The sequence below is a fragment of the Benincasa hispida genome, chromosome 10 (genome assembly GCF_009727055.1).
Source record: "Benincasa hispida cultivar B227 chromosome 10, ASM972705v1, whole genome shotgun sequence".
Taxonomy (NCBI): Eukaryota; Viridiplantae; Streptophyta; class Magnoliopsida; order Cucurbitales; family Cucurbitaceae; genus Benincasa; species Benincasa hispida.
Window position 1 is genome coordinate 3,940,049 of NC_052358.1, and position 71,800 is coordinate 4,011,848.

General features: G+C 33.9%; 6 protein-coding genes across 11 annotated transcripts; 2 read left to right on the forward strand and 4 right to left on the reverse strand.

Moving 5' to 3' along the window:
* The first annotated feature begins 24,085 nt into the window (after positions 1-24,085).
* LOC120088496 (probable CCR4-associated factor 1 homolog 11) lies at positions 24,086-25,117 on the forward strand. Its single transcript, XM_039045843.1, has one exon. The coding sequence runs from the start codon at positions 24,267-24,269 to the stop codon at positions 25,062-25,064; it is 798 nt and encodes a 265-aa protein (XP_038901771.1). The 5' UTR covers positions 24,086-24,266; the 3' UTR covers positions 25,065-25,117.
* Positions 25,118-33,232: 8,115 nt separating this feature from the next.
* LOC120088508 lies at positions 33,233-35,037 on the forward strand. The gene is made up of 3 exons (XM_039045875.1): positions 33,233-33,657; positions 34,441-34,632; positions 34,722-35,037. Exons 1-3 carry the CDS (start codon positions 33,409-33,411, stop codon positions 34,878-34,880), a joined length of 600 nt encoding a protein of 199 aa, XP_038901803.1. The 5' UTR covers positions 33,233-33,408; the 3' UTR covers positions 34,881-35,037.
* A 234-nt stretch (positions 35,038-35,271) lies between these two features.
* LOC120088507 (transcription factor E2FB) lies at positions 35,272-43,223 on the reverse strand. 3 transcript variants are annotated; one of them, XM_039045872.1, is made up of 14 exons: positions 42,702-43,223; positions 38,669-38,855; positions 38,397-38,456; positions 38,226-38,311; positions 38,063-38,151; positions 37,906-37,960; positions 37,415-37,479; positions 37,281-37,331; positions 37,139-37,187; positions 36,968-37,033; positions 36,809-36,885; positions 36,394-36,619; positions 35,844-35,910; positions 35,272-35,747 (listed from the first exon to the last, which is right to left on the reverse strand). In XM_039045872.1, the coding sequence occupies exons 1-14, from the start codon at positions 42,885-42,887 to the stop codon at positions 35,614-35,616; spliced, it is 1,398 nt and encodes a 465-aa protein (XP_038901800.1). In that variant the 5' UTR covers positions 42,888-43,223; the 3' UTR covers positions 35,272-35,613. The 3 variants fall into 3 exon arrangements, with proteins under 3 accessions (XP_038901800.1, XP_038901799.1, XP_038901801.1); XM_039045871.1 differs by having other exon boundaries at positions 38,669-38,858; positions 42,702-43,222; XM_039045873.1 differs by having other exon boundaries at positions 37,415-37,467; positions 38,669-38,858; positions 42,702-43,220.
* Positions 43,224-43,952: 729 nt separating this feature from the next.
* On the reverse strand, positions 43,953-45,939 carry LOC120088440. 4 transcript variants are annotated; one of them, XM_039045740.1, is made up of 2 exons: positions 45,782-45,939; positions 43,953-44,501 (listed from the first exon to the last, which is right to left on the reverse strand). In XM_039045740.1, exon 2 carries the CDS (start codon positions 44,480-44,482, stop codon positions 44,240-44,242), a length of 243 nt encoding a protein of 80 aa, XP_038901668.1. In that variant the 5' UTR covers positions 44,483-44,501; positions 45,782-45,939; the 3' UTR covers positions 43,953-44,239. The 4 variants fall into 4 exon arrangements, with proteins under 4 accessions (XP_038901668.1, XP_038901672.1, XP_038901669.1 ...); XM_039045744.1 differs by lacking the exon at positions 45,782-45,939 and adding an exon at positions 45,626-45,775; XM_039045741.1 differs by lacking the exon at positions 45,782-45,939 and adding an exon at positions 45,590-45,768.
* Positions 45,940-61,977: 16,038 nt separating this feature from the next.
* Positions 61,978-62,890, reverse strand: LOC120088518 (NDR1/HIN1-like protein 1). The gene has a single exon (XM_039045888.1). It carries the CDS (start codon positions 62,833-62,835, stop codon positions 62,200-62,202), a length of 636 nt encoding a protein of 211 aa, XP_038901816.1. The 5' UTR covers positions 62,836-62,890; the 3' UTR covers positions 61,978-62,199.
* A 6,340-nt stretch (positions 62,891-69,230) lies between these two features.
* LOC120087651 (uncharacterized protein At1g08160) lies at positions 69,231-70,517 on the reverse strand. Its single transcript, XM_039044494.1, has one exon. It carries the CDS (start codon positions 70,345-70,347, stop codon positions 69,604-69,606), a length of 744 nt encoding a protein of 247 aa, XP_038900422.1. The 5' UTR covers positions 70,348-70,517; the 3' UTR covers positions 69,231-69,603.
* Between the last annotated feature and the right edge of the window lie 1,283 nt (positions 70,518-71,800).

The window sequence follows — 71,800 nt, forward strand, 5'->3', positions numbered from 1 at the left end:
ATTTCGACACTTTTCAAAGATTGAGATAATCTTTGAAAAAAGATGTATCGAAAGTCTATTAAATGTTTTTTTTCAAAGGTTGTGACCTTCGAAAATGGTCAACTTTCTTGTGGTGAACTTATGAGCCTTTAGAATCCATATTAGTTAAAACTTGAGAGTAATTTTAAATCACTGATTGACCCAAAAGCTTAAGCTGGTGGGTGAAGGCGAATTTAAGGCGAAATATGTAGAAGAGTCAACAATCAATATCATTGGGAAGAAAATAACAATACAGGGACTTGAATTTAAGTTGGAGAGAAAATTTGAATTAATTGTAGCAGTCGAATTAGCATTAAGCATAGAGTTGCTTGACTTTGGAGCATCGGAAGCTATCGATCATTCAAAACAGACAAGATACAGAAGCAGTATTGGTAGCGAGTAATGTTACTGAATCAGAAGAGAGAAAATAGTCGCAATTAATGACAAAAGTTGCACAAGGATGATTTGTGTCATCACTGCAACATAAGAATCGTTTAGTCCCATGAGAAAAGTCATGATGTGTTATGAATCAAGATGAGTAAGAAAAGGTTTCAAACTCCCCAGACTCGTTTGCTGGTCAAAATTCATTCAGATCCTGCCAAATGGTTTTGAGCTTTGTGTAATGTGTTTCAATCGTCATATTTCCTTGTCGAAGAGTAACAAATTGCTTTCGCAATTGATAGATGCTAGGACCATTGGACTGCTTGAATCTCTCACGTAATTCATCCCAAACGTCCTTAACTGAGCCTGTGTAAACAATGCTTGCGGCGATTTCCTTCAACACAGAATTCAGGATCCAAGATATAGATGTAAGCATCAAACAAAACTCCATTAATCGGTTTCTTGATCTTTTCAATAAGAAATCCAGCCTTATTTCGTCCTGATATGGCCATTAACATGGCATGACACCATGAAGAATAGTTGACGACACCAATTAAAGACTACGCAACAATGGCGGAAGTCGGATCTACAGAGTGGTGAAGAAAATAGGGATTTAGTTGAACATCAATTTGAGAAGTTGCAGCAATGATTGGATTGAGGTTTCCATGACTACTGACAGTTTTCTCCATCGATGAAGAATTGGAAGACTCAACTGTGTTGTCTGCCATGGATTTAGGTTGAAAATGATGAAGAGTAGAGATGAAATCGCGAAAAAAAAAAAAAGAAAAAAAAACACAAGGTGAGAGTGCAAAAGAAAGTTAATTATCTCTCCAATACCATTTTGTAAATAATGGCAAAAGTCCACAAGTAAAAGGAGTGTTAGATGATATATAATTAAATTTACTTTCACCTACTAACTTAAACTTTTAGGTCAATTGATGATTTAAGATAGTACAATAGTAGGTGGTTTAGGGAGGTCCTATATTCAAACTCATGCAAAGTTTGTTTCCTCTCCAATTAATATTGATTTTCATTTGTCGGGTCTTCTCTTTATTCATTAGCTTAAACTTTTTGGTCAATGAGTAATTTAAGAAGTAAAATTCGAAGTATCAAAGATGAATTAAAATATCCAACTATAAAAAAATGACGAAATATCCCACAATAAGAAAAAGGACGTTAGTGTATATATATGTTAAACATTTAATAATCTCTCATGCAATTGAGAAAGATATTATGATAACATGTAATAATCTATCGTACAATTGAGAAAGTTTTCTTTATTGATTAAAAAGCTAAAATACAAGCCTATTTATAAAGAAAAGTTTAACACCCTAGGTAACCATAATATAACCAAAATACCCACAAATAACAAAGTAGAATATTACTCGTTATTTCAATTGGTTTTTTATTTTTTAATTTATTAATATTTCATTACAAATTTTGAAAATATATTCACATATTAATGGCATGAAAATTATTATTATTAATTTGTAATTTTTAGTTTTGATAGATTAAATTTAAGATTTATTTAAAATATCCAGATTAAATTAAAATTAGACATTTAAAAATACAGAATTAAAATCAAATATAATGAAAAAAAAAAGATATTATAACAGATTTATATTTACTCTTCTAAATGCCAATAAATGAATACTATATTTACAGAGATCTGCAAAATTCCACTTTTTGTTCTTACGAACTTCCAAAATTTCCATTATTATTTACTATGATGAATAGACATCAAAACTCAAGCCGGGTGTTGTAACAAGTTTAATAATAGTATATATTGAAATTGAAGTTGTCCCAAATATATATATATTGAAAATAAATTTATAATGAGTAACTCTGTGGGAGAAAAAAAGATAGATATAATATAATTATAAAATTATTGCTGGGTTTTGTGTTTTTAAAGTAAATTATGACTGAATTTTGATGTGTATGTCATTAAATGAGGGAAGTCTAGAATCGTGAGTGCCGTAGTTTGTCTGCAAGAAATGGTTGGTATTGCATCTACCTCTTTATTACAGTTATTTTCTATCGGACCACCTCTCGTGATACTAATAATTTAATTCAGTAATTATTTATCTAATAAGTTTTATGCACCTATATTTTGACCATAATTATTTTCTGAAATTTTGTTCGAATATTTAAAAATAAATTGAACCTTTAATAAAATAAAATGAAGGTTAAGAGGGGCCAAAAAGAAGGTTCCAAAAGTTTCAATTTAAACCACTATTAATGATATATTCTTCAAAAAGAAAAGCAATAAGTTGTTTTTATTAGAGGAAAATAAATAATTAGGTTTTTTAAAAAAAAAAAAAAAAATTTACGAGTTTCTGTTGAAGATCATAATGTTTATAACTTATAAAATATCTAAACGACTACTTTGATTGTTATTTTCATGTTGTGAGGAAAAGGTATTAGACCAAATCTTCTGCATCCCTAAGTTGAGAGAACATTTTCAAAGGAACAAAATTTCTATTTAATATGATTTCCAAAAACTTTTTATTACAATCCTAAGATGGTTATTTATAGCATTATAAGAAAATAAGACAATTAACTAATTAATTCTAAGATATTAATTAAACCCTCATTCATTTAAATTTTAAAAACTAAACAAATATTCAACTAAAAAATCTACTAAATATCTCATAATTCTTCTTGAGCATAATCACAATTGGTTTTAAGATAGATTAATAAGTTATCTGATAGTTTCAATCTACATTTTTCCAAATGTACCTCGTTAGTGAAGATAAAATTATCTAATAATAAACTTAAGATAGCATGATGGAAAAATTAAAAGGATATTGTCCTTTTAGAAACTATTTAGGAAAATATTGTTGTTTTTTTTTTTAAATAAGTCGAGGGTTGAAAATTCGACCTAGATAGGTCGAATTTTGAACCCTCGACCTTCCTTTCATTTATACGTCGAACTTTGAATGCTCGACCTTGCCCTTCCTAATATTATTATTGAGTCTGTTTAATTATCATTCCGGAGACCTTCCTCTATCAAAAGATCGTATTTCTAAATTTTCATAAAGTCCCCCTGGAATTCTTTCCAAAGCTTGTTGAATAATTTTTACAGATTATGTTATCTCAGTGACTAAATAACAAGCTAATGAATCTCCTTCTTTTTGCCACTGAACTTCCCAATCAAATTCGAGAGCGAGATTATGAGAGAGAGCGAGAGTTTGAGAGAGCGAGATTTTGAGCGAGAGCGAGAATACCGTACAAATTTCCTTTTTTTTCTTTTTTAATTATTACACATTCCACCTTCTTCTTTATTTCTTCCTTTCTTTTTTTTTAATTTTCCATTTTATAAAAACAATTTCTAAAAATATTTTATTATTTTATTTAAACTCTAAAAAGAATAAATTAAAAAAAATAATAACTCATAAAAATAAAAAAATGTAAATTAAATATCTCATTTATATAAAAATAATTACAAAAATCAATGTGTCCCACAAGGTGGACGTCGTTGATTTCAAACTGGTTGTCGTCGTCGACTTCGAACTTGAGGTTGCTCGAGTTCTTCTTGATGTTGCTATGGTACCTCTGTAGGCGCTTCATAATATAAATATTCATTATGCTCTCCACGACCCCGACCATGTTCATGCACGTATGAAGACGAAGGACCAGCCTCTGAGTCATAATGTCCTGAACCAAATGCTGGCATCATCATCATCGGACTAACATAATCAGTTTGACTCTACGTCTGCATCATAGGGGGCAACTCTTCCACATTATGTGTAACCTCATCAAACTCATCCTCTTCCCGAACAGGTCCTCTACGTCTAGGAGCTGGTGGAGGAACAATAGGTATATTGTACATATAATGAATTTCCTCCATATAGCTTTGGTTGTCACTACATATAACAAGAACCTGGTTCGGATCATTCGCAACCTCACGGAGTCTACTGTTGTTCGATCTCTGTGAATTATAAAACAATTAGACAATATTTAAAATAAATTTAAATTAAAAAAAATTAAATAATATTCATTCATTTACCAGATGACCCATAGCTGCTCCCGGACGAGTGACGTAGCGCCTTGTGATATTATTATGCCAATGAATATATTCTGGAATGACATTTGTGTCAAACTGTTCAAGAGAAACCCTCACTACAATAAACCTTGCACGATAGTGCCATCGCACTACCAAATGTGCAACTTTTTCGGACGAATCTTCAGTTCTTAGGTCAATATCATGTAGTACGAGTTCAGTATTACAAGGCGATGGGACATCCTGCTGAAAACCGAATTTGTCTCATCACCCTGTCAGGAAGATGTCACTCACCAATGTGAAAACATATGAGAGGACTCATCGTCTGCCATATGTTTTGATCATTCGTACAAAAATTAGAAAAAGTATGCATAATAATTTTGTACGGCTCCCAAATAACCTGAAACACAAAATATTATATTAGAGAATATTAAAGACAAATACAATAAAAATGTGAATAAAATAATCAATTAGGTTTAGTGTAATGTACCTGTTCAGGTTGAAGCAGATCAAACATGTATCTATACTGGCTGACTACATGTGTGGTTGTCCTAATCACACAAAATTTGTCTATCCACCTAAATTTTTAAATTGATAATTTAGAATTTAAATTAACTAGATCAGTGATATAAAAATTAAATTGAATTAAAACAACATACCCAGAACCGTAGGCTCGTTCAACTAATTGAGCGTCATTAGCATGATGTAGCTGTGGAGCCATTGGAAGAAATCGCTCCCAAGCCCATAGTTGCAAAAGTATGAGAGACTCAACTATCTCTCGAACCTCAGGTCTTGTTGCTTTGCATAGTTGTCTATACAACCATGCCAAGCATGCTCCACCCCACGAATACCACCCCGCATCATGGAGGTTAGATAACAGTGGCAGGAACATCAAGTGAACAAAATGACTTAATTTATCTGAAAACAGACTTCCACCCATCATTTGTAGTATAAATGCTCGTACATATCTTATGACGGTTTCCTCGTCTGCATCATCTGTGAGCTCACGAAATTGTGTTCCTAACCATATTAAACTTAACCTCGATCCTTTAATCTTGTCGGCAGATGGGGTCGCACCGAGGTACAGTTGACAAACTTCTAACCAGTCATCGTACATCAATTCGATGACCGGCTCACCGTCAACAGGTAACTCCAACAACACTTCTATGTCTTGTAGAGTGATAGTGCACTCTCCAACAAACATATGGAATGTATGCGTCTCGAGCCTCCATCTCTCAATCAAGGCCGTGATCAGATACCAGTCCAACTGAATAAATCGTAATCTGGCAACCCCATAGAATTAGATGTATGTAGTAGCGGTAGTATTCGAGGGTGGAGCGGGATAGTACGCTGGAGAACTGCCTCTCGACGTCTGCAAGATATTTCTCCAGTAGTACGATCTCCGCCATACAACATATGATCGATGAATTTACTGGTCATATAAAACATCGGATCAACAAGTCCTATCTGAATCCTCCATCATGTGCTTGAGTCCATTGCTCTAAACTAATGTTGTCAAAAAACTAGACAGCTCCGGTTTATTCCTTTGATATCTTCAATTGCTTTGTTGAACTTTCGAATTTGAAATTGACACCCGGCACGATAAACATAATTTTTCAATGAATTAAATTTATACTTTTTATTGAAGTTGCTGATGATATGTCGTAAGCAGAAACAATGGTGACATTTCGGTCCCGTCAACCATTTTGCTGGGTTGTTCACTGCTGCAATTATACTAGCATGTCATCTGAAATTAAACACACCTCTTCATGTGTTACAATTTCTCTCAAGTGTTTCATACTTAGTGATCTCGAACAAGCCATCATACCAAGCGGTATTGTTCATGTAACAAGTGGCAAGCATTCGGGCATTCCATTACTCGCATTTTATGGTCGTTTGCTCACATTTTAACCTGAACTACGAAGATTTTATTGAGGACTACAACAAATTGTCAACGTATGCTGAATGTTACTCTCCTCAATTTCAACCTGTACCACATGAAGATTACTGGATCACGCACCTAATATGCCTGTCTTACATCCTGTCCATCGTTGTTGAGAAGACCTTTAGACCGAAAAGTTTACGTTATCACAACGAGATGGATTGGATAGAACCAGCCACTCGACAACAATGTGGATTTTGTAACCAGTTAGGACATTAATCGAAAGAAGTGTCCTTCGTTACTAAGACGGGCTCAGATAGTTAGGGATTGAATAATAAATAATTTTTATTTATATATATTCATTTATTGTATATTCATATTTTTATTATAATTTATTGTATATTCAATTTTTGTTATAATAATCTACTGTATATTCAATTTTTTTTTTTGTTATCAATAATGTTTTACATTATATAATAATCTAATATATCAATTTATTAGTATAATAATCTAATATATTCAATTTCTTCAATTTGTTGTCTAATGATCATTCAATTATAATCTAATGATTATTCAATTATAGTATGATTATTAGCTCTTTTTTCTCTTTTTTTATATATATTTCTATGAAAAGTTGAAATAAAGTGAAGAATCTCGCTCTCTCCTAAGATCTTGCTCTCTTAGTCTCGCTCTCTCCTAAGATCTCTCTCTCTCTCAATATCTCGCGCTCTCTATTATTGTTGTTATTTTTTCATTAATAACTACTAGTTTTCATTTCTTCTGGAACAATCACAAACACTTTTTTTTATTATGGATCTACTACCAGAAATTTAATGCGTAATCTTAGCATTCAATGTGTATTCCTGAATAATCTCATTTTTCAATATTCAACCATTTCATTTTACCAAGTTCAATGTTAGTCAGATTAGTCAATATAAACTAAATCTCGCTCTCTCCAACATTCTCGTTTTGAATCTCGCTCTCTCTTAAAATCTTGTTCAACATCTCGCTCTCTCCTACTATCTCGCTTTGAATCTCGCACTCTCCTTAATCTGCTTCAGCCCACTTATCTCCTTAATTTCTTTGAAGTTTCGACGTGTGTATAACATTCGACAACCTAATATATAAAATTTTGTTCGTAGACAAAGCTAATTCGGAATTATCTTTCATTCCAAGGCATAACTTGTATCCATGCACTTCATATTCGCCTGGAGTTCGTTCCCAGAAATATAGCCATCCCCACCCCCCTCACGTCAATCCTACAAGCCTCCGTCTAATTCGAAATGATAATAAAATGCATAGGTTGTTAGAAGCAGCTCGAGTATACATATACATATAGTATACCATCTCATTACTTTATTTCCTCTATGAGGGAAAAGAAAAGTAATAAATCTGCAATCTCGAGGGTGGATGTGTGTCGAAACTTCAACCTTCGACAACCTAAGCGAGATTCGCAAGATTTCTATTGTCGAGGGTTGAAGTTTCGGCCTATGTATTGTTTACAAGTTTTTCTTTGTTCGTCGAGTTCTCAACGTTCAACCTCTAGCCTCGAACTCTCAAAACAACAATATTTCTCTAATAAGTTTCAAAACAACAATATTTCTCTAATAGGTTTTGAAAACAACAATATTAATATTAAAGATCCATAGCATGATACTTAATGAATTTTCTTAAATCTAGATGAGAAATCATTATTCTAGCAAAACTCAATAAAATTCTTGGTTTATGTCAATTATTTCAGAGGAAATGGTACCTATAATTACATTGTCCACACAGAGTGCAATACACCTATAAAGTATGAATAACATGTGTATTTTTAAGAGAAGAATTATGTTTATGTTTCCTTTTCTTTTCCTTTTTAGAGAGAGTGTTGGTGAAAATTTATTTATTTTAAATAAAAGAAAAGGAAAGTGGAGAATATCCCACATTGGTTAGAACAATAAAGAGATGCCTCCTTATTTACTGATGTGTTTGTAACATGCGATGAAATCTATGAGATTATAACACTTTGTTTTATCTTGCATAACCCAAGTGCGTGAAACTAAAAATATGATCTTAATGCAAATTTGAAATGTTCAAACAAAGGGTTGATTTGGCAATTGCATCGGTATTTATAGGCGTCTGACGATGTCAAAGTGTAAGAAGAGAGTTACGATCAATTATTTCTTGCGTTGATCATGATTCTTGCATTCGCTTTGGCTTGCCCCCACGGGTGTCATGTGGACATCCAACNCATGATTCTTGCATTCGCTTTGGCTTGCCCCCACGGGTGTCATGTGGACATCCAACTACAAACCAGTTCCGATCTCCACGTCTTTTTTTTTTATATATATTTAGGGAGATTAATGAATTTTAAAAAATTTTATATTCACAAAACTTTTTCTCCCCACCTCAAATTTAGAGAGCAGCAAGGTCCTCATTGCTGAAGAAGCGAATTATGCGATATGGAATTAGAAAGTATTTGTAAAAGAAGTTTGACGTAAAGCTTGCATACTTACTAAATTCTAGAAATAATTTCAAAGGAAAAAAAAATCCAAAAACTTAATATTGATGTCAGTCTAGGCATTAGTGTTAGAGCATAATTTCATCATTGAGGTCATTATTGGCAAAAAAAAAAAAAACGCAATAGAAAATTAATAGGTGATCAAAAGTATATGTGTGATGCACGCAAAAGGAAAGGCACAAAAGACAGACAAAATTCCATCGAATTTAGATTCATCTATTGGGGCAATGATACAAGAGAGTGAAAGTGAAATAAGCTACAATAAAAAAAATAAAAATAAAAGAAAACGAAGAAGGACACTACCCCCAAATTTAGTTTTCTCCTGCATCGTTGTTGCTATCTCGCGGTGGATTTTCATTGGAAAACTGCAACAATTCTGAAGATGCGGGGGAATAGGTGGCACCATCACTAGGCGAGCAACGACATTTTGAAAGAATTTGATCATATAATTAAATTGGTTGTGTTGTCTTTACGTCAATTTTCGTATGAAGTCACACATTATGCTCTATTGGTCTCAAACAAACTCCTTCAACTCGTTTTTTAGTCTAACGGGTTCGTCTTGTTGTCACCTTATCTTGTTCATTTGCATTTGAGGTGATTATTGTTGCCGCGACAGGTCGTCGATACCCCCTAAGATTTGTTCTCGGAGGTCATCGTGAAGGAATCTATACCATTCTTTTTCAGGGTCGATCCCTTCAGATTCATTTGCTTGGTTGTGTTATGTTTCTTCACCAGGCTGATGCTCACTATCCTCACCAATTCCTGAGCCAACACCTGTTTCAATCCTAAGCGATGGCAGGCTTGGGTCATCAGTAGTGATGCATGAAGGGCTATCTAATTTAGGAGAAGATGGTGGACTTGGTACTTTGGATGCAAGAGGAAGGACAGGAAGAGTTCATTTTCAGGAGCTGGTGTTGTCTTTTCAAGTGATGGAGGGCATTCATTGAGATCAATGCTCAGCTTGAGAGATTCAAGGTCCGGCTGAGGTGGTGGAGATATTTCTGTTTGGGGCGAGGGTAGCACTCTTTCTTCAACCTTTGATGCGATAACAACTTTTCTTTTATTTCGCGATGAGGCTTTTGGGGTCGTTTGAGGATGAGGTTGCCACTTCTTTTGGGGTTTAGGTTGGATGTCTACTTGTGCTGGAAACCTCATTAGGTGAAGGAGGGAATCGCTCGTCAGTGTACTTTTCATTGCCACATCCTTTTCTTCTTTAAACCATCCTTGTACTACGCAGAGCTCAACGATGAGTGAAAGGAAGAATAGCTACTCACTTGGTCTAGAGAATAATGACCAAATTTGATCTGCGATCAAATGACCAATGTTGATAGAGATTAGCCACATGATACAAAAAATGGTCATCACTCTTTCTCTTGAGACCAAGCGGTCATGAGTTGTGGGGAGTAGCTTTCTTTTGACAAAGTATAACCACACGTTTGCTTCTGGCATTAGGTTGTGTGGTGACAATGTCTTGACATCTTTTGTTGAGATGCTCCATTTCGTCCAAGACAGTGCTACGACCTTCAACGCCTCTTTTTGCTCCTGGATGTTGGACTTTTAATTATTCTATTTCCTTCGGCATCAGGAATGTCCTCCAAATTATACAAGTGATTAATCTTCTTAACGTCGAATCCACTTGTAACTTCCCTAACATCTGCTCTATATTGCCTAGAGTGAGGCTTCTCTTCATAGAACACGGTCACTACAGATGACTTGGCTATTTTATCCCCTTCACAAAAATTGAAGGAACTATTATACAAGAGTACCTATGAGCGGAAGCAGATCTTTCCAATTCATTGTGATAGAATTTTCACATATACATTCAAACATACAGATATGCATTGATAACACTAAATTACTAGCATGCTTAAAGGATAAAAACAAGAGACCAAGAGAACATACCAGTTGAAGACTTTTCTTCACATGAAATCTCGCTCTCTTCATGAACGACCTCTCGCTTTCACTAGACCAGCAAGTAATCGTCCAACAACACCTCGGTCATCTACACGAATAGCTTCGCACGAACAATAAGCAACGGAGACGACACCACCACTCGGAGTCCTCAGTATTCTCAGAGTGAGAATCCAAAGGGTGGGCTTTAATGGAATTGGTAGAGGTGAGGAGGAAAGACAATCATGTACTATCAAGCAAGTGGGAGAATAGAAAGACTATCGTATAGTCGGGTGCTTAATCGTTTAGTGCACGGTACACGATCATTTAGTAAAAACTAGACGATCGTCTATATGATCGTTTAGATCAGCTTAAGCACTAAGCGATCATTTAGTAAATGGTAAGCGGTCGTTTAGGAAAGTATGGGCACGGGTGTGCGATCGTTTAATGAACGGTAGGCTATCGTATAGGCTCTTAAACACTATGGGATCAAATGCTTATCACACTGTGAGCAATTATGCATGTCACTTGCAAAATGAAAACTATTTTTATTTTATTCTTCAGTTATTAGAACTTAATGGAACTTCCCACTAACACACGAATTCGGAGAAAACGCTGGCCAATTATCTCATAACCGTCCAATTAATAAAATAATAAATATAATCATATTATATTCATAACCTATAGTTTGATATCATATATCAACTATAATGTTTTCTTATTTACTTGATATAAATCATATTTATATCCAATTTCCTCCAAAATAATGTATCTCATACATTAAGTCAATCATATCATATATAATTAACCAGATCACTTATATCATATATAATTGAACTCTCTCTTGTCAATTTAAACATTTCAAACCGACCCAAAAACTGATTCTCAACTTGTATCCAAGCTACCAAGGGGACCTTATGAACCTATGGCTTGAAGTTCCAACGGTACGTGAATAGCTGACTAAACTCTTTAGCTACGAGATCCACCATACGTTAACTGCCAGACATTTCACTAAAGATCGATAATTGAACTCTTTTTACCATAGATATATTTCTATGTCCATCGAATATAACCAATCATGAGTACGATAACCTTTCACAGATGCTCGTAAGTACAGCTAGACCAATTTATCGTTTTGCCCTTGTAGTTACATCTTACTCCTTAAGTACCATTGATCCCTCTAATGAACAATACAACATAGTCCAACTATGTGTGAACACCTCTCGTGCTATGAGAAGGTGTGTAGTGCCACATCATTCAAACCCTAGGATCAGCCTTAAGGGAGCTATCTATCTACTTACCTCTACTTCAGGGAAGGAGCGAATTCCATTTTGTGTAGCTGAGTTTCCAACTTCCAAATCAGACGAATCCCTAAAGTGGTAGATTTTAGTCGGCGGCCCGGCTACTCACACCCATGCAAATCAAAGGACCGCCCTTAATGGCAGAAGTTTCCAACTCACTCAAAATTGAGGCCATGTTACATATGGTCATCCTAGTGAAGTGAAGTCTCTGTCATGAACGATGTTATATAATGAGACATTAACACTTCATGGTCAGATCTTATACAAACTCTTTGTATAGGACGCCCCCGCTCGCATGTCCCCTACACGAATGATCAGAATCAGGCCATCTGTGACAAGTCACAACATTTGTAATTATTCCACAAAGCGGACAGCATCCGTAGCGTTACTAGGATAAGGTTTCCCTCTTATATCCATATACTACAAACCATTTTATTTATCACTTAAGACATGATCCACTTGTATGTCACTACATACATGCTTAAGTTACATAAAGACAACAAGGGATTTTAGTTTTTTGGTTTGTAGTAAAGCAAATAAAACATCCAAATGTGCAAAATCAAAAAGTGAAGTAAATATCATATATTATACATCACAAGCATTCGTAAAAACTGTTTACAAACTACAAGACACGAGACTTTAGGGTATCAATCCCAACAATCTCCCACTTGTCCTAAAGTGAAGTGCGGTGTACAAAACAATAAACTAGGGTACTAAGGCCCAGTACAATAAAATCTCCCACTTGCCTCAGTCTGCCGCAGACTGTCCCGTAGATTCATGCTTTGAAGGTGACCCTCAAACACTGTAGCAGTGAGAGCCTTCATAAACAGGTCAGCAACATTGTGCTCCAAAGCAATGTTCGTGACGATCATGTCCCCTCGATGCACTGTCTCACGGATCAGGTGATACTTCCGCTCTATGTGTTAGCCACGCCTGTGACTCCTAGGCTCCTTAGAGTTTGCCACAACACCATTATTGTCACAATAAAGGGTTATTGGCCTAGACATATCTGGAACAACTTCCAGTTCTGTCAAGAACTTCCTAAACTATACAGCCTTCTTAACAGTTTTGCAAGCCGCTACGTACTCTGTCTCTATAGTGGAGTTGGCGATGCACACCTGCTTAGTCTTTCGCCACAATACAACTCCTCCGTTAAGAGTAAAGACTGACTCTGAAGTGGGCTTGCAAGAGTCCTTATCAGTCTGAAAGTCAAAATCTATGTATCTAGTAAGGATTAAATCCCTAGATCCATACACGAGCATGTAGTCCCTCGTTCTCCGAAGATACTTGAGGATGTTCTTCACTGCTGTCCAGTGACCCTGGCCTGGGTGGTTATACACAGTTATTATGGCAAAGTGGATAAAATAAAAAATAGTTATTCAAATTCATTCAACGAAACGCTCTATCAGTTTTTCGATCGAGTGACTACACGATAAGGATCGAGTTTGCTATATGATAGTACTCGTTTCTACACAATCGAGTGTTGAGTCTATGCGATAGACTTCCTTCTTCTACACGATAGTGTTGTCTATTACTCGATCATTGCCTCTTCCTCCATTTCTCTTTCCCTCTATCCAAAATAAGCCAGAGCCCACAACTTCTGGATTCTCACACCGAGAATACCAAGCTAATCTTGTGGTAGTGTCCGATATTGTACGAGGATTGAGTTTTACTCGTTGTTGGTGTTCGAGGGAGTTCGAGTTTTTGTTCGTTGCATTCGAGTTTGATCGAGGGAAACACTTGAAGAAAAATTCTTCAAAGGTATTGTTTTCTTGATCCTTTCCATTTAATTCTGAAGCATGTTGTAATTTATCTTTAATGCATAATCATTTTTGTATGACTATGAATGTTTGAGTTCTTTCACAATGGAGTTTGGAACGATCTTCTCCGCTCAAATGTCCTCTATAATTAGAGTTCCTTCACAAAGTACCCCTAAAGGAATTCAAAGCAATCTCATGACCTCTCCAAGTCTTGTCGTAACTTACACGTGATGCCTTTTTATATAGCTAATAACATTACATGGACGACATGGAATCTTGTCATTCATTTTAAAAAAGGACTTTGTACACTTAGCAACAATCTAAGATGTTGCTTGCCTATGATCTTTTTTAACAATGTCGACAGCACATTGGTGGGTATTTGTAAATTTATAGACCATCCACACCCCACTTTTCTCATACACCGATGCACATAGATACCAACCATATGACAAATCCTTACACTAAATATCAAATGATGTACAATTTGACCTAATCATAGTAAGTTCAAAATTATTATTAAGAGCAAGCAAATAAAAAGCTTTTTTTAATACAGGTTTGCTCCTAAAAAGTGAGCATTCTTTAATGGAAATTTCATATTGAAAGGATTCAAAAGCTTCAAAATCAATTATGTCGATATTATGATCTAACTGTTGGACAGAACACTCTATTCCCGCTAACTCTCTATTCAAATACACTGTATTTCCAGAAGTACTAGATGATACAGTGTCAACAACTACACATAAATCATTATAAGGGTATTTTGATAAAACTAACATAAGACACAAAACATTCTTTGAAGAAATCCTATGAAGGGACCTTGAGCGAAAGAGATGGATCGTACCAATTCCCAAAATTTTACATTAAAAAAAAAATTTACAGAAGAAGAGAAAATATACATTTATCCCAGAAGATACAGTATACATCATACAAAAAACAGAGAAATAAAATAGGTTAGAAAATCCTTACCTTTGAAGAATGAACCTTCACGTAAAAACCCTCGATCTCCAAATTGGGCCCCACCACGATGACATCGACGGTATTCTCTGGGTGAGAATCCAAGTGGGTGTGGAGCTCTGGCTATTTTGGATTTGGAGAAGGAATAGAGATTAAGAGAACTTAGAAAGAAAAGGGAGGAAGAAAAAACACACACATCCCTTCTCTGTATTTTGTTTTATTAGAAAAAAGAAGTGTGAAAACCGTTTCCCACTCATGCACATTGTGGAGAGAAATAAGGGGAGGGAGTCGACTCCTCCTCTAAGACTGATTTTTTTTTATTTTTTTACTAAAAAAAATATTAAAATTAATCTTAATAATAAACTTATATATATAACCACTATATCATATAATATATATTAAACTATATGTTATATCAAATATAACATATAACCTATAGTTCAATATTGTATTCAATACAATATAACCTATGGTTTAATTCTCTCATCAAAGATATTTAATATAAATCCAATTTATATTAAATTTAATTATATGAATCCAATTCACATAATTAATATTTGAATCATATTCAAATATTTAATTTCTCTCAATTAAAATACTTAATATTATAATGTATCAAATATATTATATTAATCATATAATATATATAATTAAAAATTAATTAACTATATCATATATAATTAATTCCCTCAATTAATTCGAACAATTCAAATTAATCCAAAAACTTATTCTCATTAAATCTTGTTGAGCTACTTAGGTGACCTCATGGACCTGTAGCTTGAAGCTCTAACAATACATGAATAATTAATTAAACTCTTTAATTAAATTATTCACCATCCGTTAATTGTCAGACACTCCATTAAAGACCGACGGTTGCATTTTTCGCACTATAGATATATTTCTGTATCAATTGGATATAATCAATCAACAGTATAATGACCATTCACAAATTGTTTGTAAGTACAATTGGGCCAAAATTACCGTTTTGCCTAGAGATGTCCATAGGACAGGGCGTGGACGGGGAAGGCTTCCCTATCCCATCCATGCCCCTTATTTCATTCCCCGTCCCCGCGAAATTCCCCATGGGGAATTTGCGGGGATTGGGTTCTTCACGGGAAAAAATTTTCGTTTGTTTTTTTAATATATTCATTTTTAGCAATTTTGTTTATTTTCAATCAAATAAAATTTTATATATTAAATGAGTTATTTCCAATAAATTTTTTCATTCAAATAAAATAATATAAAAAATCATTATAAAAATAATACTATTATATGTGTAAAAATATAATTTAATCCTATAATTTCTAAAAGTTAAAATTTAAATATTACAATATCATAGTCAAGCCTTCCATTTAAATACTACAACATTTATGGCTTAAGGTAGAAAGTCTTAAATATTAAAACAATTTAGAAATGTATTAAAGTATGAAAATGTTGAAATGAAATTAGAAAATAACTAACTTTTTATACCACATTTTTTTATAAAAAGTATATAGATAAAATTGTTATTATTATTATTATAACTATTATAATAATTATTATTATTATAAACTCATCAACTCATATTCTATTTATGTAAACAGAATATGAGTTAATAATAATAATAATACGAAATTATTATTATATAAATATAATTATATATTTATTGGGGCGAGGCGGGGAACCGGGTCGGAGACGGGGACGGGGAATATAATCCTCGTCCCCGTTCCCGTTTAGCCAACAGGGAAAAAATTATCCTTGCTCTCTCTCTCATTTCCCGTCTAATCGGGGATTAATCCCCGCGGGGTAAATGGACATTCCTAGTTTTGCCCCTATAGTTACATCTAACTTCTTATGTATCACCGATCCCTATAATGAACAATAAATCATAGTCTAACTATGACCAAACCTCTCTTAGGCCAAGAAAGGGTGTGGCGCCACATTGTTCAAACCCCGGAATCAATCCTTAAGGGAACAATTTATCTACTTGCCTCGACATTGGGGAAGGAGTGAATTCCTTCTTATGTAGCTGTGTTCTCAACTCTCCAATGAGACGAAACCCTAAAATGGTAGGCTTGTTGAGTCCGTGATCTAGCCACTTTCACTCATACAAATCAAAAGGCCGCCTTCATAGGCAGGAGGAGTTCACAACGCACTCAGGATTCAAGTCATGTTACCTATGGTGATCCTGGTGAAATGTAAGTCTCTATTATGAACATCGTTATATAATGAGACTAAACATTTCGTGATTCGGTCTTATACAAACTTCTTTTTATAGAATATCTCCACTCTCATGTCTCCACATGAATGATTAGGATCAGATCATTTGTAGCACTTTACAATAATTGTAACATCTACAAAGCGGGCCATACTCGTAGTGTCACTAGGATAAGGTATTCAGCCTTATTCATCTACTATAGATTATTTAGGTTATCACTTAAACATGATCCACCTATATGTCTTTACATACATGTTTAAGCTACAAGATAACCTTGGATGTTAGTTTATTAGTTTGTGTTTAATGCAACTAATTTTGAAATAAAATATCATATATTTTATTATATAAATAAAATGTTTGTACAATACAATTACAAACTATAGGACCCTACGAGATTTAGGGCATTAACCCAAACATCCTTATCTTCAACAATTCGAATAGAATCCGAATGTTTGGAACCATCCCAGTAAATTGTCAAACAATACAGAGAGATTGGAAGATGGAAAAAGATTACCTTGAATATAATCAACAAATTGTTGGAATGAAGAATCTAATGGAATATACGCCTTAGCAATAAAATAATCGTGATATTGTGAACTTTCATTCCATATACCATAAAAAATAATCCTTAGTCGTTGTAGAGTTATAGTAAAAATAGAAAGATAGAAACAATGAGTAGTTACTTGTTTGTAGAAAATACGGACTTTTCTTTAGATGTTGATAAAATGAAGAGTATATCTAAAATATTAAAATAATATAATAAGATGATAAGATGATAATGAATAAAATATAATTAAGAAATTCAAAAAATGATAAGTAAACTCCTAATCAAAATCACAAATTTTAATATGAATTTAAAATAATAAAAAATGAAAAAGATAAAGAAAAAGTTGAAGATATATTATAAATTAAAACAAAACGGTGATAAACAAACTAAAGATTGATTAAAATATTGTCGAAAAATGATGAAATTAAATCAAATTTGATATGAAACTGCCAATTCAAATTTCAAAATGGGAGAAAAATCCAACACCTTTATCTTCTAAATCTGTTTGGTTGAAATCTCATAACCGACAATTCCAATGACACTGTATTTTCTATTGAGAATTGATATACGGTCTCATAACCGACGATCCCATATACATTGTATTTCTATTGAGAATTGATACAGGTATAGCAATTACATGGTAATCTAAAAAGTTGTTATCCAACCATACCAAGGACAATTTGGAGATTAAAAAACAAATGTCATGAAAAAAATTTATTTATGTTTTTGACAAAAATCAAGAGAATCCCTCTTTTTTTTTTCAATTTCTCAATAAATGTTACACCCATTAGATATTCTTGTATTGAAAATTCTAATTAGACATTTTTCAAAATCACCTAATAATAATAATAATAATTGTGAGCTATATGTTAGTGTGGATTGGGCTAAGAAAACAGCGGAGCCCAAGTGGAGAACTTGGTGGGAAATATCAAGTGGGACGGAATGTGTTTATCCACTCCAGTAGCTAACATTGCCCACAAATTTATAAATGGGGAATTGTTTTGGGTGTCCAAATAATATTTTATTTTAACATTTATGTCATTAACTTTTAGAATATTATCAATATGTCAACATTTTCAAAAGAAAATCACGTTTTTAGAGATATTATATTTCACTTTTTCTTTATTCCAAAACTGCCCTCATTAAAAAGGTGATTCACGATTTGGTTCAAGTGATTTCATCTTCTTCAGCTTTTTTTTCTTACGCGTTCTCCCTTTCTTTCCTTAAGCGTTTCTCCCTCAATTTCGTCTTTTTTCCTAAATCGCCTTCAATATTATTTTGATTCATTAGTTTTCTTCATTGTGTCGTTCATTGTTGAAGATTTCTTTTGATTTCAATTGCATCAATTGGAGATTTCTTGAAGCAGATCTCTCTCTTTTATTGTTTGTGTTTGATTGTTTGGCTTGAAGTTCGTCCTCTCCTTCTTATTCACGATTGTGCATTAACAATTTCAATTTCGAAACCAGTCTTTGAGTAATTTAGATTTGGGATAGTTATAGGAATGTTTATTTACGGTTTGTGTTTGCTTTATTTGTTTGAGATGAAAGCTTGTTTGATTGTTTCCTTGAAGTTCATTCCCACTTGTAATTCTATTTTTCTTGTTTTCATCATCAATTTTCGTTCGATTTTATGTTTAGTTTGTGTGTGTATCTTTTTTAGACTAGATAATCTGTTCGATTGTTTTCTTGAAATTCATTCTTGGTTGAAGATTATTTGTATTTTGTATTCAATTTCTCTGTTTTCAGATTTTGTGTTTCAGTTTCTATTCTTATTCTCCTAATGTTCTTTGATTGTTTTGTGTTCTCTTTCCATTTCAATTTTTTTAAATTCTATTTTAGTGAGATGATTTATATCTAATTGTCATTTATTTGCTACCTGATTTCTATTTAATACACATCTGAGTGCAATCTGATTGTCAAATATTAAATACTTTGTGATTTCTATTTTATTATCAATTGATGGCTATCTGATTAGTATTTGATTATTGTCTGATTACCATAATTAGTATTATATATGCTGATGATTCTTATGCTTTAATTCCTAAGTTTTTTTCTAAAGTTAAAAGAAATGGATCCATATTTGCTTTTTCACTTATTTGTTATGTTATTGATTGATTTTATACTTATAAGTTAGTAATCGATTAGTAATTAGTTAACTCACATACCTATTATTGGTATATCAGTCAACTGAATATATAGTATCGCTTAGTAATCAGTTAATAAATTGTGCATACATTTATAATAAGTTGTTTATTTTTCTTCTGTTTATTTATTTATTTATTATTTTTTTTTGTAGGGTCATTTACTGAATATGAATTGGATTTAAACGAACATTTTAAATATTTCTTCATGGTTGTAGGGTCATCAATTGAAGGTTATAGATATTGTAGATCAAATATTTCTGTTGATAGGACATTTTTGAAGTATAAATATATTGGAACATTACCGACTGCTTCAACGATGGATTGTAACAATCAAACTTTTCATCTTACTTTCAGCATAATAGATTCAGAAAATGACGCCTCTTGGAACTGGTTTTTTTAGAAGTTAAAAGTTTGTTCCGAGAATCGAGATGAATTAGTTATTGTTTCCGATAGGCATATCATTTCAAAAACTGTTTTAAATGTGTTTCTATCAGCTCAATATTGTGTTTGTATGGAATATCTTTTGAATAATTTGAAGTTTTTTAGTATATGAATTTTAGAGTTGTTTTTAGTATATGAATGATATAGCTATTATCAAATTGCACTTTGACTTTGGAGTTGTTTGACATTTGTTTTTACTATATGGATTGAATACATTTCTATTAGAATGTAATCAAATTGTAATCAAATTGCAGTCAAATAACAATATCACAAACAACAAACTATGTGACAAGGAATAGGGGTGTTCACGGTTTGGGGCTCAAACCAAACCGAATCGCAAATTTTAGATTTTTTTTTAATTGAACCGAACCGAACTGCATATAAGCGGTTCGGTTACATGGTTTTATTTTCGTGAGATATCAAGTTCAAGTTTCACATTTTGTCTTTTGTCTCATGAAGTAACTTCATGAGACGACTTACGACAGTGAAAAGTCTGAGTCTGAGATGGAAAGTGAGATGCGAGATGAGATCTGAGAGGAGATTTGAAATCCTTGAAGCAATCTTCTTAAATATATTCTTACCTCATTATTCTTTCCCAGCTGAAGCAAAAACAACAACTTCAAGAGAAGAGGAATATTTTTATGGGTAAGGAATTAGCTTGTAATCGAAGTGAAAATGGCGCTGAAGAACCGGAGTGGAAGATGATGGTCTCGGCATTGGTGTTGAAGAACTAGAGTAGAAGATGATGATATCGATGTTGAAGAGAAAAAAGAAGAAATCAGTGGAAGTGAAACCATAAAATTACGTTGAGGAGGAGCACAATTTGATTCAAATAAGTGAGAGTATTTTCGACATTTTCTTTTCAGTCCATTAGTGAAATTGGACTAGACTTAAAAAGTTTGACATTCTTACAAAATCAATAAATATTGTCCATATACCTAATTTTAGAAAACTTTTTAAACATTCTTGCAACTACCACTTTATAAAATTGTTATTTGGGGAAAAAACTAATTAAATAAGGGCTTGGGAATATAAAAAGGAAAAACGTGTGTATTTTATAATTGGCACTGAGAAAGTTATATGTTCAAAAGACGGCAAAAACAATCATTTTGTAATTAAAAAAGAAAAAATTAGATTCAAAGCAGGAAAAAAAAAAAAAAAAAAAAAAGTCAATTGAATTGTGATAGAGGAAGTTGTTGACTTGACTTGGCAGTTGGCAATTGGCAGGCACCTCATTTTGACGTTTGACCTAAACTCAAATGCATATTATGAATTAATTAACCATCTAATTGTGCTCTTAATTTTCTAATTGCTGGCGTCTTGACCCTGTGAAGATTTTTTTTTCTTTTTTTTTTTTTTGAAGAGGACCCTTGAAGATAAGTGCTTTGAGATGGTTCCTTCAAAAAAAACAAAAACAAGAGTGCTTTGAGATGGAGCACATTCTACACGTGTCCAATCACTCCAATTTTATAAAAACATTCTCCTACTCCTACTTCTTTATAAATGGCGAGAATACTATAACTTAGATTCTAAAAACACACAAGCCCTATGATATAATTGAATATCTAGCTCCCTTTTCATAACAATTTAGTTATATATATATATATATATAAATTAAGGTTGTAAATACTGATTTCATATAAATGCTTAAAAAAACCAACTTTTTATAACATTCCAAAACATAAAAAGTTAATTTAAAAAGATCCATTGGAAAAAAAAAATGTATAGAAACATAAAAGAAACAGAGAAGTTAGGTAGAGGGAAAAAAAAAAAAAAAAAAAAAAAAAAAAAAAAAAAAAAAAAAGAAGAGAGAGTAAGTGTTGAAAAAGTAAACAGTTTTTTTTTGTACGAATGGCCTCATTTTGGAGGTCCAAATGAAAAATGACCACATGTAGAAAAAGTAATAGAAAATGGTCTTCTGCTTACGTCATAAGCATGTGATTTTACCGATTCGCCCCTGAGATGCACCCCGCACGCCTACCAATATGAAATTACTCGATCCTCGATGGCTCGTGACTTGTTCCTCGATGCACGGTCACTCGATACCTAGGTGCATGGTCACTCGATACAGCTACAATCGACAGGTGTATATTCGATCATATCCACGTCATACTCGATTCTTTTGAATTCTTAACCCGTTTAAAGGCATTTGAAGTCCATTATTTCACCACATCTGTGTTAGCTCAGACCATTCTCTCTGTTCTTCTGATTATATATCCTTCAACAACATCTTTATACTCGAAACTCGATTATCTCTGCATCAAGTAACATTCTTCTTCTTGTTTGTATTTTGTCATCATTCATCTCGTTCTTTGTTATATTTTAGCATCATGTTACTTGGGGACCCAGTCCCAAACTTAGGGGATCGAGACTTTGATAAATACTTGTAGTTTTCTACCTTACCACTCAATCCTCTTTGTAGTCCAAGTAACGTCCTCTCCCATAACACGTTTCCCCAACCCTTAGAATTGAAGTAATCCAAATCTTCCACATCAATTAATAAGGTCTTGTCGACATTGACCTTCGTCTTCTCCCTTTCTATCATACCCAATTCAGAGTAATAGAACAATGTCATCTTCACAACATCCATGTAGTTCTCAAACTCCATCTCCTTGTACACTGTCTCTAAGGTACCAATGTGAATGTCCCTTACAAAATCATTCTTGAAGTACCTACTACGCAGTGATCCAACTGCTTCACTCCTCCTTACAACTATTAGATTAGGTGACCGCCACAATCCTGTCACCAATAGAAAGCTTCTTTGGTGAATGCTACAACCGTACCATTCAAATCGAATATCATTGCGTCCTTCCTATCGTCTTCAATCTCATTCAATAGAATGTAATGGACCAATGGACTGTTGAAAATAATGTCTATGTCCACGAATCACCTAAATACCGTCTTCTTGAAGAGGGCAAGCTGAGTGGGAGTAAGCTTCTCTTTCACTATCTTGTTAGTCGTCCTAACGTGAGAGAATAGGTTGGTCGCTTGGCTTTCGATTCTGGGGAGGAATCTTGAATTGTCTAGCCATACTGCACAAAATAACAAAAAAAAGGGTAAGTAAGAATTCTGTTCAATACTCGATACTCGATACTCGGTTATTCAATACTCAATACTCGATTTCTTAATACCTGATTTATGCTACATGGTGTCTCTTACTCACTACATTACATGTGATTAGATGGTTGATTATCGAGCATTCGGTTTGATTTCCACCTTCATGTTATCCTACTCAAATCCTAAACTCTAGACGGTCTGAAATAACAAAAATATGAAAACCGAAACGAAACAAACTCAAGGTCCAATCAAACATGCAAGATACGAAAACAGAAATGAAACCGTATCGGTTGAGTATCGAGTAACATGCAAGCGCATATCAATGAACATGATGCCAAAATATAACAAAGAACGAAATGAATGATGACAAAATACAAACAAATAGAAGAATGTTACCTGATGCAGAGATAATCAAGCTTCAAGTGTAGAGGTGTTGTCATCGAAGGATATACAATCGGAAGAACAGAGAAAATAGTTTGAGCTAACACGGAAGTCATGAAATAATGGACTTCAAACGCCTTCAAACGGGTTAAGAATTCAAAAGAATCGAGTATAAAGTAATTGAGTATCGAGTATGACGTGGATATGATCGAGTATACACGTGTCAATTACAATCGTATCAAGTGATCATGCACCTGGATAGCAAGTGACCGTGCATCGAGGAATGAGTGATGAGCCATTAAGGATCGAGTAACTTCGTATTGGCAGGTGTACAGGGAGTATCTCAGGGGCGAATCGATAAAATCACATGCTTATGACGTAAACAGAAGGCAATTTCATTACTTTCTCTACCGGTGGCTATTTTTCATTTGGGTCTCCCAAATGAGGCCATCCGTAAAAAATAATAATAATAATAATAATAAAACCCAAAAAAAAAAAAACAAAACAAAACAAAACAAAAACAAAAACAAAGTAAACGTGATTAAAGGAAAGGAAATGAAGTGGAAGACGGCAAAGCTAAAGTTGTAAATGGGAAGCATCTACACCGATTCCTTTTGATTTGCGTTTAAAATAAAAACATTGAGGCACGCTTCATTCTCATCTTCATCCCACAGTTTTCTTTTCACTTCCACTGAATCAAACCTTTCTCTTTCCCACCGCCCTCTTTCTTCGCTACAAAACAATCCCCCTCTTTCCCACATATAAACCTCCTTCCCAATCCTCAATCCCCCAATTCCAATCTCCAGACATGTTCATCCAAATCCGTCAGGTCTGGGATTTCAATCTCGATTACGAATTCAATCTCATCAATCACCTCTTCCATCGATTCCCTTTCATTTCCATGGACACTGAATTCCCCGGCGTCGTCATCCGCCCTGCTCTCCACCGCCCTCGTCTCCGCCCCTCCGATCACTACCTTCTCCTCAAGTCCAACGTCGACGCTCTCAACCTAATCCAAGTCGGCCTCACTCTCTCCGATGCCGACGGTAACCTCCCCACCCTCGGCACCGACAACTGCTTCATTTGGGAGTTCAATTTCAGGGATTTCGACGTCGTGCGTGACCTTCACGCGCCTGATTCCATCGAGCTCTTGAAACGCCAGGGTATCGATTTCGAACGCAACAGAATTCACGGGGTTCCCTCCTCCCGGTTCGCCGAGTTGCTGATGTCATCCGGTCTTCTCTGTAACGACTCGGTCACTTGGGTCACCTTCCATAGTGCCTACGACTTTGGCTACTTGGTCAAGATCCTCACTCGGACCAAACTGCCCGCCCGCCTCCATGACTTCTTGAAAATTCTGAGGGGCTTGTTTGGGAACAAGGTTTATGACGTCAAGCACATGATGCGGTTCTGTGATGGTCTTTACGGCGGCTTGGACCGGGTTGCTAAGACTCTTGCTGTGGACCGGGCGGTTGGTAAATCCCACCAGGCCGGTTCAGATAGCTTGCTCACGTGGCAAGCTTTTCAGAAGATGAGGGATGTCTATTTCTTTAAGGATGGGCCGGAGAAGCACGCCGGCGTCTTGTATGGATTAGAAGTGTATTAAATTAACGTATTATATATAAATAAATAACATTCAATTTATTGCTTATTATTTGACGATTTTTTTTCTTTTTCTTTTTGTAGTAAATGTATTATCTAATTTACAATAACCAAATATAATTTAATCGGATAAATAAGAATAATCTAACATATGTCTGACCTTTGAAGTTAGTTGCAAGTAGCATCCTCTTTTTCAATTAGAAAATATAATTGAATTCTTTAGAATATAACGACGCTGACCATTTCTTCCTCTTCTTATCTTGCTAGTATGGGACAGGAAGCCAGATCTTTTTTTTCTCCCTAGAAATACTGAATAAAACAATTAAGTTATTTTTAGAACCAATTTCGAGAATAACGTATTTTTAAAAAATAATTACAAAATTATAGTTGTTTTAGAAATAATATTTTTTAAAAAACATTATAAAATTAGAGTAGATAAGCAAATTATTGGCAAAACTATGATAGTTTGTTCTTTTTCACAGTCTTTTATAAATACTAATGGATCCCTATATTAATGTCTTTATAATTTCTCATGTAATTAGGAGAAATTTTCCCCTTACGTAAGTTAGTTAGGTGTTGCCACGTGTTTTTGTGTAAAGCAATTGTCCCATCGTATCCAAATTTAAATTATACTATGTGCAATTTGACAAAAAGTAAGAATAACATTATCATGCACTAAATGAACCATGTGTATCTTTTAGAATTTAATTTAAAAATAGTTCGAACATATTACATTTCACCATGTCTTTTATTGCGGGTTTTTTTTAAAAAAAAAAATTATCATAAAATTTAGGAAAGATCGTACAAATAACTTAAAATTTAGGGTTAAAATAAGATTTGACTTACTTTCTTAATTTTTAAATTTTTTTGTCCTTTTACTTACGTCATTCAAGTGAAATTACCAAAATAGAACGCTGCTATCGTAGATTGGGTCACTCGCTCTCTGAGTCTCATTCTATTTTCTCACTCTTCTCACACTGTGCAAACAAACTCATCACTCTCACTCTCATTCTCATCCTTTCGATCTCTTTTCTCTTGCTCTCTTACTCTCAAGCTCCTTCGTGCAAAAACTCATAGATCCTACAAACTCATTCTAATATGAACTCCATATGTGACACAAACCGATTTCCAATAACCCCCCCTTGCAATAGACACATTCTGATAACCTTATGTTCGACCCTTGCAACTGAAAAAAATAGGGTGAAAAGAGAACACCAGGAAGAGAAAGAGAGCAAAAAACTAAGGATATTTTGGTATTTTTGGTTGATAACATAACCAAAAGGGCAGGATTCCCAAGTCAAAAAAGTAGGACAAAATCCATTTTTGACTTTTTTTTTTAGGCTTCTAGAAATTTATTGCTATAATATTGGGACTTTGATGTTGGTTTTTTTACCCTTAATCTCAAATTAATTAATTTTAATTAGTTAATATTTTGATGATAACAAATCTGAATTAATTTATTAAATTTAAGTGTTCTGAAGTGTCTATTGCTAGGGCTTAGAACAACGATTCCCTTGCCCTTTGAATCACTCAAATCAAAGTTTAAACAAAGAGGATACGACCGAAAAAAGTTTAACGAAAATATCTTGAGCTGATGACGTGGCAAAATTTTGACTCCGTTTTGGGGCTCATAAGTACCTTTTGAACCAAGTTCCTTCCAAATTTGGACTTGGAGCACATTTCGTAGAAATCCAAAGTTTGTCACTATCAGATTCTTTCTTGACCTTTTGTACCAAAGTTGGTCCACAAAGGTACAAAACTTCCTTCCAAAGCTCATAAGTTCTTTTTGAACCAAACTTCTTCCAAATTTGGACTTGGAGCAATGGAAAAATGACATAGATTTTTTTTTGGGATTGGTTTTAGAAATAAAATAAATTTAATATTATTTTATGTTTATGTCTAACGGCTAGTTTGGACACATGGTGAACATTTGTTTTTTTGTTGGGTCTTAAAAGAAATGATTCTAATATNTATTTATATCTTTGTCTAACTGCTAGTTTCCTTTCTTTTTTAAGAAAAATGAAATTCTCCACCATTGATTTTTCATTTCCAAGATATAAATGACCCAAATTAAATGTGATTTTCACCAACTTCACTCTCCTTTTAAATATTTCACCTTCTCCAAATTTAACAACAATTTCACGTTATTTTTACAATTCTCCATAATTCATTAAGCCTCCATTGTTGCTCTCTCTAAACTTCATTTTTTCCTTATTCTTGAGAGAGATATTGTATTGTGAGGATTTATTTGTTGAGTGCTTAAATTTGTAAATCCACTCTATTTAGAGAGTTTATCAAGTGTACTCTTTATTTTTCTAAATTTTTGTAAAGGTTGGCTCTGGATCCTGGAAAAAGAATTATTGTAACGGTTTAATCCTCATCCGTGGAAACAATCAAGATTGCTCTTGCACCCAAAAAAAGAACGTTCTAGCTGTTCAACTCTAAGCCGTAGAAAAAGTCAAAGATTTCTAATGAAGTCCCACGAGGAATTTGGGAAGTGAATGTAAGCTGGTTATGATGAACCACTATAAAAAATTTTGGTGTTAACGTCTCTATCTCTCTCATACTTTAATTTTACAATTAATTTGTTGTAATATTTTATTGCATGAAATTAATTGTAATATTTGTTCATTAAATTAATTGCACAATGTTTATTTAGGTTGGTTGAATTGATCTTACATATATACCAATCTTTTTCTTAAAATTAAATTGGGTGCTTAAAAGTGTTAAGCTTTTAATTATCTGACTATTTTGGGTTGAATTTATTTGTATGAATTTATTATTTAAATTACTTGTTAATAATAATTTTGTTAATTTATTTAATTGAGCTCACATTAATAAAAAAAATTTAGTTAATTTGATTAAATCTATCCACACTTTATAAAGTTTTCATACCGACCCTACATTCAAAAGTATATTTTACAAGTAGTTTGACAAAAAGTTCATATGCAGTGGAAACGAAACATGGTTTTTTTTCAAATATTTTCAAAATTATCATAAATTTTGGTAGGTGTCATAAGTTAAAGTAATGAATAAGAAAAAAAATATATGGTTGATGGAAAAAATGAAATTAGAAAATTTACGTCATTTTTATAATTTTAATTTGATTAAATAAAAAAAACATTCTATATGTTATTTTAAGATGACTCAACTAAAAATAAAATAACATATATTAATGTTATTTGAATTTAACTATGTTCAAAATTAATATTATACATACAGTTACTTCTCTTTTGTTAGGCATACCTAATTTAAACATTAAATAATTTCATTACTACAACTAATTTAAAAATAAAATATTATTAATTTTGATTTTAGTAAATTTAAAATTTTAAAAGAAAACTATTTTATTTTGTTACATTGAATATTTTTAACTTGAAAATAATATATACTTATAAATTTATTATGTACTTTAAAACATCGATTGAGTAAGTTGTGTAAAATATACTTAAAACTGAAAATTCAATCATTCATGGTGCAGAAGGCTAACAGGAACGGTTTGATCTCTAATCTCTCGATGAATCCATAATGTCCTACTGTCTCCCATCTTCTCTTTGCGAACAACAGCTTAATTTTTTGCAAAGCCAATGAAAGGGAGTGTTTGAACCTAAGGAATTTACTTATAACTTTTGAGAAAATCTCGGGGGAGTGCACTAATTTGAGTAAGTCTGCTATGTTGATCTCTCCGACGTGAATAAACGTAGAGCAAACTTTCTTAGCAGTATATATTGGGAGTGAACTGTGGAAGACTTTGGATTTTACTTAGGGCTCCCTTCAAGTTTCTCTTAGAGCAGATCAAAAGATGTATACTTCATTCTTGAGAAAGTAAGCAAAACTTTGCAAGGTTGGAAACAAAAGCTTTTCAGCTCTCATAAAAAGTGTGGGTCAAGCCCTTCCATCCTATGCAATGAGAGTTTGTTTCAGTTGCCTAAAAATTTCTGTGATGAAATTGCTAGAGTTTTTGCGCGGTTTTATTGGGGCTCTTCCCCAAATCATAGAAAGAACTGGTGCAAATGGAGCAAGCTGTGTCTCCCTAAAAGTTGTGGTGGTCTGAGTTTTAGAGACCTTAGGGGCTTTAACCAAGCGTTGGTGCCCAAACAGATTTGGAGGCTAATGAGGAAGCCCCACAGTTTTGTTGTTTTAGTGTTGGAAGGTTTGTACTTTCAAAATGGAGATATTCTGTCTGCGGAGTTGGGTCTTCTTCCTCAATTGTTTGGCAAAGTCTATTATGGGGAAGGGAGCTGTAGTCAACGGCCTTCGTTTCAGAATTGGTTATGGATCTTCTATCAATATCTCTAAAGATCCCTCTAAATCCTTCAATCACAGGTTGGGGAGTCGCTGCAATGGACTGCAAGGGTTATTTACTATTTAGTGGTTGTCGCATCGCATCGGGAGTTCTAGATTTCTCACTGGAGGCTCAATTAGTCAAACTTTTGGCCATTTTGGAAGGAAGGAAATTAGCAAAAAAATTAGGCAATTGCTCGAATTGAAATCGAATCCGACTGTGAATCTGATAAATCGGCTATCTTCATCCTTGAATGAAGTTGAATGCTGGTTAAAGGAGATTGTGGATCTTTCTGAGCTTTTTAAACATACTTCTTTCTCTTATGTTAATAGAATTTTAATCGAGCAACAAATGGCTTAGCAAAAAGGGGCTAGGTCTCTTTATCTTGTGTGAAGAATTTCCTCCTTGGTTGTACAAATTGTCAATGTATGACTCAATCAGTTATGCCCAAGAAGCGTTATAAAACTGACTTTGTTCTCTCTCTCTCTCTCTATATATATATGAAAATTATAATTTATTTAGATAAAAATAAGTGTAAAATGCACTTTTGGTTCATAAGGATTGAAATTGATGTCTATTTGGTCCCCGAAGTTTCAAAATGAATACTTTAGTCTCTCGGGTTTGCAAAATGATTCTAAATGCTCATTTACTTAACTTTAACTAAATGGAATATTAACTAGATTTGTTATGTGCTGACATGGATGAGATGATGTGTTAATTTTATTTGATTACTTGACAGATGGATTAAAAAGTTTGATTTAATATATATATATATATATATATATATTCATGACTATTTTCCTTTTGATATTGCACTATGTTGTATCCATTAAGTCCATCACAGTCTAGTCCAGTGGTTGTTGCCAGTCGATTGGAACTTGGAAGTTCAATTTGAAATTTTAAGGTCGAAGACGCATGAGATTTTAAAAGAAAAATTGATTGAGGAATATTGCTTGTTGCTCTTAGTTTTTTGTTTCGATATATTTAATATCTTCTCTACTTTAACTTCAACTTCAACAAATTCTCTCAATTATCATCAATCAAATAACATCAATTTGAATCACATTTACGACGATAGTGTAAAATCGGACTAAAACAAAGAGTTTGAATCAAATGCAAGTAGTGAGTGTGAATAAGACATAAATATATAGTTCATATCAAACATAGAAAATATGATCCTCATCAAATTAAGCTCTTTTACTCTCATAGGTCACATTTAAGTTTAATTAATATGTTATATGACTTTCAATTATTTGGATTTTACTTTCTTGATGATCGGTGCACCTGTCCAATCTTGTTGAAGTGATTTACAGTGAAATCTAGATAATGAAAATTGGAATTTTCTTTCACACTTATTAGATTCAGGAATAACTTGAGTTTACTTATTTATATTCTTCATAATGTTTGATTACATAAATCATAATCTCCACAATTCAACAAGGGTTGCACATTAGACTATGAAGAAAAACCAATCTTCTGTTATCGAAATTGGGCTTCGACAATGATGAGAATTGAATTGCAATGACTGCTCTACTGCAACGGGTAATTGGTTAGACTGTGATGGAAGGAGATAGGCAGCTAGGGTTTAGAGGAAGATGACGAGAAAGATAATTTTTCTTCTTTTTTTATTAACTTTTTAATTTATTTGTCAAGTGATCAAATAACATTAACATGTCATCTCGTTCATATTAGCACATAACAGTTCAATCAATATTCCATTAGGTTAAAATTAAGTCAAGAACCATTTACAATCATTTTGCAAACTTGAATGACTAAAATGTTCATTTTGAAGCCTCGAGGACCAAACAGACATCAACTTCAAATCTTAAAGACCAAAAGTGTTCATTTTAAAGCTTTGAGGATCAAACAGACATCAATTTCAAACCTTAAAGACCAAAAGTGTATTTTGCGTTAAAAGTAATGTAACTCTACCTTTTTATCCAACAAAACTAGATTATGGTAACTCAAAAAATCCTTAAGAGGGAAAGAGATCTGGAAAAAAAAAAAAAAGGGGTGAAAAACACCATAATAATGAGAAAGTTGATAGAGAAGAGTACACTAAATTTGTGTAATTTCAAGAAAAATCATGGATTTAAAATGGGTCCAAACAAGACGATTAGTAAATTTTTTAGATTCATTTTGAAAAGTGACAATAATATTTCAAAATTAAGAAAATAGCAAAATGATTTTCTAGATTAATAATTACTAATTATTAAAAGAAAAATCGAAAACTACGAGGGTCACTATGAGATTAAAAGAGAATGAAAGCACATGTAAGGAGAGACTCTTGCTATTCAATTTAATGATTTTTTTTTTGTTTTTTTAATCATCATTCCAAATGCAACTTTAAAAGTTGATATCCCATAGGTTTGAAGGAGCTTGTGATTTGAACCTAAATCCAACACCCCCTTATAGAGGGCTCTGACATTAGTTTACAGCCCATGGGCTATTGATTGGGCCTCATAAAAGCCCATTAAACAAATGCACTTTGTTCCATAGAGGCTAAAGGTTGGTTCGGCCCAGACATTATGCATGGGGCTGCCATTCAGCTAACATTTAGTGGAATAAACCATTCCACAACAATAGTATCATAAATTATCAAATATTTAAATTATTTCATTAGTTGATTTGGACCATTTCAATCGTATCTCTCTTCATTGAATACATAATTATATCTTTTTTAATTATTTCATTTCCTAAGGTTAGACTTTAAAATTTTAAAATTACACATTAAATGCACATATTTAATATTTTCACAATGTAGGTATATATACCATCGTCATATTTGCAACTGTATATATTTCACTATAATTATCATACAATGATAATGATGTACACATCAATATATTCTCTTTTAGATAACTTTTATAATTAATTTTAACCATAACAAAAATAAACATAGTATAAAATTTAGGAGAAGAAAACGTAAATAGAACTAAGACCTAACATCCCCGAGCGAAAGGATAAAGTTTCTAGAATCAAAATGATTACTAGAGATCAACCACTCACGTATATAAGAAAGCCAAGAGAAGGAAACACCAGAACTATCCTTTATAGTTACAGTTCTATTTAACCTAATCTAAATGCTAAACGATGAAGTCAAATGGCAAATATTTGTAACCTAATCTCGAACCTCTAAAGAAGACTCTAGCAGGTGATTGACTAGTTAACCCAAGCTTGACAATCTAGAACAAAAACAATCGTGCAAGCAGATACCACAACCTACTTTAAAGATCAGGGAGCCCATAAGTAGCTGCAGTGACCTTCGCAGACCCATCGAGCAGAACCAAACCATAACAATTGCATCTTCTCCTTCCTTGCATGAATCATCCACGAACACAACTGAATAATCAAGGACCTCAAATGATAACAACAAAGAAGCCTCCAAGTTCTCATCCATGTAAAGACACATCAAGTTTACAAAAGCCTTCAGATAGTCCACCACTCATTCACAACGAAAATCATAACTTTCAAAAACAAAAAAACTAAACATAATATCGTTATTAAATGGACCTAAAAACTTTAGTTTTTATCCAATTAAAAATTAAAATGCCTCTTTAATAAAAATAAAAACTATTATAAAAAAAATTATGGAAAAATAAGCATAATTTTTAAAAGATAGAAAACTAAAAATGAAACTATTATGTTGAATGATAATGTTTTGGATTTGATAATATGTGAGCCAACACTACTTAAATATGGTTGTTAGTTTAATGATGCCATTTATTTTCTAACTTGTTCGAAGATTCAAACTTTTCACCTTAGGTAATATTTAACAATGTAGTAAAGTAATGACATTTTGGTGAATTTTAGATATGTTTTAATGGGTTAAGTGATGTTTGTGGTCAGCCAATTTAGCTAACCTTTTCCTGTTTTAAACTGTGTGAAGAACAATGGTGGTGACGACAGACGATTAAGCTTGAAGCAAAATATCTGGCTTACAACGCTTCACATAAACATTCTCCTTCTCTTTTGATTTTGTGGGATCCTTCTTTCCCTTTCCACCTTCCCTAATTCACAGCCCATGTCTCATTACTAGATTCCAACCTCTGGTTTTCTGATAATGGCAACTGCTCTCTCTCTAATTGCCTTTTCATCTTCTTCCATTTCCTTTGCTGATCCAAATTTCAGATTTCGTTTCAATTTTCCTAATCCACCTCTGAAATTCAACTCCAAACGTTTCAGGGTTCAAGCCCTTAAACAGAAAACCGGCGAAATCGAACGCCCATCTTCATCTTCGTCTTCATCTTCATCTTCTTCTTCTGCAGATGAAGTTACCAAGAAGTACGGACTTGAAGCTGGTCTCTGGAAGGTACTCTTCTCTTCCTTTTCTTCTTTATCCAACTGCTATCAAGTTTATTGAAACTTTGAAGTTAGAAGAACAGATTCATATTCATTGTAATGCCTTTCATTTTCACTATGAATGGGACCAAGCAATTTTTGCCTTGCTGTCGATGGCTGTAGGTTGAAGTAGTGATATAATTAAATTTAAACTAACCTATTAGCTTGAGCTTTTCTGTCAATCTCTGATTTATCATAATATTAGAGAAGGAGATCCTGTGTTTGAACAACGATAAAATGTCTTAATATTCTATAAATAGCCCATCAGCTTCGGTGTTTGGGTCAACTGGTGGTTTAACATTAGGATAAAGAATCAACTTATTATATGCTGCTTCAAATTTTCATATTCTGTTTAGAATTCCCGAGGTTCTGTCATGGCTTTAAATAATATTACAACTTGAATTCCAAATGCCTGCCAATGGAAGACTTTCAAAAGAAGGGAAAAAGCTCTTTAGTTCTTACCTGGAATTCTCCAAAAACTTCAATTGACTAGAACATAGTTTGTAGTGATAATGTATGTACTTGCTATTAGTACCTTTTCACAATTTGGAAGATGTAAAGAAGAAAACAAAGAATAATTTACATTCACATATGATATTTCTTGAAATTTGGAGGGTTCTTTATCCTTTGATCCCTTTACTTGGGATAGGAAAGATACTGGTTTGCTTAGTGCTTAGATGAATTGGCAAAGAATAATGCTTGTGGTTATCCTTTCCTAGTAACAGCAAATGAGAAATTGATGTTAATTGTGTAGATATTTAGCTCAAAGGAGGAGAGTGAGGAAGGTGAAGGGAAAAACAAATCCAAGGGTGATCAGGCAAAAGAGTTGCTTGCAAAATATGGAGGTGCATATTTAGCCACTTCCATAACTCTATCCCTGATATCTTTCTCTCTGTGTTACGCGCTCATCAGTGCCGGTGTCGATGTTCAAGCACTTCTGCAGAAGGTAATGACACTTGGGAAGAGTTCTTGGAGGTTGATCAAATAGATTTGTAAGGCAAATGGTTTTTGTTTTCAACATTTGAAATTTTGCAGGTAGGAATTTCGGCTGATGAAACTGGAGAGAAGGTTGGAACATTTGCTTTGGCGTATGCAGCGCATAAAGCTGCTTCTCCAATAAGGTTTCCTCCAACAGTGGCTCTCACTCCAATCGTTGCAAGTTGGATAGGGAAGAAAGTTGAGAAAGAGAATTAGCATAATGCCCTACTTTGAGAGTATAAAATTATTTGATAGTGTAAATTGTGCTAAATCCCATGTAGATTGCATACTAATGATATATAATGTATTCATCCTTTTGAATCATAGCTAACGGTTCCGGCATTTGGGAGTCTTAAAGAACGATGATTATACACAATCATTTGGTAATTTATTTCCAACATTTAGGAGGCTAATAAATTTGGAGATTATTAGATCCAATTCTAAAATTCAAGAACTTATTTGACAAAATCATAAAGAGTTCAGAGACCAAACCTGTGATTTAACCAATTTGGAACTAACCCTTTTCTACAACTTTGGAAATCAAAGAGACTCTGGTAACTAAGAATTTAATTCAACTGAAGAGGGTTACAGCTTTGCACATGAGACGTAAATTGAACTGAAACTAAACTTGTCTTAAATGAATGTCGTGCACATGCTATTCTTATCATGGAACAAAGAATATTACAATGCAGAAATGGCTATTTTATTTACTACACATTTTTGTACTAAACTGTACACGGTAGCCCTTCCCATCAGCAGTTTCCTCTCCAGCTTTTTGGTTAGAGGACCTTCTCTAGGAATTATCATGGAGGCTGGTTCCAATCTGAGATCATCGGTTCCAGTCCCCAGGGGACCTAAGTAAGGATCACGAGGATCATACATTATACAAGTTCTTGCACAACCGTAGCATTGATTATCAGTTACATCTCAACAGATACCCCGTACAGTTTCAGCTGCTAGAAGGATTAGCAGAAGGCAAATCAGGTGCATCATTGGGAAGTGGAGTCTGGGTTTGGGGTGAGCTGACATTGCCGATACTGTAATCTTCATGAAATGTACCCAATTCATTCCACTCAACGCTAGCTACATATAGGGTCAAGGCATGCAGTATCACTTGAGATTACAAGGGAAAAAGTCAAAACTGTTATGAAGGCAGATAGAGTTAAATTGTGAGGATACGTTCAGTTCTCCACATGTCAGTGATACTAACATCAGCATCAGACAAGAGCCAGTAATCAGCATCACTCTGAATAAGAAACAAAAATATCAGATGCTTCCACAAAAATAACATTCTTAATTTAAATAAACTATATGATGAACTCATAACATTTTTCCCCTCGGATGAATAATGGGTGACAATTGACAAATACAGCTCTCTGATCATCGAATAGTTACTGATGTCATAAATGAGCTACCCTTCCCCATCTGAAATCCTTCATTTCATCATTTGGTCCTGGAACAAGATTATGGAAGAACTAACTTGTTGCTAGTGATACTAATTTCTGTTTTTATAGAGATTGTATCTTCTAGAATCTAGACTCACTTAAACGGATGGAAAATTCTCATGCTCCCATGCACGAAGTCCTCTCGAATGGAACCAACCAATTCTTAGAAACTGTGCCTTTATTTTCTCCATATCCCAATCAACCAATTATTTTTTATAAGTAAGGTGTATTAACTCCCCTCACCTTCCTTTCCCCCAATCCCTTTTTTGAAAAATTAGACTTACATCTACAACCGAGGGAACAATTTTCATAATTCCACCCACGAAGTCCTGTGAAGCATTTAGATCGGAGCACATTCTGTGTACATCTTGCTCCCGCGTTTCAATTTCCTTTCCCCTGGTATCCTCTGTTACGATCGTTGTTGCAGGTGCTTCATTCAATCCTGAACTTGACGGCAAACTTGGGGGCACTTCCACAGCATTTATCTCCTCAAACTTAGCTTCAAACTGACTGCAAAATGGAAATTCAAATCTAAGTTTTAGATGTAGTAGGAAAAGGAGGATATTGATAGTAGCAAAGAGGGATATTGTGAATACTGGGCAGATCCAATTCCTAGTACTGTTTCATTAATAGGCCATAGATAGTAGTTATGTTCCAGTACAGAGCCAAACATTTCTCATCAACAAAAACAAACGTTACCTAACAAGGTAAACATCTATGGGTCCCATGGTGCTTCTGAGGACTATCCTGTACCTCCTTTGGGGGTAGTCAACAGCCTGATTGATGACAGGAGAAGTGATTGGAAGATATAATATATGAACAGGCATCTTTTTCCTTAAGCTTCTGCGATTAAATTACCTCATCGGGATCTGGAACTTCTAAAGTGGTTCCATGGGGAGCTTTAATAGCTATGAGAGTTTCATTCTGGTAGATGCAAAATATAGACACAACAATTAGAAAACGGAGCAACATTTCTATATCCAAAGATCCAAATTCCTTGCCAATCACCTTCATATGTGATAAACTAACCTGGAAACAGGGCAAACCCTTGATGTCTTCCTCGGTTACAAAAAGCCACCTGACAATTAAATATAGCATACCACTTTTAAATTGTACATCAAGAAAAAATGATAATAACGTTATGGAGGTGAATCTTGGCGAAAGCTATTACCTTTGGTTGTTCTCATCTTCACTGAGGTCCCTTAATCTTTCCTGCATCTCTCTGCAATTATTAAAACCCTTGGAATGACAATAGGGGCATACAATTTTCCATTCAAAGATGAGTTAAAGATTCACTTAAACAACCTTATTTGTTCGTCTATTCCACGCTCCTCCATGGTAAGGTTCTCTACTTCTGCCTGCACATGTAACTATGGTTGAGGCTTAATCTGGTAGCTAGAAATTTTTTTTGGATAAGTATTTGACAACAAATATTTTCACCAAGAGAAACTTACCAACGTCAAGAATAAGATGGGGCATAAACAGGAATAATAGAATATGTTTACAGTGGCCATCATGTTAATGAAAAATAATATGGCTGGTAAATCAGCATATCCCCACATGATGCTGAAAGATTTAATAAGTAGACAAACAATGGTACAGGCATGTAAATGCAGTAAAATTACTTCGATTTCTTGCAAATTTCATGCTAGCATTCCACCCAACAAACACAATTTTGTTCTTTTTTATAGAATACAAGTCTGTTCACATTGAGATCATATAGTAGCAGCAGTGTCAAACAGAAACTCTCTTAAATAAACTAAAAAGGACATAGTCAATGTCATGTTTTTGCATACCTGTAGACCAGCATAATTGTCATCAACATCCCCTGACCTTGAGACATCAAGCCCCCTAATCAATCAATTACTCAAGTAATAAGTAGCTTCACAGGAAAGGTGATATTAATTAACAATAAGGCGTGAAACTCCAAAAAATGTATGGCATAGTACATACTTCCACTGAATTCTGTTCTTAAGCTTCTTTTCTATGAGACCAATTCCCTCGAGGACATTTGTTATATCATATATTCGTCTTTTTTGTACCTATAAAAGCACAAAAAGTGTCAACTTATAGAACTTCACAATAGAAGCCTGTAGTGTTCTAGAAGCACAGTAACCTCCAACGTGTCAGCTGCTTTATTTAGATCAAGAATACCATCTTCCGCTTGTTTAATCAGATTAATGAACTTCTTTGTCAAGAGACCTAGATGAAAATCACTAAAGTTAGGAACATATGCTAGTAGGAAATATAAGACACTACGACAAAGTTATCAGGAGTAATGAGCTACCGAGAGAACTATCATAACGGCATGGACCAGCTGGAGTAAGATTGTTTGTAGAAGGTGAACCTGAAACAAAAACATTTTCTCATTAATGTATTAGCTTTGTGAAAGAAAGAGTGGAAGAAGTTGAAATTTTTTCTAATTAACCAATGATGCAGTTTCTTCACGGAAGGAGCTTCACTTTCCTCTCTCAGAAACAAGAATCGGAGAAGATATTTTATATATAGAATTTTTAACTTGAAACCAAGGGGGACCAGCATGTCTGACATAGAACTTACCAACATTTGACATGGGAGTCTGTGGCCCTGATCTACTGCATTTGGTAAACCTTGATTTGCTTCCCTTTCCTCCTTTGACAGATACAGGTGTTTGATGGGGACTGTTAACTACCTCAGTAAATCTAGGGCCAGCTGCTCTATCAGTCGACTCAGCTTCATAATCTGCTACCTCACTCTTCCGCTTCAACTGCTGATAGACAGGATCCAAGATTTCAAACAAACATAACAACATATGCAGGTAATGCTATATTGATACATAAACTGAGAAGGCACATTTGATAAAAGAAAATGATCAATATTAGAGAGGTATGATAATAAAGAAAATATAGTGCCACACAAACTGGATAAAGAAAATAATTTGGCTCATTACTTTAGAGACCAAAAAAAAAAAAAAAAAAAAAAATACAGCACCTACCACGCAGACCATAAGTCTAGAAAATTTTATCCTGAAATGTATATCCGATCACAGTTGCTCCATTAACACTTGATGGAGGCTTGTCAGATGCAAATTGTTGTCTATTTAGCCTAAAGTAATTCCTATCTAGCAAATCATCTAAAAAGAAGATTAATATCTGTTGCACCAATGAAACCCAAAGCATGTGGGATATTATCAAGCAGCGGTGTAACCTTGTTTATAATCTTGGGCTTTATAACTGCTTCCAAGCTTCAAGAATCAATGGTCCATTTTCTTTGTAAGTTACAGTGCATCCTCCCAACCAAAGCCAAAGAAAGCGTTTCAAACAAATAACATCAAAAGCTGTTGGTAAGAGCATTCTCAAACTGGTGTAAATCAAGGGAACAAACCATTTACCAAAGGCTTTAGTTCGAGTAATCCAAAAGGAAGCTTTCAAACAAATGAAATCCCAAAGATCCACCAAGATGGCAAGACCTATTTTAAACTTGAGAATCCCTGCTCTCAAACCCCAAAGAGTAGCTAAGAAAGCATGGGCAGAAAAGATCTTAGACTTGTCTCTGAATGGATGATCAATAAACAATAAAATCTTTAACAGAGTATGGGAGGATCATCTGTAGCTGAGCTCAAGAATTATTAATTTGGTCATGCTTAGTGTACCGCTTTTTAATAAATGAGAAGGATCAGGGTTGAGGCTTGCAAAAACTCCTCCAACGGGCATTTTCACTTGACCAACCTTTTTCACACAAGAATTGTTTATATCTCTAAAATATCATAATATCAAAACTACCCCAATTTACAACAATCATAAACACTTAAAGATAGTATCCCATGATTGTCATTAAACCTGTTAATACCACTACTTATCTAGCTTTCTATTAAGGCTATATTAGGTAAAATGACAAATGTTCATAAAAATTGGATTGTCCTCGGCGCATAGAAAATAAGGGTATATTAGAGAATGCAGTCTTTAAAGAGCTCATATACTACAAGCTATCAAGTTAAAGCATCTTTCTCAAGCACTATAGAGTTTGAAAAACTATTTTGAAAACAATTTTCTGATTTAGTTTTCAAAACTACTTTTTGACAACTGTGATTGAGGGACTGGCAAAAGTTATACAACAAATCATTACTAACAAATTCACTACTTTGAAAAAAAAAAATGTTTTTATTATTGAATGGATCATTTGGAAGAACACTAAAAAGAAGTCCCANAAAAAAAAAAAAAAAAAAAAAAAAAAAAAAAAACTATCCACAGTTTTCCACAGTTTACATGTTTATACAAAAAATTACTTTAGAAACAAAAAAACTACATTTAGAACAATTTCCAAACAACCTCTAAATATTCTTCAGAGTCAAAATGTGAGGAAGAAAGAATATCCCTAGACATAAAGGGAGAGAAAGAAACAAGAGAAGAATAAATAGAGGAGAAATGATAAAACATAAACATCATATTTGAGGATTTTAAACGAAATATTAGGAAGTGCTTGAGTGTTCTGTTTCATAGGTCATTTTACTGCTATGTTCTCATGAGCTCAATTTTTCATTGATTTTGATAGTTTTGTTTTCTCCATCTCTTCACTTAGAATTATAGTAAAGTTTTTCCGCTATCTAGGAAATATTCTTCTTCATGTGTTCACAAGATAGGAAAGCTCAAAATTTACTAGTAAAAACTACATAGTAAGAATAAATGACCCAAATAGGCAGCTAATAGCTGGAAGCACCGAGCTATATCCAAGAAGTCAAAGTCCACAAATTTGATCAACAATAGCACAATTGCACATCGTCCATATATGTTTTTTACAACTCACAAGCATATCGTTTCAATGAAAGAGCACATGTAATCAGTACTCAAAGCTTAAGGAAATAGGTCACACTTTTTTAGTATCATCAAGAATCAACCTCTAGGATCCACCCTGATTTCTTTTCCTTTTGGTTGTCTTGGTGGAGATCCCTCAAGTTTTCATTTACTAACATGTCAGAGTTGCAAGAATGTGACGAAGAGATAAGATTATACTAGAATTAGTTATCTGAAAAGAAAATTGTGAATGAACATGGAAGGTGGTTCATTTTTGTGCACATTTTAGACATAGTAAAAAGACAATAGACGTCAAATGAAAAGAACTAATTCAGTAAAAATACATAAATAAAATAAAATAGAAAATAATAAATAAAAGTTTGAGATATTCAGCTATTCAAGTGATGCACATCCCTGGCATTCCACAAGTATGTAGAATCTTTATGAAATCAAGATAACATGCATGGAAAATATTCTTGAAAGTATACAGTACACCGTAATGAGTACAAGAGCCTAGGTTATACAAACAATACATAAAAACAATACAATTAAGTTCTCAGAATAATTTTATATATTATAGTAGCCTACAAATACACAAATTATTGACCAAGGATGATCAGGAGATGCAGTTCTTTGAGCACCTACAACCAAGGGAAATGGAATGTGTTTCTTGCTGCCCTTTTTTTACAACTAAACCACAATAATTAAGTAATATCCACATCCAAGATTGACTAGATCCACTCAAAATAATACTGCACGACTTGATAAAGTCAGCTAACACTGTTATGATGTTGTCCCTTGAGGCAGTTATCTTCAAGCATCATGATGTAGCCTAAATGCTAAAGGAGAGAAATCTCCGAGAATCAAATTAAGAGTCTTTTTATTAATGAGAATATGACCTAATACAAGGAGACTGTCTCTATTTATAGAGAATTACAAGAGTCCCAAAAGGAGAACTAAAAGAGATTAAAACTAAATTGGTAATTAAAATATAATTGATCAAGGATTAACAACCAAGATTAACTTTTACGAAAAATCCCTATCCTATTACATCACATCGGCAATGTACTATAGTCATAATTGAGAACTTATTATTGAAGAAATACATCCTTCACGTAGATTGAGCATATTTTCTCTAGGAAAAGTAGTCACAAAATCAATCTCCCAAGTATCATCTATTTTCATCAAGATTCTAACATTGTGGCTACCAACTCATTGCTTGCGTATCTATAGGAAAAGTTGGGGGTATCTTCCAGCTTGAAAGCTACTAGTATTGGTTAACAATGGTAATTCTTCAAGCGCATAAAGACTAAACTGAAGTAGAGTACATTGCACCTGATCAACATACCCAATTTCCAAAAGGACCAAATGCAATGCAGTGAAAGTAGTTCGCTCAGTGAAAATTAGAAAGTTCTGAGAGAGAATGAGTTATAGTGATCAACAAAGGCACTGATCGAGAATGCAGGGAGACTGAGATACTCGATACACTTTATTAGGTACAGCAGAAAAACACGAATTGAAGCTGATAACAGCATAATTCATCTACTTCAGTAACACAAAACACCCGGAGAAAACAAAGTAACCGAAATTGAGCTAAAATTGATCTCAACCTCATTATGACCAAATCACTGTAACTAACTATTTTCACTAATCCCAACTACTTCAATTCATGAGATCCGCTAAAACCCTACTAACCAGACAGTTATTGATTTTAAACTAGAACCAGAAATACAAAGGTCCTAAGATTGTACTGAGTGAGGACAGCGATATAGAAATAATCAACGAAATATGCATGTAAAATAAAACAGGAAAAACAAACTCACTGAAGATTTGACTACGATGGCATCAGGTTCTTGATCGGGAAGTCGAGGGTCGGGGGCGAAGCGGTGATAGTCCCCAGGAGATGCAAATGGTGGTTTCATGGAAGAGAAAGGGAGTTGGCGCTTAAGAGAGTGCATGATCTGCTCAGACAGTTGGCCAGAGGAGTTAGGAGCTCGAGAACCCGACATAGAGCAGGGTTGAAGAGAAGGGGAAGCAAAGATCGAGTGAGGTCCTGGTGTATTGCGGATTTGGGTTAGAAGGTCAGAGAAAGAGAGGGAAAATGGAGTGAGTTTGGGGTTTTAGGTGCAATTGGGGAAAATTGATGGAAATAAGAACAGGAACGGAATTTGTGGAAGAAGAAGGAGGAGCTTGGAGAGATCTGAGCGTTTGGATTCTCAGAAAAAATGGAGAAAAACGGGAGAGATTCAGAGAGAAAACGAGAGCAGAAAACGAGGGAAGGTTGAAAGGGAGGGAACTTGGTTCGGATATAGATGTGGAGGGAAGCGCTTATTAGAAAAAACAAATGAATTAAACTAAATAAATAAATATATATATATATATATATAATAAATAAAAATTACAAATATATATATGTATGTCAGCAGAAAGAATTGCGTTAAGAAGTTATTAACCGATCGGAAAACAAAAAGGAAAATAGAAAACACGCCGTCCTTCTTTAACATTTATTATTCCGTAGGATTAAACCCAAAAAACGCCCAATTTACCTAAGATTAATTAAATTGATCCAGTTTGTTTTGTAATTAATTATAATTAGACAGGGATTAATTAAGCTAAACCCCCCAAGGGAGATTGGCATTTACGAATTATTTTATTATGCATATGGAGGATGGAATATAGGGAAAGATATAAAGAGTGAGGGGTATAAGTGGAATTCGATCGAGTTAGAAAAGAAACGTTCGAATCGGCGATGCGCGCCTTTTGTTGGGCAAATTGAGTGGCGATTATTTGGCGCGTAACGCGTCCCCATCACCCAATAAACTCGGCTGCTTTCCACTCACATTTCTACCGTCACTACGCGCCGGCATTTGCCTAACTAACTTGGGCTTTCTATAATGGGCTTTAACGATGAAGTCCGAATCAATTCACAAGCCCAAATTTAAAATGGGCTTTTCAGCTTTACGCGCTGACCCATGGAATAACTTTTTGTTCATTTTAAATTTATTTCATTTTCACTTTATGAAAATATCGTTTTTGATCTTAATCAAATTTTGGAAGCAAGTGGACAAAGATAATTGCTGATAAAGAACGTAATTTTCAACTGAAGTAAAGTCGTTTAATTAAGTTCATCCATGGAGTAAATAATGACATTACAAACATTAGACTGAAGTGACAGTTTGGCCACCACACAGTTTTATTCCATAATTCCTCATTATCAGAAATTGCTAATGGACAACTGCTTGATATAAAAAGAATTACCTCCAAATGACAGATGAGAGTCTTTGAACTTTGAACTACCACTACAAGAAGATAGAGGATAGATACTTCACACTGGTACACTTTCAAATTTGCAAGATAATGGCTATTTGAATAAATGTGCGAGATCTGGATCATCTAAACTCACATCCAACCATCCATTCAAGCGCATGAACTCTATGTAGTGATCCGGAGGCTTCACGGCACGAGGATTTCTTGGGGTGAAGCCATGAATCCTCTCGAGATCACGAGCGAGCCATCTAAGGTATGCTTGGTCCAAAGGAGGCACTATCTTCAAGAAGATTTCTCCCCTTTGTTCCTGTGGTTGCTTCACGGCTCTGTTTCCCATGTAAGGCTAGCCAAAGAAGCTGAAAACACAGAACTCATCTCAAACCAATCTCTAGAAACCAAAGTATAATTAGGAAATAACCAAGAAGCTAAAGATTGGCCTAGAGCAAAGACATAAAATTCTCGAAACAAAGGTTTTTTACATGTTCATGTGATAAAGGTTCTCAATAATTTGATAAGCTGTGCACACTAATGATGACAGTAAGCATCTGAACAAGCAAAGAATGGGAAATTCCACATACACATCCATGCACTGGCACAAAGGAACATTTAAGACAAGACACAGAATCAAACTCTCTTGTCAGTCATAATAATAGCGACTATTAATATGATAACAAAATAACATGAAAGGATTCAAGGGAGCTCAGGCCTAATACTTGACATTAAAAGTTGTTGGTGATTTTGGTAAGAGCAAAATATTACATAGCAGCAAAACCAACTGCATCAGCAAGAAATTGAATGTTCACAAAAAGTGAATATAAATTTCTTACAGATCAGGTAACATACAAGGACAATCATAAAGAAACTAACAAACTCATGAAGAGTGCAGAGTGGAGTACATCTCAATTCAAGAGATGGTCCGATAGAAAGCAGGCAATTATCAAGAAAAGGACAATGCCTGCACTACGTTTCGACAATTGTCAAAAAACATGTAACTAATCAAATGAAGTTCTTAGGACCAGCCTGCCTTCCAGTGCATAACTTCACAGATAAACCACAATAAAGGCAGATTCAGAGTACAAATTAACTTTTCGGAGAAAAAAAGTATTGATTAAACAAACAACCACTGGCTAACCCTAATTTCAAATATGCAAATAACTTGAATTCATACAGGCCAACCAACAAAAATCGAACTTCCTAAAACCCTAACTCAATGCCAAACATTCTCATCACTACGGGAATGAACTATAATTGGCACAAAATTTTGAATCCATACATATCAAATGTCCATTCAAATCTAATTAATCGATCCAACAACTGGATTTCCAAATAGAAGAAACGAAGCACGAGAAAACAGTTGAATAGAATAAAATTCTTCTAGAAAGCGCTAGATTCTCACTGGAAAGAGAAATAAAATAGAACCCATAAAGAAAATGATACTGAATACTTGAATTTTCTCGCAGAGAGCACAAACAGTGGTTACTCGTAAATGGCCATATGGATTCTTTTCTTCGCCGTTTGAATATTCTCGATAACAAGAAAAGAAAGAATCTGGGAACTGGGGCACACCCAAAAAACAACAAAACCAAAACCACGCCGAGGAGGAAGGCCGGAGGAAGGAAGACGACTCAGTACTCACCTTAGCCGTAGCCCGTAGTCCGATTGGCGGTATCGAAGTGACGTGAATGGACGTCGCACGGTGGCAATTTTTACGGTGCACTTTATCTGGTCGAGTTAGAAGACAAACAGAAAATACGAAAAGACAATTTCACCCTTCTTCTTTACATCATTCCATTCCTTTTGTTTTGTTAAAGAAAAACATTGAAAATGAAAAATGGGTTTTTATTTGACAAAATCATGTGACTTTTTTTTTTTTTTATATATATAATAGGTTGAGTAGAAATTATCTGATCTCAAAGTTGAATAATATAAATTTGTATCAGTTGAATTATATTCGTGTTGGCAATAAGATAATATCACTTAAAATTACTAATTATTTTATTTGATAAAATAGATATGGTACGCTCATATATATATATATATATATAATATAAGACATATTCATTTTGTATGATTTAAAATACAGTAATTTATTTAGACTTGAAGTTGGGGTAATCATTATGTTAAAATGTTTGGTGTGATTAAGTTTATAACATTTAATGATTTATAAATTTAATTGAACAGAAAAACAATATATATAAGAATGCTTAGGAGCTGTTTGGGATGCAGAGTTGAAATAGGATATATGGAGTTCATATGTCTGTGGAGTATTGGAATTGGTGTCCTAATTCTTCTGGTGATATTGTAGTTTGTAAATATTTTGTACACACATTGTTATTAATAAAATAAATGTTATTTTATAAGCATTTACTCAAATCCAATAAACTAATATTCGTGGTTATTTCATGTAACTTAAGCATATATGTGGAGATATACAAGTGAATCATGCCTTAAGTAATAACCTAAATGGTCTGTAGTAGATGGGTAAAAGAGGGATACCTTATCCTGTTGACACTACGGATATGACCCGCTTTATAGATGTTACAAGTGTTGTAAAGTGCTACAAATGGTTTGATCCTGACCACTCATGTGGGGACATGTGAGCGGGGTATCCTATACAAAGAGTTTGTATAAGACCGGACCACGAGATGATTAGTTTCTTTATATAATGTCATTGATAATTGAGACTTACATTTCACTAAAATGACCATAGTTAACATGACCTTAATCTTGAGTGAGTTGGGAATTCCTGCCTATAAGGGCGATCCTTTGATTTATATGGGTAAGAGTGGTCAGATTGTCAACTTAACAAGCCTACTATTTTGAGGATTCGTCTGATTGGGGAGCTGGGAACTCAGTTACACAAGACGAAATTCACTCCTTCCCCGAAGTAAGGGTAAGTAGATAAATTATTCCCTCAATGGCTAATTCCGGGTCTTGAACATAGTGGCCACACTCTCTCCTGGTCCGAGAGAACTTAGTCATAGTAGGACTATGACTTATTATTCATTAGAGGAATCAGTGGTACTTAAGGAGTTAAATGTAACTACACAGGCAAAACGATGAATTGGCCTAGTTGTACTTACAAGCAATTTGTGAAAGGTCATCACACTATTGATTGGTCATATAGACACGAAAATATATATATATAGTGCGAAGAGTGCAGCTGTCGATCTTTAGTGGAATGATCAACAGTTAACGGATGGTGGATCTCGTGATTAAAGAGTTTAATCAGTTGAGGAAATTCAATTACATGTGATATAATTGATTTGATGTATTTGATACATTATCATTGGAGGAATTAATATAAATATGATTTATATTAAATACCATAAAATAGAAAAAGAACTACGGTTTATATGTTTCATATCATGAAATATTAAAACTATAGGTTATAAATATAATATGACAAGTTGGTTATTATATTTATTTATAACATATTAATTATATGATAATTAATTATTCTTTTTTTTTTTTTCTAATAACTGAATTGAGTGGGAGGTTATTATAAGTTTTACGGTAACTGTGAGATCAAAAGAAAAATGGTTTTCCAAAATTTAGTTGATGATTTATTCGAAATAATCTCACAAAGGCTATTAAGTAAAAAGGTTTTACTAAATGTAACATAGAGAGCATACACGATCGAGCTACGAGTTTACTATACGATAGTTACTCATTTAATCGTTGCTAAACGATCGAGTAGCAAAGTCTATACGATAGGCTTCAACTTTCTAAACGATCGAGTATTTCTTCTATACGATAGACAACATTCATCTCTCATTTACTCGATCGTCTACCTCCTGCTTTCCTCAATCCAAAATCATAAAGTGTCCACAACTCCTGGATTCTCACATCGAGAATACCAAGGTAACCATTGTGGTAGTGTTCTAATTCCGTTCGAGGATCGAATTGGACTTGATTGGAATCGAGGTTCATTCAGACGTTCGTTGAGATCGTGTTTTGATTGTTGCTTTCAAGTTCGTGTTGATTGAACAATTTGTTGGACGATCGAGGGATACATGAAGAAAGGTTCTTCAAAGGTTTGCATACTCTATCCATTGTATCTTCATTTTTAAGTAGCATGCTGTAATTTCTGATTATGCTAATCATTTTGTGTAAGACTGTAATTGTTTGTGTTCATTCTGAATGGGATTTGGAACGATCCGCTTTCGCTCACAAAATATATGTTTTAGATTTCCTTCAATTGGTATCAAAGCTAGGCTGTTCTAATATTCCAAATTCCATTGCTGTATTGAACTTCTTTTATAGTCATGGTGGGTTTTAAGTGTTCTACAATGCGTTTAAGGGTTAAATGTGTTTGTGGATGTATTGGTGGATGTTTACGTGATGATTGCCTCTATTTAAAGCTTTCTTTAAATTTACAAAGTGTTAATTTGTAAGAGCCTTTGTGTTTTTTGGCATAATTAACAAGCAATTTAGTCTATATTCAAAGTGTTTGAAGTTTTTTTAGTTTTTCTTGATGAATTTTCGAAGCATGGAGATGTTGTTCTCATCGAGGAAGAAGATCAAAGATTGGTCGCATCGTGCAGCCCAGACTAAACGATCATTAAGATTTGGCTAAACGATAGTGTAGAAAAGTTCTACTTGATTGTGTAGTATTTACTAAACGATCGTATAACTAATGCTAAATGATTGAGTAAAGAGTTTACTCCATCGTGTTGCATTGGCTACTTGATCGCGTAGACGCATTAGGTAAACGATCGCTTAGAGTTTTTTATACTCGTTGTTTAATAGGCGCACACACTAAACGATCGTGTAGTCGAGCATGCTTCATCGCATAGTCATTGACTACTCGATCACCAAGTATACGATACTTGACGCTTGCTCCGCGATCGTTAAGACGATCATGCTTCACCACATAGTTGTCGTCTACTTGATCGTTTAGACATGCGTTACACGATATGCATTGCACGATCGTATGACCTTCATGCTTCATCGCAAAGTCATAGGCACTCGATCCATGCTAAACGATCGTTTATGCTCATACAGCGTTGCTAGACGATCACAAGGAGATGTTACACGAACAAGGAGACGCGGCTTTGCCTGGACAGTTCAAGACCCGGTTCGCCTGTTTTAACCGGTGGACTCAATGATCTTTGTTAGTTAGCTTTATTCTTCAGGATATAAGGCTAATTATCCCGATCCATCAACTTTTATCTAATGTGCATGAGATGTATGTTTGTTTATATGCCATAATGTATGACATGTAGATTTAAAACCCACCTTAAGTTATACATTTGTTCATGCATCATTTTTATATTATAAGTGTTATAATATAGTAGATCGCATGATGAAATTACACCAAAGCATGCTCATGCATCATATAATATAAGAGTTATATTTATGCATGCATTAAGCATATTCATGCATCATCTTTATATTATAAGTATTATAGTATAAAGATATATGAGAGCATGTATGATTGTTTCATTACTTTATTATATAAGAGTTATATAAAAGTAGTAATGAATGAACAATGCATGAAGCTTGACACTTAGGTTTCTTTACAAGAATTATAAATGTTGGGATTGGTGTCCTAATTCTCTCGGCACATTATTATGAATAAAATAAGAGTTATTTTATTTGGCATTTACTCATATCCAATAAACAAAGCTCCATGGTTATTTTATGTAAACTTAAGCATATATATGAGATATACAAGTGGATCATGTCTTAAGTGATAGTCTAAATAGGTCTGTAGTATAAAGATTAGGGAGGGATACCTGATTCTGGTGACACTATGGATACGACCCGCTTTGTAGAGGTTTGCAAGTATTGTGAACTACTACAAATGGTAGATCCTGACCATTCATGTGGAGCCATGCGAGCTGGGGTGTCCTATACAAAGAGTTTGTATAACACCGGACCACAAGATGATTTGTCTCTGTATATAACACCGTTGATACTGAAGATTTACATCTCACCTAAACGACTATAGGTGACATGACCTCAATCCTGAGTGTTTTGGGAACTCCTGTCTTTGAGGGCAGTCCTTTGATTAGTATGGGTGAAAGTGGCCAGATTGCCAACTCAACATGCCTGCCTTTTTGGGGACTTGTATGATTTGGGAGCTGGGAACTCAGTTACACAAGATGGAATTCACTCCTTCTCCAAAGTAGGGGTAAGTAGATAGATTGCTCCCTTAAGGACTGATTCCGAGGCTTGAACATAGTGACCACAACGTCTCTTTGGAAGAGAAGACTCGGTCATAGTCGGACTATGACTTATGTTCATTAGAGGGATCAGTGGTACTTAAGGAGTTAGATGTAACTAAAGGGGCATAACGGTTATTGGCCCAGTTGTACTTACGAGCGATCTGTATAGGGTTATTGTGTTGTTGATTGGTTGATATGAACACATAATATATCTGTAGTAAGGAGAGTTCAACTGTCGATCTTTATGGAGTGCTTGACAGTTAACGAATGGTGGATCCTGTGACTAAAGAGTTTAATCAGTTATTCACGTACCATTGGAGCTTCGAGCTACAGGTCCATAAGGTCCCCTTGGTGGCTCAATGGATTCAAGTTGAGAATCATTTCTTGGTTTTGATTTGAAATATTCAAATTGACAAGAGGTAATTCGATTGTATATGATAGGATTAGTGTGATGTATGAGATACATCAAATGGAGGATTAATGTAAATGAAATTTACATTAAGTACCATGAAATAGAACAAGAACTATGGTTTATATGTTTCATGAGATGAAATATTAAAACTATAGGTTATAAATATAGTATGGTAAGTTGGTTATCATATATATTTATAACAATATTAACTATTGGATAATTATCTCTTTTTCTCTAATAACTAATTGAGTGGGAGGTTATTGGTGGTTTCATGGTAACCGTGAGATAAAAGGAAAAATGTTTTCCTAAATTTAGTAGATTTGAGAAAGTTGATATTCTCAGCAAGTACTCATGGTTGGCTGTCAAGTGAATGAGATTAACTAAACGATAGCTGAAGAGAGTCTAGACGATCCTGGAGTGACACTACAAGATAGTTCACTCAATTGACCGATAGCTAAACGATCGTTGCTAAGCGATCGTGGAGCTTCTTCTAAACGATTGGGCATCGTCTATACGATAGACCTTGTCATCTCCCACTTGCTCAATTGCTTACACGATTGTTCTTCCTTCGGTCTCGTCCTCTAAACAAATCCACACAGAGCCCACACTTCTAGATTCTCACACCGAGAATATCAAGGTAGCCATTGTGGTGGTGTCGTACTCAACTCGACATAATTGAGATTTTTGGAGGTCATTCATTGAGTTCGCGGTGTTTGTGTGGTGGTTGCCGATTGTTCGTGATCTTAGAGATCGCTGAGTTCGAGCATTCGTATGTTGCAATCTTGGAGTATGTTCGAGCGTTCGAGATCAAGGGAGATTGAAGATGAGTCTTCAAAGGTATGTTTATTCTTCCCTTGATCTTATTAAAAGCATGTTGTAATTTCATTTTGCGCATAGCCTGTATGTTTCCGTTTCTTGATTTTAATTGTTAATTTTTATATACAAATGAAATTTGGAACGATCATTCCGCTGCTCATGGAAAACCTCATGTCCGATTTCCTTCAATAAATACCTTATGAATGTGTTGCTTTGCATTATGGATGGTTTTAGTTGTTTCCTTTTATAAGATAAAATGGAAATTAGAACTAAAATCAATAAGAAAGAGTTGTATACGAACTTAGGTAAAATCATGTTTTAAAAGGGTTTTAAAATTTGATTGAGATAGACCTAAGTTCATGGTTCTAATGAGATTAGAAACCTAAGTTTAATCTTTTAAATCGGTTTAATAGGATTAAATTGATTTGAATAAAAGATTAAATTTATAATAAATTTATCTATCAGGGACCTTTTGTCTAAGGCTGGTTCTGGCTAGACTGGGGTATTTAAGCTGACGGAAATGGAACACCCCTAGTAGTAAGTAGCTCCACTACTAGGGTTAGGCTAGGCATCTAGGTCCTCTAGATGCCTACCTCTGGTGGGACGTAAGCACACCCCTAGTCCTCATAGAACACATATGTACATGAATATCTGAATTTCATCTTGTTGTAGTTAAGTATACCCACTACCTCTAGTAAGTCCCGTAGGTCCCACGACCTCTGGTAAATCTCGAAGGAGATACCACCTCTCGTGAATCCCGAAGGAAACACAACCTCTGGTGAATCCCAAAGGAAACCACCACCTCTAAAGAATCCTAAAGGAAACACAACCTCTGGTGGATCCCGAAAGAAACCACCACCTCTAGTGAATCCCGAAGGAAACACAACTTCTAGTGGGTATTTAACTAATAGTGAGGACGCTATTACTATTGCAACATCAAAGGTATTGTAACATGGCTCTATAACATAAGCATACATATCATCATCCTTAGATAATATAGAATCTCATAGAATAGTAATATATCAAATCATGCTAGCATGCAAATATCTCTATGCGCATCTAGTCTTTTAAATCCTCATAACAGAGAAGGCATATACGAACACATCCAGTTAACAACAATTCTCAATAAATCATAACTATATTGCATGGCACGTGGGTAGTTCTAATAGTAAGATTACTTACCTCGATGTCAAAATTCTCAGTTAATCAGGCAACCAAAATAATACAGCAACTCAAGATAACAGTCCTATCACAGGAATACAACCATTCAATTCCAACCCAAACAACTAAATTTAAATCCTTATACCCAAATCCAAAATACCGAATCCATCACAACCCGCAACGATAACCAAAATTTAATGCCAAAAAGCTTACCCAAGGATGAAACCACTTCCAACTTTCATCGACAACGCCCCTTTGACTTCCAAGCTTTTCTAAAACTCGATTTCAAAATCCAAGCACAACAATATGGCCAGTAGATCCAATTTGAGAAAAGCACTAACTTATCCAAATCCAATAGATCCAACGGAAACCACGACGACGGCAGGGGTTGGGCGACGCACGGAGGAGATTAGACCGACGGCGGTAGTGTGGCACGGTTTTGCGGCTGAGAGGTTAGCTGGGCAAGCAAACAGCTGGCCGAGCTGGGGTGACGACTATCGAACGACAGACTCCTGCTACGGCGAAATCGAACGGTCGGGCCCTTCCGATCTGGTGCAACCGTCGATTCGTTTGGAGGTTTCTCGGATTTGGGCGCAAACGGAGGTGGTCGTTCGAAGGCTTCGAACCAAGGATCTCATGTGGGGGGCGGGGGGTGGGGGTCAAGCATGCATGAGAAGAAGAAGGGAAAGGAGGAAAAAAGAAAAATAAAGGAAATAATATAAATAAATAAATAAAATATTTTTTTTATTCCATTATATCTTATTTTATTCTCTTTCTTCAACTTTTAATCTTTTTTCCCTTAACTAACCCTCTTCCAAAAATGAAATTAATTCTTGACATTAATTTTAAACTTAACTTGTGTGATATAAAAAGTCTAATTTTTATAATTTTCCTCTAATTAAACCATTAAATTGAAACACCTCTTTCTTCTTAGCCATTAAATCACAATAATTAAATTTTGAATTTCTAAAATTTCAAAAATGTCCTCAAATAATAGAAATACCGAAATTACTTTAAGAACAAAAAATCGGGGTGTTACATATATAATGAGCATCTAAGGGAGAATATTATAAATATGTTAAATTAGGTGTAATGTAGATGTCTATTATTAGTGTCCACCGGTCATGTGTCACTTATCCATTACCCCATGTATTGTCCATGTGTTGTCTATATGTCTTAAGATTACACACTATTAGTCTCCATGTAATCTACCTCATACTTGCCAAATTGCCTATACATATAGGCATTTGGTAGGTTTTGAAAGACACATATTAGTGATCCTTCCAAAGATTGGAAAAAATGGAGAAATGCATTCTTTGTTATTTTATTTACTTTTTGTTATTTATTTATATTTATTTTATTATATATTATTATTATTATATATTTTTTCCATATCCACGTTCTTGTTGTTGTGCTGCTCAAATTTACAACAACAAGGTTATTTTTTAAAAATAGTCTTGATTTTTCATATTTCTTTGCAATTTCAATTATGTATTCTAGTGTAATACTAAAATTATATTAGGATTTAGTCTTTACAAAAAATTTAACAAAGGAATAAAATATTTAGGTGCATCTTAAGCTACACCCATTTTTATGAATTTCACTCAATTGTCTAATTATAATTGGTCACTTACAATTTTTTTTTTTTTTAATAAAACATGATTTTTTATGTGCTTACTTTTGAGATAGTTTGGCCATAAATAGTGCAAAAAAAGAAAACCTTGCATTTTGGATTTTGGGAGAATCTATATATAAACCATAATGTGATTTCCATTTCATCTATATGCAGAACATAATTGAATCAACTATCTTAAATTTTATATTCAATATCACCTGTGAGAAAATTATTGTTATTATCTTTTTTTCCCTAAGATAAGTATATCCAACTGGTGTTTGGTATAATATATGAACTATTGTAATATATGGATTATTGATAAGAAAAGTTAGGGGTTCGTATTTTCTACTTTCAATACAAAAAGAAGCTTTATATATATATATATATATATGTAGAGTGTAAGAATTAAACTACTTAAATCGAAGTTGATAGTTCAATCACATGTTGGTTGAATTATGATTATTTTGACAGGAAAAATGCATTCAAAACAAGCAACATTGGACATGATGTTGCAGAAATAGAATGGTAACTTGTTAAAGATGGATTCATATAAATTTATGGCAAATTGCTCTCATTTTCTTTCAACTTTTTCCTTCTCTCTTGCTATTCACTTTTTTAACTTTAAACTTTTCAGGATGCAGTGTATCTTCCAACTAATCTCTCTTTTTTCAAATAAAGAAAATTATTTATTTAAAAAATAATAATAAATAAAGAAAATTATTTCTTACATATAAATGGTCAATTAATTTTGTTTATCTACCCTATCTCCTTTTGGTAGGAAGAGAAGCTTGCGTTCGCTATCAACCACTTGTCTAACTTTGTTCTTTTGATTATTGTTTAAATTTGACCTATTAAACTAACTTAACTTGTCCATAATTTTTCTTTTACTTCCTAATATTAATTAAAAATACTCCTGAAATCTTAAATTTAATAACCATCCCATATCATATATTAACCATTTAAATTTTTTTAATGGTTACCTTGAACTTAGTATCGGAGTTATGTCATACATTCCACTAGACACAATTCTCTCTATATGAGTAATGAGATTGCACCTAAAAAAACTGTCACGTGGTAATTTTTTATTGGGCAGCTCCCTAGACTACTAAGAGATAGGTGGGAACATCCAAGTATGCTATCTATATATATATATATTTAAAATTCGTGCATCCAAAATATCTGCTTACCTAAATTAATAAATAAAACCCATTCTTAAATATGCATTACCAATATGTATTAATCTGATTCTAGTATTTTCATAAAGCAACTGGTCCCTTTAATCAATGACTTTCCTTTAATAATTTTCTATGATTTAGTTAAGACGTTAAACAAAGTCAAGATAAAGAGAAGCACGCCGCCCCATTGAGCGTGGTTAAACACTTTTATTGGATAAAAGAGATAAATGACGAAATTTTCTCAAATTTGTATTTAGTGCTGATGAGGTGGTGTGCATATTTTAGAATCCAAAATCGTACAATGACTATGAGGCAGTTACATATTAGTGATTATTGATGCTAAAATCTGGATAAAGAGAACTCACTTCATCTTTCATGTGGTATTAACAATGAATTTTTATAAAGAAGAGAACAACGTGACTTGCAAAAAAGAAAATATGTGCATCGATGTAGTGCTTGACACACACATTTTGATACTTAAATCATGTAAACCCTTGAACTTGTTTTACTAGTTAATTAATTTTAAATTCTCTTAATTATGTGTTAAAGATGTGTATTAACGTTAATGCAAAAGTAAGCTAAGTAAGTTTAATGAATGATGCGTTTGTAATGTTTAAGAGAAGAAAAATATTCTAAGTGTAGAATGTTGAGCTCTCGGGCGAGGTGGAAAAAAGTTAAAAACTTAGAGAAAGTAGAGGACTCCATGCGTTGGAGTTATGAGGCGCCATGCAGCCAGAGGTCCAAGAAGGGGACTTTATGGCTAAGTACAACAATGTGGTATGAGAGAAGTATGCGACCAACCTCGTATGCCAATGTTGAGGGCTAGGTTGATAAACGAGGCGATAGAGGATATAACGATATGTAGAAGTATGCGTTGATTAAAAAAAAAAAAAAAAAAAACTTAAGGGGTCGCAAGGCCATGCATTGAAGTTAAGCTGAGGAGTTCTACTTAATTAACTAGTAAGTAAGTTAGATGGCAATCTTAGAGATGTCAATTGGAAGATAAGTATACTAGGTGGTGTTTAATTAAGCTAAAATGTCATGCAAGCCTAAGTATAAATTAACATGGTGAAGGAGGAAAATGGTTTGCCAAAAGTTTTCTTACGCTTAAGGGAATGAGTGTTGCTGTCATCTGAAGATATAGAAAGTGAGAGAGTTCTCAGCAAGCTTGAAGAAAAATTGGAGGATTCCAATCAACTCAAAGGGAGTAATGCTCAATTTCTAAGATAAGTGAAAATTAATATGTTTATGAACGAATTCGTAGAAAGGAGTTTAGCTAAATGAATGTTGGGATTAAAGTTATGAAATCTGGAAAATTAAAATTTGAAATGATGTTGTGGATGAATAAGAAGGCAGCTGCATACGAAGAACAAGTAAGCAACCGATCAAATGATGATATGTGTTGATACGTAGACAAAGAGTTCACAACTAAGACGCTCTGAGTACGTCGCATAGTAGGCATGCATCGCATAGGCTAAGAAGGTGTTTCAGTGCTTATCCGAGCACCCTAAGGAAAGATATCCAAATTTTCAGCCAAGTTATAAGGTAAGATGGCTAAGGATAGTTAATATGGTAAAGATGGGTTATGTTGCGTTGAACCTAGTTGTGATATGACAAATTACTAGTACGCGATGAAGTTAAGTTTATGTGCTAAGCTCAAAAGGGAGCTAGTCATGCTAACCAATGGACCTTTCCTTACTTCAGGACAAACGCAAATAGAAGAAACTTATAGACCTCTTGGATAAGTAGCTTAAGACAACGAGTGACTAGTTTTCAAAATATTTACTAAGTGTTTTATTTATGAATGTTCAACACATAGTTACCTTTACTTTAATGTTCAACGCATGCTTATAGTAATGGGAATCGAGTTTAACACATGATTGATGTTTTAAAAATTAGCTTTTATATAAAATTTCCATACGTTCCACTTGAATTTCCATGCCATGACTTAGTATTTAATGAGTTATTTATTTATTCTTGTAAGTTTGAAAAGCATGCTATTTAATTATGTTAACATGTATGATATTATGTTAACATGCATGCTATTTAATATGAAAACTTACTCCTAAGCTTTGGTATCGAAGGTATGGTAAGGTACCCAGTTATATAATGATCCTTGCTACCAAAGGTATGGTAAGGTAAGCAAGATCCTATTCAATTCTACGTACATGTAAGATTTATGTTATCGACATTGACAAGATCGAGCAAAAGGACTCTCTCTCAACTAAGGTTAGTACGAATTGAGCAAAAGGACTCTCTCGCATGTTCAAGCAAAGGAGTAGAATAATTCTACAGGATATGTTGATGAATTTAAACCAGAGTTTTCATGATATGTTTTCTTTATTTCCTAATTAATATTTCTGAACCCTGGTACGTAATGAGAATGTTTTATTATTAAGTTATTTATACTATAAGTTACGAAGCATGTTTTCTTAAAAGAAGTCACTTACTAGGCTTCCAACTCACTCTTTTTAGTGGTTTCCTCCCCAGGTAGCGGTCAACGTTCCGAGGCCTAGTAGTTCTGCCAGTCAGTCACTTCTCAGACCTTCATAAAGTTTGAAGCTTAGATGGCTCATCATGTTTTGTTAATCTAGTTTTTATGTTCAAGACATGGGAACAAGGTAGAGTGTATGTTGAACATATGTTGTAAATAAGTTTGGTTTTTTTTAAACTGCTAAGTATGTTTAAGTTGATATTCTGATTAATAGTGACTTGTGTGCTTGGAGCTGTTGCTGAGATTATGTGACAAGTTCTAGAAAATTATAAACTGCTAATCAAGTTTAACAGATATGAAGGACACAGATTCACAAGAGTATGTTGGCAGTAGTTGTCATAGGAGGGTTTGACAACTGCTGTCTTCACATCTCTTCACAGAGTAAGAGGGTAATTTGGGGAAAGAGGTGATAAGAATACTGTGGAAGCTAGAAAGTTTAAGAGTAAGATTCAAGTTACACCATATGAAACTATAATGATGTATTTATATAGGTGATTGAGTTAGGTTGTTTCGATAAAGTTTCAAAGCCACTTTAGGATAATCAAACAACTTATGGTAAGGGGCGTGCCTCGTTTTTTTTTTTTTTTGTTGCTTTTCTCTTAATTTTATGTCGATTATACTATTTCGATCTAAAATCACTCATAATAGTGACGACCTCATTAAATAATTGTATAAATTTGATCCAATTTTCAGCTACCAATCCAAGAAAAGTTTCTAGTACTTTCATAGTACCATACTTGTTGTGTTCTATTAGGTTTTATGCCCTAAAACTCATAGATAGTAAATGTTATTAATTGACCATTAACAATAAAGAGTTATAGATGTTAATTCAATAAATGTTATTATTTGTGTTGTTTGTCTATTTTGTTTTAATAACCCTAAATTCAATACACTAACATCCAAGGCTACTTTATGAGTCTTAAACTGTATGTGGAGACATATAGGGATCAATGTTCTAGATACAACCTGAAGGGTCCATAGTGTAGGGATAAGACTTGTACCTTATCTTGGTAATACTATGGATATGACCTACTTTTTATTTGATACAAATGCAATGATCCAATGCATTGTGTAGTCAATATGCAAGTGAGGGTATCATATGTAATGAGTTTGCATAAGACTAGACCGCGAAATAGTAATCACTAGATGTAACTACTAGGGTTGATGCCTTAAATCTCATATGGTCCTATAGTTTGTAAACTTTGTATGTGATTAATAATATTTATTATTTTATTTACTTTGTCTATGAAATATGTGATATTTTAGTTACATTAACCACAAACCAATAAACTAACATCTAAGGTTATCGTTGTAACTTAGACATATATGTGGAGACATACAGGTGAATCATGTTTAAGTGATAACATAAATGGTATGTAGTATATGGATAAGGTTGGATACCTTATCCTGGTAGCACTATGAGTATGGCTCGCTTTGTAGATGTTACAAATGTTGTAAAGTGCTACAAATGATCTGATTCTGATCATTTATGTATTAGACATGCGAGCGAGGATATTCTATACAAAGAAATTTGTATAAGACAAGACCACGAAATGTTTAGTCTCATTATATAACATTGTTCATAATAAAGACTTTCATTTCACTAGAATGACCATAGGTAACATGACCTTAATCCTGATTGAGTTGTGAACTCCTGCCTATGAAGGCGGTCCTTTGATTTGTATGGGTGAGAGTGGGCAGATCGCCGACTTAACAAGCCTACCATTTTGGGGATTCGTCTAATTGGGGAGCTGGGAACTCAACTACACAAGATGGAATTCACTCATTCCCCAATACAGGGGTAAGTAGATAAATTGCTTCCTTAAGGGCTAATTCCGGGTCTTGACCAATGTGGCGCCACACCCTCTCCTAACCTGAGAGGGGTTTAGTCATAGTGAGACTATGATTTATTGTTCATTAGAGGAATCATTGATACTTAAGGAATTAGATGTAACTACAGGGGCAAAATGGTTATTTGGCCAGCTGTACTTACGAGCAATTTGTGAAGAGTCATCGTACCGTTGATTGGTTATATCCAATGGACACAAAAATATATATGTAGTGCGAAGAGTGCAGCTGTCAGTCTTTAATGGAGTGCCCAACAATTAACGGATGATAGATAATGTAATTAAAGAGTTTAATTAATTATTCACGTACCGTAGGAGCTTCAAGCTACAGGTCCATAAGGTCCCCTTGGTAGCTCAAAAGGATTTAGTAGAGAACCAGTTGTTGGGTTAGTTTGAATTATTCGAATTAATAAGAGGGAATTTAATTATATATGATATAATTCAATTAATTCAATTATATATGATATAATTGACATAATGTATTTGGATACATTTTAGTTTAATTGGAGGAATAAATATTTGAATGCGATTCAAATATATTTTATATGAATGAGATTCATAGTTGTTAAATTTAATGTTATTGATTTATATTAAATGCCATAAAGTAAAGAAAAAAAACTATAGTTTATATTGTATATGATGCAATATTAAAACTATAGGTTATAAATATAATATGATAAGTTGGTTAATTAATTATTCAACATCTATTAACTGTTAGACACTCCACTAAAGACTGACAACTACACACTTTGCACTACAAATGTATTTCTGTGTTCATTAGATATAACCAGTCAATAGTGTCATGACCCTTCAAAAATTGCTCGTAAGTACAACTAGGCTAAAATTACCATTTTGCCCCTATAGTTACATCTAACTCCTTAAATACCAGTGATCTCTCTAATGAACAATAAGTCATAATCCAACTATGATCAAACCCCTCTCGAGCTAGAGATATGTGGCGTCACATTCTTCAAGCCTCGGATTCAGCCCTTAGATGAGCAATTTATATACCTACCCGACTTCGGGGAATGAGTGAATTCTGTCTTGTGTAGTTGTATTCCCAACTCCCCAATCAGACGAATCCCCAAAATGGTAGACTTATTTAGTCAACGATCTAGCCACTCTCACCTATACAAATCAAAGAACTACCTTCATAGGTAGGAGTTCACAACTCACTCAGGATTCAGGTTATGTCACTTATGGTCATCTTGGTGAAATGTAAGTCTCTATTATGAATGGCGTTATATAATGAGACTAGTCATTTTGTGGTTCGGTCTTATATAAACTCTTTTATATAGAATACCCCCGCTTACATATTTCTACATGAATGATCAGGATCAGATCATTTGTAGCACTTTATAACAATTGTAACATTTATAAAGTGGGTCATATTCATACTGTCACAAGGATAAGATATCCAACCTTATCCATCTACTACATTTAAACATGATCTACCTGTATGTCTCTACATACATGTTTAAGTTACATATGATAACCTTGGATGTTAGTTTATGAGTTTAATGTTACTAAATGTCAAATAAAACATCTCATATTTTATTAAATAAATAAAATGTTTATACAATACAATTATAAACTACAGACCCTACGATAATGATTCTAATCTTTTCCCAAAGCATGCTAATTTACATGTTTATATTCTGTTTTAGTATAATGAATTTGTTAATGTATAAATCGAATTGCGGGATGTAAGGTGTTCTCACACAAATGCTTCCACCGTGGGATTCGAACTCTTCACATATTATAAATTTCCTTTCATTAATATTTACGGGCCCCATAATGATGTCAGTAGGTCCCAACATATTTTTTAAATGCACGTTGATGTGATACACAATAAGTGAAGGTAACATCATAAATACTAGTGGACTCCACATTAATGTCAATTAATCCTACCATATTTTTAAAAGCGGGTTAATATGACACATACTATATGCGGAGGTAATATAGAAAAAATGGTCCACACATAGTATAGAAAATTTTCCCAATTTTCCGAAACTTAGTATAGGAAAAATTTCCCTTTTAAAGTGTCCAAATTTCAATGTTAGTTTTCTGTCATTAAATTGCTGTACCAAACTCTCCCACCATACATTTTCCGTTAGATAAGTACACGAGAAAAGAAAATAATCAAAACCATGATAATATATTATTAATTTCTAAACCAAATGCAAAGAAAGTAGGTGGGCCGTGGGCGTACTTTAGATTACATTATATATTAATTAATCAATATCCCGAGAGCTTTCTCTCTCTAACTTCCACAAAAGACACGACATAAATATTTTCTTCCCAAACTTCATAAATGAAAGAAAAAAAAAAACAAGGTCGAATTGATTAATTAATGAAAGCTCAAACTTCAACATTGCAGCTCTGAACAATTTGAAACTTCATAGCAGAACCAATAGCAATAGCATGATCAGGATTCCCAAACTTAATAAACGCCGGGCAATTAACATTCAAATGATACCTGCCCGAAATCCACGTCCCAACTTTCCACTTAACCTGCCCGTCAATTTTAACATTAAACAACACGGCTCCAACATTCCGATCCTGTTGCAAAGACAGAGCAACGTCAGGGGCTACAGGGACGGCGTCACCGCTAAGGAACGGAGACCAAACGACGACGTCTCGATGGCCTTGGTAAGTGGATGGAAGAAGAGTAGGAAGAGTAACTTGCTGGCCACGGTAAGCGCCGTATACGTCCATTGTTAGGTAATAAATGCCAATGCGATCGTTGGGATTGCGTGAAGAGATCGTGACTTGTAAGCTGAGGGATAAGAGATTTGGGGAAGAAGAAGCGTTTAGGCCAAAAACGGTGACGTCTTGGAGGATGAAATGGGGCTTTGAAGGGCGGAGGACGGCCCATATGATGAAGATTATAAGGCCGAGGATTATGATTAAGATGAGGAGGACGATGCCGAGACGGCGGAGGAATTGTTGGTAGTCGTCGTCGTGGTGGCCGCAGTCTTTGTCTTTGGCGCTCATGGTTTTGGGGGAGCGAGAGGAAGGGGAATGATGATTAATAATTAATTAATGTAGGGAGTGAAGATGGGGAAAGGGAGGTATTTATAAGATTGTTGGGGGGAATTTTAAAAGTAATAAAGTTGGGGGGGGCCAGGGGTGAAAGAAGAGGACGAAGAAAAGGGTATATTCATTATTCAGTTGGGATATGGGAGTATATGCGTGTTCATGGGTTCAAAATGCCTTACCTTATCTTGCTACGAAAGATGCTAATGCACTCTATATTCTAAATTATTCAACAAAATACCTTCCTAAGTAATTTTGTACTATTGGATATGGACTTTAAAGTTTTCTTTCTCACGATCGTTAGGATGTCTTGAATTTAATACATGATATTTCAAACAAATCAAGTACGAAGATTTCATTGACTGATTAGTGAGTTGAGCGAGTCGAGGTTCAGGAGCAACGCATCCTAGATGGGGTTCGAAGGCAATACCCTCGAAATATAAGTTATTTACATATTTGTTAGATTTATGTTATTTACGTTTATAACTGTGGTGTTGATAAGTACATTATATAAACTCTCTGGCCTTAGAGACACCTTAATTCTATATCTGTATTATTCTCTCCAATAAAAATATTATTCCTCTATCCTGTGGACGTGGTCCACGCACTGTTAGTAAACCATGTAAACCTCTATATCAATTTCCTTTGCTTTATGTTTTTTATTTATCATCTTTGATTGTTGATTCTTAACAATAATTATTAAATAAAATTCAGGATGTGGTATTATGGTTTATCTCTCATATATTCGACAATGGAAGACTATCGATTCCACCGTGGTAGTCTTCTCGAATAATTTTTCATACATTACAAACGATGGTTTCTACTCTAATTCATTTTTATTTGATAGAGATGTAATCTCTAGAATACATAAATAAATAAGGTTCATATTTGGTATTTTCTATTAAAAAGAATTAGACTTGTTTTCTCCTAAATTTTATATTATGATTCTCATATTTTCTTGAAGAAAGACTTAAATTCTAAAATAAAAACCAAATCTTTGAATTTTTTTTTTTTTATATTTCAAAATTTTGATTGAATAATAAAATAAAATTTTTTTAGGTAGAAGTAATATTAACGATAAACCTTACCAAGATAGAAAATCATAATATTATAAAAATGTGTAAGGTGTACTGTATTATTCTACGAGATTAAATGCCCTTGATCTATGAGAGATGATAATATAGTAATGAGTAATGTAAAACAATGTTTATAAAATAACTAGCAAACGAACTTAATTAAGAGTAATATTAAGAGTCGTGTACTTGTAAAATCTAAAGAGACATTAAAAAGGGTTCTAATAATAAACGTAAAATCTAAAATGTTAGTTTAGTGATAAGCTAGAAAGTTGTTAAGGACAGTGGGAAAATTTATAGATCTTTTTTACAGAAATCTTCGTTGAAGAGCCAAATTCCACAAAAGTTGGTGTTTTATTTCGATTTAATGATGTTTGAAAATGTTTATGAGAACAAATATTGAAGGTCTTTTTGCTAAACCCTAAACAAAAGGTGACATAAACAATAAACTTTATTATATTCCACAATAAGAAGATGGCAGTATCCAATAAAAAAAGCGTACATGTTAAGGAAATTCTTTTTACTTTGAAGATAGGGAGTAATTTACTTTTATATATATAAAAAGTAGCATTGGTTGAAAATAAAAACGTCTTTGAAGTTAGATTACTGCGAATTATTCTTTTCACACATTTTGAATTGGTTTAAATTACAACTTAAACCTTCAATTTTTTTACACATTTTTCTTTTGTCTAATAGAATATTGATATATATTCGATGTGTTTTGAAATTAACTACTATATGATATATGAAATTGACATTTATCGATCTTAACTTTTAAATTACTATATTTCATATGTTCGTAAAATTTCTTCGAACTTTCTTAAAAGGATGTTGAATAATAAGCAATCCATAAAAGTTCAATTTACAACTTATGTTGAAAGTGCCTTAAATCAATTATTTGACGATCCTAAACCCTAAATTTGAGTTATATGAGATTATTATTTAAGTTCCTTTTATTTTGTGTATATTCTATTTATGGTTGAAAAAGAGTGTTGCATATAAAATCTTTAATCCTTACATAAAAATCTCTATGTATTTTTCTATACTTTGTTGTTTATCAAGATAATGAAATAGTTTCTTTTGGTAGATATAACTATTGATTTTTTTAGGGGATTTTCCAAAATTGAAAACTAAGGAAGACTATTTAAAAAAATATTAAAAATCTAATATTCTTTAATAGAGGTCGTATATTATTATCTATCGGATTTTTTTCTTTTGTTATTTCTGTAAATAGGTTGATATTTTTTATATCTCTGATTTTTTTTCTTATTTAATTATTTTCTAGTTAATTGCTTCTACATAAAAACTTTACGGTTTAAAAATTAACCTTTTAAGATTTTGTTGGTTGGGAGGTAAAATGGAATAAGAAGTAATTGTAATGGGAGAGCAAGAATTGAGAGAATCATAAATAAGAGAAAGAGGAAGACAATAAAAGGAATAAAGTGTACCAAAAAGATGAGAACTCTTCACCGTCAAACAGATTCCAAAGATGGAATTTTCCCAACTAAAATAAAGTAATTAAAAAAGGGGACAAAAATATATGTAAAATAAAAAAAGCAAGAAAAGAATCTTTATCATTCATATTATGTATTTATTTTGTTAATACAAAAATTTTTTTAAAAAAAATCGAGGTGTGGATTTATACCCCTTTTCGTTGAATGACCTCTCTCTTTTTAGAATCTATTTTCAAAGTTTCTACCTCCTTAAAAAAAAAAAAAAATCTTGAACTTTTAGTCAAATCAAATCACGGAATTAGAGAAATTATGTTATAATTTTCAACGTCTAATTAATTTCCACTATTTTTAAAAAGTAAATGTCAATACTGCTCAACTAACTAATTTAAACATAGAATTAGATAAATGTTATAATTTTTACCGTTTAATGAATTTCCAATATTTAAAAGAAAAACAATGTAAAAAATTCCATCAACTCACTATTTTTTTTTTTTTTTAAATGAAAATGCACAAATTGACTATTCGTTAAAACTGACAAATGTAAAAAAAGTTCAACTCTAATGTCCTTTTTTTAAAACTCGTTAATTTTATATGATACATTACTTCATAATTAATTTTTTAGGCTATACTTCATAAATTATTAAATGTGTATGAGTTTTTTTTAAAACTTCTCGAGAAATAATATTAAAGAGTAAAAATCATAATACTTCTAGAGTTTTAAGTTAAGCTTAAAACACTTATTTAAATTTCAAGAGTAATTTGATTAAATTAAAGAGGTAAGTAAGAATAAATACCATTAATAAATTTATTTGGAATGCCACATTTTTATTTTTTATTTTTTTTGCATGATTCAATTATCACAAATAAGTTTTGTGAAGAGTTGTCCAAGATAAAGCCCAAAGCCCACGAACAGGCCCAAACCATAAGGGTATTGGCCGAAAGCATGAAAGACGTACTCTGAGGTTCAGGCCAATTAACCGAGCTACACTTAGTCTTACACCCAGCAACCTCAAGCGCTAGGAACAACTTAACCCTACTGGTGCTAAATGTAACCAAAAGTGAATGTCAAAGAAAAGACCTATAAATAACCCTATTCAACAAAAGAAAAATAAGAAATATCCAAAGAAGAACTCTAACTTTACATTCTTGTGTGCTTAGTTGAGCACTCTTTATATTGACTTAAACATCGAAATGTGGTAGATTTAACAACACACTGATGCGAAGATCTCTTACACAAACCAACTGAAACTAATTTGAGACGAGATCCAAGAGAAGTGACATGTAGGTCAAACCCACAAATGTCATCCAATGAAGACTGAGATCCAATCCCCAACAAGTTTCCACCAACCCCGAATTTTCTTCAATTCACAACATTCTCACGTGTCAACAAATTTGACACGAACGTAAAATATGCACCAACATTTCCATTATACTGGGAAAACTATCAACAAAATATGAAAATGTTATTAATATAAATATCTTTTAAAAGAATATCAGGAATTTTGCATCAACATTTAAACCCCTTTTTCAAAACAATAATAATAATAAAAAGAATACAACCTATATAAACATCTCTTTTGAAAATATATTTTTTTAAAAAAAATTGTTTTCTTGAAAACAGAGTCACTAATTTCTTCAATTTACAATCTGAAGAAAATTTTTTGAAGCCATCATAATCAGTTATGCCCAGATCCAGATTTATAGTAATTCCACAAAATCTATGACCTTACCACCTTCACATTAAATTCAAATCTTGAGATTATGGGAAAGGAAAAACGAGGGATGAATATAAACATAATAAAAAAAAACCCAAACATAGTTAAACCAGTAAAAATAATAACAAATACAATAAACTCAATTAAAAGCCAACATTTCAAATCTCTACCTACCCCCCTTATTTGAAGACATAACGAGAATTAAACATGAGACAAGAATATAAATGAATATGCATTTATATGCCTGAAAAACATCAAATACTCCAAAATCTCACATGGGTTGTCCTTCAAAAATTCAATTTCAGAGAGCAAATCTGCTAAAGATTCAAATTGTGAAACAAGGCATAAATCAAGTATAGTACAGAGAGTTGTCCATTTCTAGCTGAAAGAAGCAAACATGCCATAGCATAGCACTCATTCCAAGGCCAGCTGAAGTGTCCAATCAGGCAGTACAGAAGCTAAGTAGCTTGCTGTTATTGGTTAGTAGTGTCACCCAAAAAGATTCCTATGTAGCATTTAGAATTAACAAAAACCACATCACCATCATTAAATTCTCTAATTTGAATAATACAAACTATTGAGATGATGATTTATAAAACTGATCCAAAACCTAGGCCAGCAATGTAATAGAATCTAGATAGACAGAATTATGATTTCATTTAATAAAGCCATGTCCCTATATTGCTTGGCACTAGTGGCAAACACCACCATCCCTAAGTTCTAACTCAAACTCGTGGGTTGTTAGATAATCTGTCACAAATTCACACATCTGTAGCAAAAAGGGAGGAAAAAAAAAATTCGTATTGTAGGGAAACCACATTTCAAATAAGAGAATCAAGGATACATGGCGGCTGGGTCAGATTTCTGGCTAGTAATGTCACCAAGGAAATTTTTGTTAAGAAAGCGAATCAATTTCAATTAGCTTGACTCAACATTAACATAACTCTCTGTGTTCACTCCTCTGTCCATGGCATAGAGACAGTGAATGTAAGGAGCCAAGAGGACAGGACTAAGAAGAGAAATAACCATGCGACTCAATCATCACCCAATGCATTACCATCACAAAACCTTGAATGTGGGAAGCTCAACCATATCTTTCTAGATTAGAAATTTGAAACTAACCAGGCATGATTAGAGGGCAATGCATTGCAACCAAGGTGGGTGGAAAGAAATTTAGAGAGAGGTGAGAATTACAAAAAACGACCAAACCAACAAACTCTGAGTTTTGGCTTCTAGAACTGAAAATCTGCATAAGCATGCCTGAAAATAACCAACGACCAACTTCGTTTACTAAACATACCTACCCTTCCTCTCATTTCAACTACTTCAGTAAACATGCTCAACCTCCCCTCGCTCATATCCTACTTTATCTGCTCAGCTCACCTGTTGCTCCAACACAAAACAAAGTTTTCAGTCAACTAGTCATTCTAACCAACTGAAAGTCCAAACCAAAGACTCATTTCAGCATTACATCTAGCCTTTTAGGCTGGCACTGACCAGCTTTCAAGCCTTGTATTGGAGAACACTATTCTCAAACGAGAAAAGAATGAACAGAGGAGAGTTATTTTGTCGGTAGGAAGCATTTTCCTGCTACTCTATTGATCTTCATCAGTAAGAATTTTGAATTTAAGTGACAACAAATAAGAGAAATTCACTGAGTCAGTGGAAAGCATTGCACAAATTTTATGACTAGAGAATGGTACTAACTCCCAACGAACATTTGAAATTCCTTCCAAATTTCCTAGTACCTGAGGAGGGGGAGCATATAAACAATGTCTTTGAGGAAACAATCCCTGAACCTCCTGAACTGATATACATTCTAAAAATCTAAAAAGTAAGGATTGAAGCCTAGCTTCTGTAGTAAAAACTGTGAACAGAGCACTAAAACATAGCAAAGAATTACCTCAATCATCGGATGCACATATCTGACACCAAAAGAAGCAACAAAATCAAGTCTTATGTAAGCACTCAAAACAGGTGTTAGAGCACAACCATGTACCAAATCACCACAGATACAATCAACTTGGGCGTGCACTAAAAGCAACAATATAATTGGATCAACAGCCATGGTATAAACAGAATTGCAATGAACTAATTAGAATAACATCAAGTTAAGAGAAGAGACTAAAAATGTTGTTCATATCCTGCCTGCATACACCAACATATATTCTTCACTTCGTTACATTTCCCTCAGTTCAGGATCCTAGATTGATACATCTCAATAAGAAAAGAAACCATTTACCTTATTCCAAAAAGGAGGAGATAAGAAATCAACATCAGAATCAGATAGCAAAAATATCATAAACTATACAACCTCCCCTTAAAGACTACTACTACTCACTCATAGCCTAAAAAATCCATGTACATTTACGCCTACATGAATTCCTCGTTTTTTTTTTTTTTTTTTGAATAAAATTAAATCCCTTTTAAACATGGGGTTAAGTCGTATTAAATCAAGAGCCGACTATAAGAGCAGAAAATCACTCATATGCCGACTCTGCAGGCCCTTGATTCACGTATCAATTTACCGGAACCGCTGCTATTCGACGACGACAAGCCAACCGCCAGGTCCTCGCAAAGAACCCTAAGCAATCGCCTCCTGGTCTTCCACCAACCCGCGCGGAACCTGACACCAGCCGAGACCCCCACATTAAATTTGACGGTCCCTCGTCGGCGGTCATCGTTAATTTTATTCACAGTCGAAGCTTCGATGTAGGCAGTGAGAGAGGAGAGAGAGGCATTAACAACAGATTGAGTCCTCTTATCCTGAGTGAATGGAGGGACTCGGGTCTGGGAAAGGAACTCGTTATTATAAAAAACGGTGGATTCGATGAAGTCGTAAGAAACAGTCATCTTCTTATTGGGATTGAAGACGGAAAACCCAATGAACCAGGAGGCGGAGAGGGACTGAGAGGCAGTGGAGAAGTTGGTAACCTGAAAAGAGTCGACGCGAAACTCAGGGAGTTGGGGGCGGAGAACAAGCCAGATAATGAAAAGAATGACGGCGGTGATGATGAAGACGACGATGATTCCGGCAATAAGGGCTCGGAGAAAGGAGAGGCGAGCATTCTGATGGGTAGAATCGTAGGGATTGGCGTATTGGGTAGGATAGGAATAAGGAGGAGCAGCGTAGGGATAGGCTTGGCCATGAGGCTGGGAATTGGAGGGCGGCGGCCGGCCGTTGGGATAAGCAGGGTAGCCGGTGACGGGTCTGGAGGGGTCTGCCATGGCAGATCCGAAGTCTGTATAGCAGAGAGAGTTGGAGAGTGAGAATTAAGAGTAACGAAAGAGGAAGGGGTTGAAGAAGTAGATGAAGATGAAGATGGAAGTATAGGGTTCGAAGGCTGTTTCCGGGAATTTGTTGTGCCAAATCTTACTAATTAAGCCACGAATTTCCTGAATTCATATATACATATATTATTTTTTCCCCCTACAAAAAAGCTGCGATGACCATTTTCCTAACTTAGGCCAAAACATAGTTATTGTCAAATAAAAAGATTAAATAACATATCTATTATCATTCTAAATCTAAATGTTTAAAATATTTAGATAAATTAAATATTCATTTAGTATTCAAAATTTTATAAAATTAACTACTCTATTACATTTAAAATTGAATTTTAAGTGTGCTTTACCAAAATAAATAAATAATTTTAAGCGTGATAGGACATAAACTTTAATCTTTCAACTCAAGTAGAATATGTCATGATTTTTATTAAAACAAAAAATGTCAAATACATCAATGACCTTCGAACATATAATTGAAAAATGTAAGGATTCAGTAGATATGAAATTAAAGGTTCAAAAACCTATTAAATAATTTTAAATGTTAGGGATAGACACAAAATTAAATTTTAGCCACTTATTAACCCAAAGGTTGACTGAAGGGTATAATTGATATTTAGAAACAACAATATCAAGAATAAGTGTGATACAAACTAAAAGTTGAAATTAAGGACCAAAACAATATATGAGTTTGACACAAGCCAAAGTCATCATATCTGATGATAGCATTGAGGATCCCTTGTCTTTTAAACAGACAATGAATGATGTTGACAAAAATGAATGGGTTAAAATCATGAATCTTGAAATGGAGTCTTTGTACTCCAATTCAGTCTGGGATCTTGTAGATCAACCTGATAAGGCAAAACCTATAGGTTGTAAATGGATCTCCAGGAGGAAAAGAGAGTAGATGGAAAGGTCCAGACCTTCCAGGCTAGACTTGTGGCAAAGGTTTATACCCAAGTACAAGGAGTTGATTATGAAGAAATCTTTTCTCCTGTTGTCATGTTAAAGTCTATCCACATTCTTTTAACCATTGTCACATATTATGAATATAAATATGACAAATGAATGTCAAGATTGTCTTTCTGAATGACAATCTTGATGAGAACATCTATATGAATAAACAAGAATGATTCATAAAACAATGTAAAAAAACAAAAGGTTTGCAAGCTTAAATGATTCATTTATGGATTGAAACAAGCATCCAAAACTTAGAACATAAGGCTTGACATCGTAGTCAATTCTTATGATTTTGACAAAAATATTGATGAACCTTGTGTTCACAAGAAAATCATCAAAAGTACCGTTGCTTTTCTTGTGTTGTACGTAAATGATATCTTATCCATTGGAAATGATATAGGATTTCTTACTAACATTAAAAATTGGTTATCTGCAC

Bases quoted from the DNA above. Each gene is read 5' to 3' on its own strand.
- LOC120088496 (XM_039045843.1), top strand. From the start codon at position 24,267: ATGTTCATCCAAATCCGTCAGGTCTGGGATTTCAATCTCGATTACGAA.
- LOC120088508 (XM_039045875.1), top strand. From the start codon at position 33,409: ATGGCAACTGCTCTCTCTCTAATTGCCTTTTCATCTTCTTCCATTTCC. The intron at 33,658-34,440 runs GTACTCTTCTCT...TTAATTGTGTAG, and splicing joins TTGAAGCTGGTCTCTGGAAG to ATATTTAGCTCAAAGGAGGA. The intron at 34,633-34,721 runs GTAATGACACTT...GAAATTTTGCAG, and splicing joins TTCAAGCACTTCTGCAGAAG to GTAGGAATTTCGGCTGATGA.
- LOC120088507 (XM_039045871.1), bottom strand. From the start codon at position 42,887: ATGTCGGGTTCTCGAGCTCCTAACTCCTCTGGCCAACTGTCTGAGCAG. The intron at 38,152-38,225 runs GTTACTGTGCTT...GTGCTTTTATAG, and splicing joins AAGCAGCTGACACGTTGGAG to GTACAAAAAAGACGAATATA. The intron at 37,034-37,138 runs GTTAGTTTATCA...TGCATCTACCAG, and splicing joins AGGGTTTGCCCTGTTTCCAG to AATGAAACTCTCATAGCTAT.
- LOC120088440 (XM_039045740.1), bottom strand. From the start codon at position 44,482: ATGGGAAACAGAGCCGTGAAGCAACCACAGGAACAAAGGGGAGAAATC.
- LOC120088518 (XM_039045888.1), bottom strand. From the start codon at position 62,835: ATGAGCGCCAAAGACAAAGACTGCGGCCACCACGACGACGACTACCAA.
- LOC120087651 (XM_039044494.1), bottom strand. From the start codon at position 70,347: ATGGCAGACCCCTCCAGACCCGTCACCGGCTACCCTGCTTATCCCAAC.